General features: G+C 29.2%; 5 protein-coding genes, 1 non-coding gene and 1 pseudogene across 6 annotated transcripts; all 7 read left to right on the top strand.

The window, feature by feature from the left end:
• The first annotated feature begins 7,111 nt into the window (after positions 1–7,111).
• Positions 7,112–7,459, top strand: LOC112749407 (uncharacterized). The gene has a single exon (XM_025797658.1). The coding sequence runs from the start codon at positions 7,112–7,114 to the stop codon at positions 7,457–7,459; it is 348 nt and encodes a 115-aa protein (XP_025653443.1).
• Positions 7,460–15,189: 7,730 nt separating this feature from the next.
• On the top strand, positions 15,190–15,385 carry LOC112752633 (U2 spliceosomal RNA). The gene has a single exon (XR_003177060.1). It is a non-coding gene; the product is annotated as a U2 spliceosomal RNA (small nuclear RNA).
• Positions 15,386–24,106: 8,721 nt separating this feature from the next.
• Positions 24,107–26,610, top strand: LOC112751703 (uncharacterized). Its single transcript, XM_025800923.3, has one exon. It carries the CDS (start codon positions 24,442–24,444, stop codon positions 26,383–26,385), a length of 1,944 nt encoding a protein of 647 aa, XP_025656708.1. The 5' UTR covers positions 24,107–24,441; the 3' UTR covers positions 26,386–26,610.
• An 855-nt stretch (positions 26,611–27,465) lies between these two features.
• LOC112751702 (hydroxymethylglutaryl-CoA synthase) lies at positions 27,466–31,776 on the top strand. Its single transcript, XM_025800922.3, has 12 exons — positions 27,466–27,816; positions 27,920–28,026; positions 28,470–28,602; positions 28,906–29,049; positions 29,578–29,736; positions 29,917–29,990; positions 30,073–30,148; positions 30,241–30,296; positions 30,396–30,483; positions 30,578–30,718; positions 30,839–30,988; positions 31,453–31,776. Exons 1-12 carry the CDS (start codon positions 27,742–27,744, stop codon positions 31,624–31,626), a joined length of 1,377 nt encoding a protein of 458 aa, XP_025656707.1. The 5' UTR covers positions 27,466–27,741; the 3' UTR covers positions 31,627–31,776.
• Positions 31,777–32,740: 964 nt separating this feature from the next.
• LOC112749406 (peroxidase 66) lies at positions 32,741–38,579 on the top strand. Its single transcript, XM_072218351.1, has 4 exons — positions 32,741–32,959; positions 33,057–33,245; positions 34,838–35,075; positions 38,248–38,579. The coding sequence occupies exons 1-4, from the start codon at positions 32,759–32,761 to the stop codon at positions 38,577–38,579; spliced, it is 960 nt and encodes a 319-aa protein (XP_072074452.1). The 5' UTR covers positions 32,741–32,758.
• Positions 38,580–40,713: 2,134 nt separating this feature from the next.
• On the top strand, positions 40,714–41,513 carry LOC140179454 (peroxidase 66-like; annotated as a pseudogene).
• A 14,682-nt stretch (positions 41,514–56,195) lies between these two features.
• Positions 56,196–65,820, top strand: LOC112751701 (MADS-box protein AGL42). The gene is made up of 9 exons (XM_072217341.1): positions 56,196–56,322; positions 57,120–57,313; positions 60,299–60,374; positions 61,410–61,471; positions 61,593–61,692; positions 61,789–61,830; positions 61,951–61,992; positions 62,488–62,532; positions 65,224–65,820. The coding sequence occupies exons 2-9, from the start codon at positions 57,129–57,131 to the stop codon at positions 65,353–65,355; spliced, it is 684 nt and encodes a 227-aa protein (XP_072073442.1). The 5' UTR covers positions 56,196–56,322; positions 57,120–57,128; the 3' UTR covers positions 65,356–65,820.
• The last annotated feature ends 6,269 nt before the right edge of the window (positions 65,821–72,089 follow it).

Here is a 72,089-nt window from a genome sequence, read left to right as displayed (position 1 = left end):
GTAATTATTAACTTTTATAATTTTATTGACCAATATTAAAATTATCTTTTATATCCTACAAATTCAATGTTTTCTTACATGCATTAACCATTCAGAAAAGTCAAAGTCAACAATAAATTACCAACTCTGAAAAAGGAATAAAAGGTAATTCTATTAAAGCATCATATAGTATCAAATTAGACTCCTCCAAATTGCAAATTGGACTTTAAAGAGTAGTAGGTTGGAGTATCCCAGGAAGAGTAATAAACCAAATCCTAAAATCTTGAAATAGTATAGAGAACTTTTATGCATTTATAATGTAAAGAAATTAAATTTATATTGTCGGTTAAACAAAAAGTTAAGAAAATAAAAACAAAATAGATAGTCAAAGAACAAAAAGTAGTTAACAAGGTAATAATAATAACAATAATAATGGAAATTTAGTCATTTAAGACAATTTGACCATCCATTTTGTAGTTTTTTTCTAACAGCATAAAATTGTGTTAGAATATATTGAAATTAAAATTAAAACAAAAAAAATATATTATTTTATATATTAGGAGATTCTATCTGATTATAGTTTTTTTTGTTAAATTAGTTGGTGCTAAAATTTTTATATTATTGGTATGTATATGTTGATAATATTATTTTAACGTACAATACTATTTTTGAGATGACAATTATTAAATTATTAAATGTATCTTAAATTAATATTTTTTTAATAAAGAATTTAGGCATTCTAAAATACTTCTTGCGAATTGAAGTTGCTCATTATTCTACAAAGATATTTCATATTGTCGAAGAAAATATTGTCTTAATCTTTTAAAAGACACTGATTTCATGAGAATTAATCTATCGCGGCTGCTTTGTTGGACGCCTTATATATTTTACTATTATCCGTCCCGACATCATGTATGCTACACAGTAGTTTAGTCAGCTTATGGCATCATCTACCAAGCTCATTTTTTTATTGTCACTCGTGTTTTGAGATACTTAAAGAATAGTTTAGGAAAAGGTCTTTTCTTTTCAAGAAAATCTTCTATATAAATATGTGGTTTTAGTGATTTTGATTGGGTTGGCTGTCCAGACACACACTATTCGTTAACTATATACTTTTTTTTTTAGAGAGAAAGTCTTTGATTTCTTGAAAATTGAGGAAACAAACTATCGTTGCTCAATCATCTACTGAAGTTGAATATCTAGTTCTTAGTAACACAACTGTAACCTCTAATTATTGGTAAATATGTTGCATTTCTTGCGATTCTCATGTGATTGTACCTTATTTTGTATTGTGATAATCAAAACGCTTTATATACATTGCAATGAATCTCATTTTTTATGAGCGCACTAAGTATTTAGAGATTAATTGTTATGTGGTGCATCAAAAAACTCAAGTTAAAATAATAAAGTTACTCCCTATATCTTTTTTAAGATAATTAATTGATATCTTTACCAAATTATTATCTCTTTAATTCGTTTATCTTCATATCTCCAAATTGAATATTGTTCCGACCCAACCCAACAGCGACCTGGGTTCGGGCACGAATAGCCGACCTGACGGGTCACTCAACCCGGGCCAGGAGGTGACCCGCACGTCACCTCTTCATCCACGTGAAACCTGGACAGCTAGTAGAAGCTTCTAGACAGGTAGGCCTGGCCACTATGGGCTCACCCGAGTACGAACTATAAAGGGGGAGGGACCTACCCCTCCCCAGAGGTACGTCACTTATTTTAACCCTAAGCCGCCTTTTGTACGGATACTGACTTGAGCGTTGGAGTCCTTGCAGGTGACCCCACCACATGGTCACTCCATCTATCTAAGCAAACGACCTCTTCCGGAATCCAACCATCATCCCAGCTCGCACCTAGGCCCTAACCCCTTCAAGGCTCTGCTCTAGTGCCAGCTTAACCCGACCCAACCGGCCGTGATTTGAGATTTTGCGAAATAAATTTTAAAATAGCCAGAAAGTCTGTTTACCGAAAACCGGGTTCATTCTTACACTCGATGCTAGCCTCCCGACCTTTCTCTCAGTGGGGAGTCGACATCCTTGGCCCATTTCCGGTTGACCCTGGGCAAGTCAAGTATCTGATAGTAGCCATCGACTACTACACTAAATGGGTGGAAGCGGAGCCGCTGACCAGCATATCGTCGGCAAATTGTTAGAAGTTCATGTGGAGGCAAGTGATTACCAGGTTCGGAATTCCTGAGACCGTGATATCGGACAATGGGATGCAGTTTGCTGACAAGAAGTTCGGGAAATTCCTTATTGGTTTGGGGGGTCAAACAGAAGTTTTCCTCAATATAGCACCCACAGAGCAATGGTCAGGTAGAAGCAGCAAACAAAATCATCCTCAAATGATTGAAAAAACGACTTGATCAGAAGAAGAGGTCATGGGCAGACGAGCTAGCTTCAGTATTATGGTCTTATAGGACAACCCCCAGTCCTCCACTAGAGAAATGCCCTTCCGGCTTACCTATGGAGTAGACAAGGTGATTCCTGTTGAATTTGGGGAACTGAGTCCGAGGTTGCTCCTCGGCGGCGGTGAAGAAGCAATTGAGAAAGACTTGATTGATGAGACAAGGGAGATGACCCATTTGTCAAAAACTGCATTAAAACAGAAAATAACGCTGCAATACAACGGGAAAGTGCTCAGCAGGAGTTTTGAAGAAGGTGACTTGGTATTATGGCGCAATAATATCGGGCCTTACACTCCAGGGGAAGGTAAGTTGACGGCTAATTGAGAAGGCCCGTATAGGGTAAGAGAGGTCCTCGTGAAGGGTGCCTATAAGTTGGAAAGGCAAGACGGAAATGACATCCCGAAAACGTGGAATATAGAAAATTTGAAAAGGTTATACTCTTAAGACGCGACCACACGACTTAATGGCTCCTCTCTCTCCTCCCTCTTTTCCTACATCGTTCCACTTCATGCTGTTTTATTTCGTAATACTTATCGCAAGCACATTATTTCCTGCGCGTTTTAATTCAAATTGTAATTATCTTATGATACTTGTTTTACTTTATCTTTGATATTAAATGACACCTTTCTTAACCGCGCGACTTTGTCAGCTTGAGAAAATTTTCTGGAAACCCTGCCCCCTTGTTACCTACGGATTTACAGAGGGGGGTTCTGGCAAAACTCCGAAAAATATAAGAAGATCACGACCGAACTAACAGCAACCTGGGACTGATTACCCTGGGAGCCAAAGTGGTCACGCCTAACAAGTACCTGATGAATCACGGCTCACGATTTAATAGTAGTCAAACGGGAAAACGTTAACTAAACCAACAATTAAAAAAAAAAGAGGCACCGTGTCGTCCTAACAGGCAATCATTTACGGCAAAATGATAAACAATCCAAGTTCTAGACTACAAGTCCAAAAAGGTCATTTACAAAATAAGGCGTGGCATTGGTCTAGCCAAAAAAGAGTACAAAGTTCAACATTGAGCAAGTTACGAATTACTTCCTTGGGATGTCGACAATCTTACCATCCTTGATGGTCTTGAAGGCTCCGATTAGTGAGGTGTCTAAATCAGGGGATAATAACTTGACTTAAGCCTTGATCGCTTCCTTGGTACCCCCAATCATCTCCCGAGCGTTCTTGATGGTTTCTTTGTTCTTTTTCTTGAGATTGGCAGCCTCAAGCTTTGCTGTATCGGCTGACGCAACGACTTCTGCCAGCTTCTTCTCTAGGCCGGCCACCTTGGCCTCCGCCACCGATGTCTGGTCCAACACAGTGCTCAACTGGCTCTCCAAGGTCATCTCCCGGTCGGCAAGGCGGGCCATTGTCCCGTCAGAAACCTTCAGTTTTTCTTCCATATCGGCCAATTTATTCTTGGCAGTTTCCACATTAGCTTTCAAACTGTCGATTTCCCACAATGCCAAGCGGTATTTACCATCCAGTAACCCAGCCTAGGCCAGAACAAGTTTCGCTTTTCTCGCAATAGTAGTAGCACGGAGCATGCTGCGGTAAACCCACTTAGCTTGAGAGGCCAGGTCACCGCCATGAAAAAAGTCCTTAGTGCCCGGTAAAAGCTGGGAGTCAATGAATCCCCCAGCAGCGAAGTTCTTTTCCATCACAATGAGTGCCCCCTCTGTGCTGGACGTCATTTTTCTTTTCCTAGGATTCTCCACGATGGTAAGGTCGGGACCCGTTTCGTCCACGGGTATCTCCTCGGATTGGAGAGTCACACCAGCACAAGAACCGACATTTTCTTGAAGAGGCGGTTGTGATTAAACCTCAGGAGTAGGGGAAGGCGGAGCCTCGGCAGAAGGAGTTTCTGAGCTGTCGCCACTATTTTTCGAAAGGAACTGAGCCATTAAGTTACTGAGACCAACCTACTCAGCCGCCATGAAAACTGAAACAAGAAGGCAGATATAATCGTTACCTAAGAAACAAGTTACGAATAATATGCAAGTGGGAGCAAACAGAGGCGATGAAAATAGGGAAGCCCATCTAAACTTACCCACGCAACTTCTACTGGTTTCACGATCACCCATCAACAGAAGGGGTTGAGGTTATTTTTACCGAAGATGGCTAATAGTATATCGGCGATATCCCGGTTTTGTTGACTCAACTCCTTGTAAGTACTTTTTATCAAAAAATTCGCCCCGGAAACTAAATTCCAGTAGGTTGGTATACGACGTTCCCCCTCTAAGGTTAGCCAAAAGGGATGCCAACTTTCAGTGGGCCGTACTTTGAAAAAAAATTTCTTGAAGCCATGGAACGAATCCTCGAACAACCCGAAGATCTGTCGACCCTGCATGGCTCGAAACTACATGTATCCTTTTTTATGTTTTCTTCTTTTGAAGGGTTGGTCAGTAGAAAGAAGTAGAGGAAAACTTTTACAAAGATCGACAGCTCCAGATAATTGCACACCATCTCGAAACAGCGGATGGAGGCCTAGCTGTTTGGGTGCAACTGTGATGGCGTCACATCACACCAATTCATAAGAGAGATGACAAAGGGGGATAAGGGGAACCGAACCCCCAAGTTGGTGAACATGGGCTTGTACACCCACATCCAATTGGCCACCCGGGGAGTATCCATGTTTATATGGAAAATGCGTTCCCGATTTCCAGGAATGAATGCCTCGTACTGTTCCTCCTCGAGACTGCCTCCGTATAGTAGATCGGAGTTACGGAACTCCTGGAGCTCTTCGAGTGTTATATTGGAAGTCGTATCTTTAACGTTGGAGATGATCCAAGAATAACGATCTACGGGAGCTCTCGGGACGGGACGCTGTGCCATACCTACAGTGGGGTACCACTTAAAGTTAAACTCGGGAGGTCAAAAAATCGAAGGAGATAGAGACTAATTCTACGTTTTGCTACGTCTCTGTTGTACACTAATATGTGATTAATTAGAGGCCAAAAATCCAAAATCGATTTACCTAATGGTAACCCCTTGTAATCTACCTAACAACGGCATGCTCAACCCAAACAAGAGCAATCATAAACAATGAAAAAGGAATGCAGTAGTGGTAGCAAAATTAAAAGCAGAACCATAATCGTCCATAAAAAGATGAAGATAATTGAAACTTACCAAAAAATTGAGAAAAGAAGAGAGATGAACCCAAGAAAATGTAGCAGGCCTTGCGGCAATCAAATCAAGAAAGAGGAGAATGAAATCAGTGATGAAAACAGTGAATTAGGAGAGATATGAAGGAATAAGGAACGAAGGGGGAATGCAAAATAGTAACTGTCAATGGAAAGCGCGAAAAGTAAGGGGAAAAATGGGCTTTTTCCCCGAATTTCAAATCAGCGATAATGAGCATTAAATGCTTGACACAGGAATCAAGGCGACGCTTCCTGTAACGGACGAGGGCAACTTGCGCATTAGGGGCACAGACTCCACCACGGACTCCCAACCCCAGGAGAACTCGATCGAGGCAGAAGCGAGTAGATCAAACGCGCCAACTACGAGCTTCTATGCCCATAGCTAACACGTTTGGGGCACTGTTCTGCGCCAACCCACCAACAACCTGGGTCCGGGCATGAATAGCCGACCCGACGGGTTACTCGACCCAAGCCAGGAGGTGACCCGCACGTCACCTCCTCATCCACGTGAAACCTGGACAGCTGTCAAAAGCTTCCAGGCAGGTGGACCTAGCCACAAAGGACCCACCCGAGTATGGACTATAAAGGGGAGGGACCTACCCCTCTCCAAAGGTACGTTACTTTTTCTAACCCTAAATCGCTACTTTTGTACGGATATTGACTTGAGCATCGGAGTCCTTGCAGGTGGCCCCACCACATCGTCACTTCACCGATCAAAGCAAGCGACCTCTTCCGAAATCCAACCATCATCCCAACTCGCACCTAGGCCCTAACCCCTTCAAGACTTTGCTCCAGTAGACCAGTACCAACTCAACCCGACTCACCGAACATTCGAGCAGATGAACAAATATCTATAATATTTTTCATCCTTCAACTTACGAAAGCATATCAAACCACTTCCCCACCATCAATCCACAGCCCATATAACTTGATTCAGCGCATCAAGATAATTAGCAAATTTTTTTTATTTTTTAATTCAATTTTGTTAGATAATTAATAAGACTTTAACCAACAACAAACTAATAAATATTTGTAAATTGTACTCTATGTTAATTAGTGGTTATTAATTAGTAATTTATTTAAAATTGACTAATTAAAAATTATTTACCTATATTTTTTTTATTTTATACATGTTTAATTCTTTTCTTCTGAATCAGTTAGTTATGCTGAGTTACCACCATCCAGTTAGAAGAAGAAAAAACCTTTTATTTATTTTATAGATTTGAGGATTTTTTACATAACCAATAATTTTAAATACACTAAAAAATTACATATTATTTTGTTCTCTTTACCTTTCTGCCCATTTATTTTTATTATGTCTCATATTTCGAAGCTACTAATCCAACTTTCTCATGTTTAAATAAAAATAAGAATGACTTCAGGTATGTCAGTTAAGTTACCCGCCATACTTCTTCTCTCTCTCTCTCTCAAAACTTAAAGCCCTCTCTCTTTCTATTATCCCCTTCCCAGGGGCCCACAGAACAATAAATACTCTCATCATAATTCATAATATATATATCCCTTCCACTTTGTATATCCTCATATTATTTCATTTCATAACCACATAACCAAGATGGTTTCTTCAATTTCCTCGTCATCAAGAAAATCCACAGCGGATCCGGCATCATGGTACTGTTCCATAGTCCTGTTGTCTCTCATACTCTTGGCCTCCATAAAGGAGGCCTATGAATATGACGACGACAACTCGGCCGCCACGGCTGCGGCCGTGACGGGGCAGAGGAGCAACCTCCGTGTACGGCCGTGCGACGAGATATACGTGGTGGGAGAAGGAGAGACACTTCACACCATAAGTGACAAGTGCAGTGATCCATTCATCGTTGAACGCAACCCTCATATTCATGATCCTGATGATGTCTTTCCTGGCCTTGTCATCAAAATCACACCTAATTTTATTAATTAACCTACTTTTCTATTCTCTTCAACATTCAAAGATTGAGGTAGCTAGTACTACACATTATTATTATATAGTTGTTACGTTATTTTCTTGTGTTTTTTATTTTAGTTTCCTTCTATATTTTTCTTTTTCACTTTTTTCATGTTGTACATATATACCCATCATATATATGATTTATTAGGATGAAGAGTATAGCTAGGTTTAATTTCCTTTCTTTTTTTATTTATCTTTTTAATTTTACATGTTTATAAGAGGTAATGATCAGATGGTATATATACTATATATACAGAGACTCTGTTTAATATGTGTCTCGTATTATAAATAGAAAATGTTAATAAATATAAAAAGGTGAAAACTCAGGTGCAGTCGACTTCACGTAAAGTTAATAGTTGAGAGTCGTTAGATGATTTGACTAATTTGACTAAATTTTTATATAACAGCTCTCAACTAACAATTTCACGTGAAGTGAACTGCACCTGAATTTTCACCGTATAAAAAACAAGTTAAATATTTTTTTAAAAAGATATTTGATTTTTTTTTTATTCACGTGTAAAGTGAGAAACGATCCACTTGCAAAACATCACTTTCGGTTTAGATAGAGAAATAAAAGGGAAAACATAATACCATATCTGTTAGCTTCTTCTCATTCTCTTGTTGTTCTTGAATCTTCTATACATTTCTTGTTCTCTCTCTTTTCTTTTATTTTTAATTGTTACCTTAGTTTTGCGTTTTATTGTTTGGATTTATTTACTTGTTGGATGATTGATGGAGGAATATATATGAGCTTTTCGGTTTTAGATAAGGCATCTTTTTGTGCTCCATGAATGCTGGCTTTGTTTCCATATGACATATGAAGAATAATTATTAAATTATTTATTATATGAATTTTTAGTTGGGCCATGAATTTGCAGAAGCATATCAATATGTCTCTTCTTTTTGTATAAAAAGTTAAAAACTAATAAAATATTAGAGTTCGGTGGTTTATGGGTGGTGCGGCCGTTATAGCTACTTACCTTTAATAATATAGAGTAATAATAGAAAGACAAAATATTAATTCGATTAATCTAAATTTATATTATTTAATATTTATTTATTCTAGAATATATTAAATAAAGCTAAACATAATCAATTTTAGTAGTTTTTTTACTAAAAAAATTTATTTTCTGAAACTTTTTGTTAATTTATATAAAGATCATTCTAATTTATTAAATAGTATACTTAATTAAAGGGAAAAATTCAATTGTATTATTCAACATGTTGTTTGCCTCTCATGTAGTTAATCCGATCCATATTAATATTTTAATTATAGGACTGAAGACTTTTCTTCACCCAATAAGAAGATAATCAATCTATGAATATATGTTCTTATATATTGAATAAATACCTCTTTGGAAAGTTACTTAAAGGTTTGAATCCCTAAATCAAAAGGATCAAGGATTTAATTAAAAGTAGGAATATCTGGTGGCGGCTATGCCACTATTGAATTTCACAGTAACATGAAAAATAAATTCCAAAACAATTATATGTATGGAGTATTGACTAATAGTTACAGAAATTTAGCATATTAGCATATTGAATTGTTAATAAAGTGTGACAATTCTGACTATCGAAATTATTTTGGACTTTGTCCTGTTGTCTAAGTAAGATGTGAATCAGACTTACGCAATCAAAACTAATCCTTAATTAATATTGAATACTAATACTTCTCGTGAACTTAAATTTCGAAGTCCTTTCAAAGGAATTAAATCAAACTAAATCATATAGTCGATAACTAATCAACTTATTTATCCACTTAAAATGTTAGAAATTCGAATTTTATCTTATATCAGTCAATTTGAAGGTTAGTACAGTAAATCCCAAACTATAACCCAAAGTTTATTAGGGCCCAATAATATGTCATCCAATTTTATTTTAATTCAGTGTTGTGTGTATGTCCAAATACGATATGATGATCTGCAATACAGTATTAAAATCAGTTTAAAACGAGTAAGGACAATTATATGGTCCACTTATAATTAGCAACCTAATTACATTAATTAGATAAATTTTTGAAAGGACAATTATAAGCGTGTGTTTGGTTTAGTTTTTATAAACTGAAATTAAGTTTAATTTGACTATACTAAAATTGATTTTGATTAAAATTGAATTTATTTTAACGTGATTTATATTTAGATATTTTGATTCAAAAGTAATTATAGTTGATAAAATATTATCTGGATAACAAAGATTAAAATCATTTTTAGATATGAAATTATAAAAGGATAAAAATTATATTAAATTTTTAATATTATTATTTAAAAATTTTTTATATTAGAAGATTTTAAATTATAATATATTATTATATAAAATATTATCTTAAATATTATATGCATATTATAATAAATTATACATAATATTAAATATATATACACATTATTGATAATGTCTAATAATTATAAACTATAATAATAAAAAGTAAATAAATTTATAAAATTAAACAAAAATAATAATAAAATGCATAAAATAAAATAAAAATAAAAGATGAAAAAGGATAGTTGAGAAATAAAATGAAGATGATTGACCTTGTATGCAGAAAAGATGAAGAAGGATAATTAAAAAATAAAATAAAAATGACTTAAGAAGGTGAAGATAGATGGGTAGTTGGGAGAATAAATTTTTACAATTAATTCTCAACGGTAAGAATTGAAAACAAAAGCTACAAAATATTATTTCAAGTAAACGTTTGAGAGTAAAAAATCATGTTAAAAAAAATCATCCAAATAAATTTAGTCCAATATTTAAAACTTTTAAATATACATTCATGAACGCTAAATCAAACATACACTAATTATCTAGGCATCTAGAGATGGTTGGATGCACTATTATTATTTTTGTTTGGAATAAAGTTAACAAGATCCTCAATTATTATTATTATTATTATTATTATTATTATTATTAAAGAACAATTATTTTTTAACATATAATAATAAAAAAAGCATATATTAAAGGCTAATTATCATAATATTTTTTCTTTTTGGTCGTCAGTGAAATTTTGCCCCAACTAATGTGTGTCGCATTTCTAACTCTGGTGGCCTGGGTGAATCTCCCAATGAGAATAAGTGCATATGCTAGGCTTTGAATTCAAAACTTAGTTTAAACAAATTCGAACCATTTAACACTCAAACCAACCCGTTGGTGTTAATTATCATAATATAATCTCGGTTTAAAAACAAAAGCCAATGAGGTGCATGCATGTTTCTTGTTCCGTTTGTGGCATTGTCATTGAAGGATGAAGAGAATGACAGTTCCATATATCAAATTAATGGTCGCATTATATTTCATCTGAAAATTTGGTATATGTCCATTTCTTTTCCTTTATTTATTTATTTGAGATGTTAATTATACATCTTTCTGTACCTTAAGCTGATTTCACACATATGCATTTCTTTCTAGAGCATTTTTCTCAATCAATCTCCTTATTCTCTTCACATTCACCTAACACATAATAAAAAATTAACCATCAATTGATTCGTGTGTCATTTAATTTGCATGCATATCACGATCGATCAATCAAAGCTTCTTGACCAAAAGCTTAAAAAGGAAGTTTTATTTATAATTAACACTCCTAAGGTTAGCTCTCTAGCTATGATATAAAAATATGATGATATAAGTCAATTATTGCAGTTATATAATGTCAATAAATTAATTAAATTTCAGAATTTGACATGGACATTGATCCAGCCGGCATGTTTTAAGAGATACTTAAATTGTTTTCTGTTACAATCGAAATATTATATTAAATTAAAGATCCGTCAAGTCACTATAAAGATGAGGTGATGTGTTTACGTTTTACTTAATATTAGCTAATATGAAAATATGATAATAATAAAAATATATTTAAATTTTATTATTGATAAAAATATTTTTAAAATGTGATAAAAAAAAATATACATCTGTATATTAAGAGTCTGAGCATTCTACATTAATATAAAGGAAAAGTATGAGGAGCCAATGGAATATTTATACAATATGTACAATGGAAGTTTAGAGAGTATTAGAGATATAATCATTAGTGTTACCTTTTCCTATCAGCTGAAACTTTTGGGATGAGTGGTATCATACATGGTATTAGTTTAAATTTTTGGGAAGATGTTTATTATCGTTAGTACTCATATCACGTTTTTCTATTAATAAAGTAGGAGGTTTTTTTTTATGATTGGATAGTTTTTACATTTTTAAAATTATTTAAAATTATTTTTATTGATAACAAAATTTAAAGATCTTTTTATCAATACAGAGATAATTTGAGTATATATTTTTTGGTTTATCCACATGATTGTAGAGTTGCGTGATGCAATGGATGAAAGGTTCATATATTATAATCTAATCTACATCTATCATGCATATTGTTATGACGTTTTATAAAATATTGGTGTGGACTGTGGTATGTATCTGTAATTATATACAATAGGAGATAAATGAAGATGATAATAATAATATGGATTATTTGTCTGCATATGCATATATATAGTGACCTTAGCTAAGTTTGAGAGGATCATATATAGTACAGTCTACGGTGCACTTCATCAGGAAGCTGGAATGCCTTCAATTTGCAATGGTGACTTGTTCTACTGAAATGATATGATTATGATCATTAGCATTATTATTATTGGACCCATGCTCTTTTTGCTGGATCACAATTCTTTTATAATATTTTAAAATAATACAAACTAATCATTTTAAAAATATTTTAATTGCGAAATGCATATGATATACTCTATAACAATTAGCTATCACCATTTATCACTATAGCTGATGAATAGATGATAGATGAAAATGGTCTATAACAAATCACCAATTCAACAAGTTGTCTCTAGAGTTTAAGAATTGAAAACAATATTTTCAAATATTATCTTAGAGGGAAAAACCTTTATATCTCAAAGTTAATAATTAGAAATTACTTTGTCCTTTATTTTTAGTCAGACTTCATGTACATGTTTTGAAGATATTTGAAAACATACAGGTATTTATTCTTACGTGCATAATAGCTGTTTGATCCAAGAAGATATTGCAATAGTAAAATTTAAGGACAGCAATACAACTTCTTACGAATATCTATCTCATTCGTAAAATAAACAGAATGAGACGGGATCAAAAAGTGCTGAAATTTGCTTTTATATATCCGTCCCGTTACCATCTCTAGGGAAAAAAATTTGTCTTCCTTTGGCCAAAAAACAAATAAACCAATTTAGATGGGATATGCTCCCAACCAAAAAGAAAGATGGGCTATGCCAAATTTTTGAAGTTAATGAACACTACAACGGACATATTAGTTTAATCCCATATATCATATAAATGGGATTAATATCTTTTTAAATTATTTAGGCAAAACAATTTAAATAAGCTCTTTTAAAAAAAGACTTAAAGTATAAGGATTTTTATTAATAGCAGCTTATAAATAAGTTATTTTGTATTTGAATTTTTAATTATAGAAGTACTTATTTTAAAGTTGTAGCGTTTGGATAAATAACTCAAAAAATATCATTTTTTTTATGAATATTAAAACAACGATGATAAAAAATACTTTTTAATATTGAATGTTGATTTTCTATAATCTAATCACTAAAATTACAATTGTTTAGGCAATTACTTTTTTATTTGCTTTCTTATTAGTTCTATTTTTTAGGTAGAAACTGGTTCTTCTACTTCATCTTCACTCATAATGGTATTTTTGTACGTGGTAAATAGTAATAAAATTTTAATTCACAATAATCTTGATGGCAATGCCAAAGAAATTATTGTGTAGTTACTGTTTGCTATTTTATTGTGTATGATATGGTAGATAAAAATAAAAAATAAATGTGAAATGTGTGTCAATGTATATTTTGTTGCTGTTTTTTTATTTTTTCTACTTCTATTAGATTTTTCTCTTCTTTTATTGGGGTCAAGAACTTGCTATAACTAACTATAAAAATAATAGCAGCTATATAAAAATAAAATCACATGGAAAAAAATAAAATTAAAACTGAGATTTTATACCACACACAATGTTAAATACAAATTTAATAATAAAAATAGAGTGGTAAAATGATAAAAAAAAAAACCTGGAAGGAATATATGCAATAGATGGTTCAGATGGAACGTTATTTTAAAACGGTGGTGGAGGGTCAATATTTTCAGCAGATAAATCATTAGGTGAAAATGATGATGGAAGGCCAATGCTTCTAGCATATGGAACCTTGGGTGAAAATGGTGGTGGGGGCCAGTATTTTCAGAATTTTTTTACAGAGCCAAGAATGAAAATAGATTTTTTTGTTTTGAGGTCATTTTGTTTTACGGAAATGATAGAATGACTTATGGAGGAGGATAAGTCATATATTTCTACTTTTTCGAAAAGCTATGAATTAATTTTTGGAAGGTTAAAAATTGTTTTTAAAATAATACCAAACACATGTACTGTAACTTTTCATAATTCAAAAGTCAGAAAAAGTAGCTTCTGTTACTTCCCAAACCGGCTCTTAATACTTCTGAATTTGTAATCAATTCAATTTGCTAGTAGAAAGTATTAGGTGGAGTTTTTTTTGTCAAATGGATTGGACAACTCCCAATTTTAAGTACCACAACACATTCACACAACACTAAAGAGCTCATATTCAACACTTGGCACATTTGGCAAGGTTCAAATCGGGTGCAGAGACATGATTTTACCAATTGAGCTAGGCTTCAGCTGCAAGTGGAGTTAAGTTTGTACTGGTTTTTATCATTCTGGGCTTTCTTGGTCTGTCCTGGTTTTTCTCCCGGTGCGGGTTGGCTTTGTCCAACCCAAACCATGACAAAAAAAAAATCATTCAGCACTTAATAGTTAAATGTTAATAGTGAGTGAATGTGTGTAGTGGAAGGGAAAAAAAAAATAATTTAGCCTACTAATACTATAGGTTCATCGCGAATTTGTTCACTTGAATCCTATCTAAAGTTGTTTAAGGAGTCCTCTTAGACCCTGTCTAAGAATCTGTGATAAGTATGAATGTTTAAAAAAGTTACTATTATTAACATTACTTCATATAGCTTGGTTATATTATCCAACAAAAAAAAATATAGTTTAGAAGAGGGACAAAAGATTATTCATTATGATTCCATGCTATATTATGGCATTATCACCTCCCATGTTCTCAAACATAATGAAAAATTTATATGCCAAAGAACTTGGAGCAGACGTGTGGATGACATTATATTTTGCTTTTCAAAGGAAACAATCATTAACTTGTGGATATAATATTATCATGACAAGGGTTAAAAACCTGAAATGCCATTGCATCTTGTATGACCTATGTAGGCTGGATACTACAAAATATAATGTCAAGATTTTTCTACAATTAGCTGAAGTTCATTTAAAATAATATTCAAAATTAATTAACCTCTCAATTCATAGGACTTTTTTAAGCATATAACTCTTATTTATATATGTGTGTGTTATCATTTATACCAAGAATAGTCTAATTACAATTATGAATCACTACCACTCTTTCTATGGGCATTCCTAACCTTTTCTTCTTCTTCAATCTTCATACTCAATGGGATTTATAATTTAAGCATGAAAGTAACAACGAAACAGAGACACACACACAACACACTAGTGAGATAGCCTCTGTTGTGTGCTGCGTGTAATTGCGTTGCTAGTGAGGTAGCCCACATCGGGCTGGAGCGAACAAGAACCACAGCCTTTGATATAAAAAGAGCATGGCTATACTGAACAACTCATACCTTTCTCGGCCTTTTGGCTAAGATCAAGTGTAGTATCTGTTCTTATCAGTTTAATATCTGATATGTGGGCCATTGGCTCACGCGATATTAAATTTATTTTTTGAGGGCGAGTGGCCAACACAGTAGCTTGCTACTGGGCCTCTCAGGCGTCGCCCATGCGTTGCACTATTGCAAGGGCCTGGCGCACCTCACCAAGTCCAGTTTAAATATTTGGTTGTGTTGTTCAAGATATGGGTAAAATGGTTTCATGGTAAAAACTGCTTATTTGGAAGATCCTTCATTTTTACTGACCAAAAAAAAAAAAAGAAGATCCTTCATTTTTCAGGGGAATAGAGGTGGCATAGACCATTTTGTTTTATACTCAAAAATAAAAATATATTGATGCAATCCCTTAACTTTGGCTACTGATCGCACAAAGGAAGGACCCCAAGTGAAGAAGATAAAAGATTCGCCGCCTCTTGTTCTTTTATTGGCCTCAAAAGATTTTGGATTTTTTTAAAAAAAAATTACGCTGTTATAGACACACTAGGAGCTGTAAAATGAACTCCTTAAAAGTGCACCAATTCCATGCAAATTTTACAACCTTAGAAGAGGAAGAAGAAGCAGAAGCATTATATTTTCTTCTTCTACATCCTCCACTACAAGCACAACCACCATTAAGCCCTCAAAAGGTGAGTCTTACACTGTTAGTTTCAAGACACAAAGGGCGTGCAAGCTTGGCATTTCAAGGTATCCTGATTTTGAATATGATCCACAAGGTGGAGTGGAACTGGTTCTGTTGCAAAGGTCGCCACAGATAACATTAATGAGCTTTTTGTTTCATTTGACCTTGAAACACTATATTCCACCACTAAGTAGTTTTACAACCAAGTTTCTGGGGTTGCCACTGCCCCATTCTCGAAGATTGATATAGTGCCAGAAGCATTCCAAAGAACTATTAATCAAGAATCTGGCAAGGTAACCAATTTAATTTTATAGAATATTACAATCTTTGAACTCTACAGCAAAATGATTCTTACATCAACAGTGGGAATTGAGCTTAAATTATTACAATCATCTTTGTAATAAGCTAGATTGATTTTGAATTCAAGGCCAAGTTCTTGTTTTCTGCTGGGAGTATCTATAAGGCTCCACCACTAATGGTGAAAACAGTGTTGACATCTAAAGAATCAAAGGATGACAAAAAAATAGAAGAGGGAAGAGATTGGAATTGAGGAAAATTGCAGTCTGGTTGGTGTGGCAAAAGTTGATCTAATTGATGATTTTTTCATGAATTCCTTCTTTGCCCTTTCAACTGAGTGCCTTGCTGACCTCAATAATCTCAATTTCTGCCTCATCTTAAAGAAGAGATCATCATCACATTTTGGACATTGTTAAAACCTATTTTAATTCATTTCGCAATCCAAGTTGAAAACATTGAGTAAAGGCTTTAGTGAATACACAAGTTAAATTTGAATTAATTTATTCATTCTAGAGCTTACTGTTCTCTATCACATTTCATGTATAGCAACAAGCCAACAATGCTGAAGCCTATTATAATGCATTACAATATAATAGACCACAATTTATTTGTATATTTTTTATTACAAAATCGTAACTGTATAGTTGCTAGTGTATTGTGGTAAATTATGGATTTTTACTTTGTAGTTATATTTGTATTTGTTTTCCATGTTAATTTTTTTTATTGTTCACGCTTATGGATTCACATTCACTTATTATGTTCTTGAAATTTGGATGTGGTAATTTGCCTGAGCTACATAAATATTAATTAATGTATATAATTATATTTTATAAGTATTTATTGCCTTATATCAAAATCATAAGACTAAAATGGTTAGAGGAACAAGTATTTAAAGCAAATAGTAAATAATCTAAATAAAATTTTTTAAAAAAAAATTAAAAAATATAAACAATTAGAATTTTGTTTTATTTATTATTTATTAATTACAACAATTTTCGATTTCTTGGTATTTTAATTTTTTTTTTCTTAAAAAATTCCAATTTTCAGTTATCACCTCGTGGCTTTATGTTCTAGCTCCTCAGCCTCCGCCTCCGCCTCCTCCGTATGAATGTTGAGAAAATTCAAGTATCATTTGTGATCAATGTCCTAACTGTTTTGAGATGAAGGCTTTCAAAGAGCAGCAACAATGTGGGGTTTGTTTTTTGTTCTTTTTCTTTTAATTATTTTTTGTTATTTTTTAAATTTAATTTAGTAAAAGTTCTTTTTAAATGTAGCCCATCAAAGAAAATTGGTGGCGCATTTCCTCTCCGATAAGTTTATCTTGCGATAACTACAAGTCAAAAGTACTCTATTATTATATTTTTAAAAATAACTACATTTTAGTTCTGTACTTATTTTATATAAATTAGGATGTAAAAGTTTTAAAATTTGTATACTTAAATATCAACTAAAATCATAAACTACTTAAGACAATAGTCATTTATGAAAAAATAATTTAACATATAAACCACAATAGACTGTAATAATTTATGAAAATATTTAAATTTTATATTTAAATTTTAAAATATAATATTTTAAATTAAATTGTAAATAATACTTATATTTTTCTTATCCTATTTTATTTAATTGATTGATATTGGTTTAAAAAGTTATAACATTTCTTAAATAAACTGATTGAATTTTAATTAGTTACATTTTAATTTAAAACCTTTTATTTTTAAAATATTTTTAATTTTTTTCTAATATTAACATTTTAATATTTAAATTATTTTAGTGCAAATCTATAAACTCCTAAAATGTATAAAAAAAGTTCTTAAATTTGTAAGAATTACAAGGAGTTATACTGTTATTTAATTTGTGTTCGAAAAAAAAAATATTTATAGTTAATGTTCATCAATAAACATTACAAACACATGCTATACATATGTTACAACTACTATATTCACACAAAAATTATTCTCTTATTTACCTCATCATGCATGTTAATTTGCACAACAAAAATAATGTAAAATTTATCTATACATCTTAATCTTAATTTTAAATTTTTTAGAATTATATATATATACTTTTTATTTTTTAAATCACGCGATAATATTTATTTCTTAAATTTTTACATATAAACCGCATATATAACTTTTATAAGCCAATATCAATCAACGCCTCCACTAAATAAACAGCAAAAAATCTGAACAACAGAATTGAAAATTTGACCTAATGAAGTTAAAAAAAATACTCCACCTAAATTATCCAATCAAAAGACTTCATTCAATAATTTAAAAATTTTAACCATCCATCATACCCTAATTTACCAAAGCATGAACTTCTCTCCTAAACTCTCTACCATCGTCGCCTCACCAACTAGCCCTCACCGGACATCATTGTTGCCTCTTGAGTTCTTCACGCCATTCCTTGGTCACCAACCAGCCCCGATCGTCGCCGCCGGAATCCTCCCCACCGCCGCTGGTTCGTCAAGAAGGACCCTCATCGACATTTCAGGGTAATCATCCACTTAAGGATAAAAATAATCATTTGCATACCTAGTGAATTGAACATCCAGCATGTTTTAATTGTATCTAACTAAACTCATTCCAATCAAATAACCATCCACGTAAGAATTAAAATAACCATTCGCATACATACTAAAATGACCATCCGGCATATTATGGGTTGACCACAACATCTAACATGTATATTAAATTTCTCAATCCACGACTAGGTGAGGGAAAGACAGGTTGCTATTTACGGCTGTGTCTGCACAGACTGGGACAGCGGCGCATAGTCAGGCTGCGGCGGCGTGCACGGGCCGCAGTGTTTTGACTGCGTCTGAACGGCGACGTTATGATGCGTCGGAACGACTGTTTCCGGCATCGACGGCGAGTTTTGGACATGGATCGGAGATCGACGATGGCGAATTTTGGACATGGAAGGAGAATCATCGGGATGAACAACGGTGTGAATGGAGGTGAGGAAGGAGGGATGAACAACGACGACTTACCGATGTTATCTTATCTTTATTTATTAGTTTTTGTTCCCTTTGTATTATTTTATCTTTAAATTTTAAACTTTGTAACCAATCTAATATTTTTGGATTGACTTAGTTAATATTAATTTAAATGAAGTTAAGGCAAATCTAATATTAATAGGGAAATAAATTAAATGCTCTTCTAATATTTATAAACAAATTAAATGAAGTTAAGGCAAATCTAATATTAATTTGTTTCCCAAGTCGGTCCGAGCAGTTTGGATGAGACCACACGGATTGGATTTGCCACTGTTGGGCCGTCCAGAAAATCTGTGGGTTACTCGTTTCGTATTAGTAATGTGGGCTGGACCTAAATCTTAATAGGCCAGATAAACAAAAAGCCAAAATCTGACAAAATAAAAATTAATAGGTGACTCCAAACCAATGGAAATCTGAAGATTAAAATCTATTAAAATAAAATATGTAGATATTCAAAAATATTATGTACACTCTATTAAATTAGTTAATATATATTTGTGTATAAATACATGAGTTCTTTAACTCTTATTTTTAATATATATTTTATATTATCTCCTATTTTTCGACTATGAATATCACCATTAATATTATTTTTCTGTATTTATTTCATTATCATTTTTTATATTTTTTATTTTGAAAATTAATAATTTTTTAAGAGTTGAAGTTTTATTTATAATTTTTTTAATTCTTTTAATAATTTTCTCTGATTTTTAAAAATTTATATTTTAATCTACCGATTCTTATTATTAATTATTTTGTTTTTAGTCTAACAATTTTTATTTTATTTTTGAATACCTTGAATAAAATTTATTGTGGAATTGAGATTTTGGAAACAATCATTTTGTATTAATTTAAGAAATTTAATGTCGTTTGAATTAATATTAGTTAGAATCATTAATTTTTAGTTTATTAATTTAAATAATTTAATTATTTTTTCTCTTAGATCTTCTAATATATTTATTGATTCAATTTTATTTATAATTTATATTTTTATTATTAACCCATATTTTTTAAAATACGTATTTTAATTGTGGCTAAATAAACAACTTTAATAAAAATTATTTTTATCGTCGTTATATGGGTGGTGGCATTTCTTTTAATATCTCCATTAGTTTAATAGAAGATTGTAAAACCTTCCAATAAGCCTATGGTTGAAGGGTCATTAATTAATATCATTGTGTCTCGATATAACGTTTGAAGCTAACAATAGGCTATTCAATCTATATTCTATAGCCTATATAAGCCTTAATTGATAATATTGGATGAAAGAGGAGCTCAATCCTGAGCTTTACATGTGAACCAAGCTAACTGTAGTTAGATTAGAGTTAGTTAGTTAGAACTAACATGCCAGCATGGCACTAAGTTAGTTACTTGTATGACAGGTAAAGGCAGTTCATTAATTAATTAAACTCAACTACTTTTGGGTTGCGCAACTATGATTTAAAAAAAAAAAAATCATAAAGGAGCACTTTTTAATTTTTTTTTTTTTAATCTTTCTGATACTTTTTATTAAACAAGGTTAATTAACTAATAACCTTCAAATAAAGTAGAGTTGAGAGTTCAAGGTTCAACTCTTTTGGACCAATAGCTATCACGAGGGTCACAGTTTAAAACATTTTGAGTTAACATTTTAAAGCCTTTATTTTCTAAGAACAGAAATTGAACTAACTGCTAATTACACTGGAGTTTCATTCTTAACATATATCTTTTAATTCTACAGCAAAAAACTAAAATAAAATTGTATGTCCTACTATACATATAGAATTATATTTATATTTATATAATTAACGGCATTATAATGGATTTTATTTTTGAATGATATATAGTTAGCTTGTCCAAGAATGAAACTTGGTTTCTAGAAAAGATTATATTTATATACGGCATAATTAGTGCCATATGTTCCTCTGGGTTTATTTTGTATGAAGTCCGAGTCAGAGATATGAGAAAAATCATAGCTGTATGATTTATTATTTTTTATCATTATTTAAACTTAGTTAGCTTGTCACAATTTTATAATCAAACTCACAACAACACGAGCTTGATTCTTATTGTCCATTAGATAGTCAACTTCAATAACTTGCTTCAATTGTGAATTCGTGATAAGATGATCAGTGTAGAATTCATTTTTGTTTATTTGTTAAAAATAAAGAAGAATTCGCGAAGGAAGTGAAATAATGAATTTAATTTTAATGTATTATCAGTATAAAATTATTTTATACGTACATTAAATCACATAAATGTTATATAAAAATAACTACCTTTTATATTAATTATGTAAATGATCATTTAAAAAAATAGTTATAATTACACGACTGTGTAAAATATTTTATATTATTAGATCATTAAAATTAAAGTCGTGAAATAATTAAACACATTGTTTTTAACCATATTGCAAGCTTAATAATGAACTTAGCTACCACATTAAAAGAAATTTGTTTGCGGACCCGTGATTGAGCAATGTGGCAGTGCATGGTCTTTTTCCTCTGATCTGTTCTCCACATCCAAGTAGTGTTTTTTTGTTTGTAATATATATGTAACATGCAACACACACTTAAATTGATTGCATTTACATCCACACTGTCAAATTCACTTTCTTCTTTCTGAATAAGGGACTTTTCTCATCATAACCATGTCCCACTTTCCTTCTCCATATGTGAGGCTGAATACTCCACTCCTGTTGTCATAACTGTTTAATTTTAAGACATTGGTTTATATCTTTAAACGGTAAATTTAATTTTCTTTAGTTACTAATGTATGAATTCTTAAAAAATACAAATTTAAACGGAGACTATATGAAATTATGAATGTTTATTTCTATATAAAAAGACGAATAAATGATAAATAGGTCTCTGACTTTTTATTTTAAAAATAAATAAGTTTTCGATTAATTAAAAATACAAAAATATCATTCACTTTCTAAAATACAAGACATTTAAGTTCTTTTAGGAGATTAATTTATCCTTATATATTGGACGAAGAGACTTAAATGTCTCATATTTTAAAAAGTAAGAAACATTTTTTTATTTTCAATTAATAAAAAACTTATGTGTCTTCGAATTAAAAAATCGGATCTATGTCTTTTTTCTAAAAAAAGACCTATTATGGTATGTCTTGTTAAAGAATAAAATAAAGTACAAACTTCATAATTTAATTTGATACGTGAATATTCACATAAAATTTTTCAATCAAAATAAATCTATCATATTTTTTACCGTAAACTAAATGCACCTTAAAAATAAGAAATGAATCCAACAAATTATATATAAAACAAGCTTTGCTCAATGTTAAAGCATATGCATAGGAATTTATAGGTGGTAGCACCTAATTAGTTGGACAATGTTTGGCACATCCGAGACAAATTTTAGTTTGTTGCACAAACATATTCTGAGTCTTTCAGAAAGAGAAAATGATAACTTTGCAACATTCAAACCTTAATCAATTCATTTATTGTCAATTAGCACATAGATGAATTCTAAAAGAGCATTTTCTTGTTGTACACATTAGTGGTGTCCACTCAATAGTGCTTTTCAACATTCCTAATGTTACACACTTAAAGCTAAGTTATCATTCTTCAACCACTCCAATGGTTGTTTGTGTCTAAATTGTGATTAGTTCTTACTTATAAGTAAGTAGAATATTGCAGTTATGATGTTATATTAGTCCTTTTTTCCAGAACCTGACTTTTTCTTGTTTTTAATTTCTGATATTATATTATTATATATACATACAAACATATATGGCCCTCACCAATTCAGCAAATGCTTTTTATAGTTGTCTATGTCAAACTCACTCATGGTTTTGTGTAATCATGTGCTATCATTTGCAATAATTTAAAAAGCCAAAATAACAATTGAGAATGGGTAGTAGGGAAAGAAAAAGAAGTTCCACCTAATTTAGCAAATATTTTCAATTAGTGCTACAACAAGTATAATTGTTTGCGAAATATAGAAATACAGAACCATTAGATAGACATAAATTTGTTTGGAGAAAACTTCGCCTAATTTTCTGTCAGCAAAGATATACAATTTAATCTAGAAGTGAGATTAGCGTTATCATTCATAGTGGTAAAACAAATACGGAGCGACTCAGATAAAGATACCTAAAAAAAATCTTTTTTTAAAGATATTTTTTAATAATTAAAATTTAACACATATAATTAATTAGACGGTGCTATTTTTGTTATAATTAGGTTAGACAAATTAATTTGACCAAAAAAATAATGAATCAAATTTTAAACTGGTTTAAATTAATATTATTTTTCATAAAAAAATGACTACAATATCCTTATTATAGAAAATAACTAAAATACTCTTATTATATATATTAATTTTAATAATCCTAAATTCTAACCCTTTACTTCTCTATCGTCATAGGATTAGGATTTAGAGTTTTATATATATATATATATATATATATATATATATATATATATAATAGGAATATTTTAGTCATTTTTTATAACAAGGGTATTGTAGTCATCTTTTATAAAAAAAATAATATTAATTTACACCGTTCAAAATTTGATTCATTATTTTTTCGGTCAAATTAATTTATTTGAACTAATTTTGACAAAAATAACACACGATTTAATTAATTATATGTGTTAAATTTTAATTACTAAAAAATATCTTTAAAAAAAAAAAGACTTTTCAGACGTCTTTATCTGAGTAGCTCCCAAACATAAAATAGTAGAATCGAGACAGGAGGCTACGAATTTTTTGGTTCTGGGTTAGTAGGGATTTAAATAGAATGTGGGAGATATATGAAAGATTCTATCTGAATATGATCCATATTACGTTCTTAATGAGCCGACATGCACAGTAAAAAAATTCTTGGACCAACCACAATTTTAGACTTAATTTGAGAGCTGGACCGTAACACAACTGAACAACCACGATAAAAAAAACAAGAAGTTATAGGGATGAGATTGATTGGCCTGTGGCAATTTCAATTGGAAATAGTATGAATAATTAATTAAGAGGTCAACATTTGGAAGGTATACTATTATGGAAGACAAGGTCCAAATTGAACAGCATGACCTTTTCAATAGGACCACACTCATTGCCGTATTCAGCCACCTCAAATCTGAATCCAAATACATAAACCAGTACACACACTTTTCTGTTCTTTTCTGTTTGTGCTTTTCCATTTGTGCCGGTTGCCATACAACACCTAAGAATCTCATGGCACAAGAAAATATCAACTTACTATATATATAAAGTAAAGTAGAATTGTTTATGATTGCACAGAAAGGAGAAAGAAAAACTAAAAAGAAAAGAAAAAAATATGGAGAGGCTTGGCCAAAACCAAAATGAGGCCTCTCAGTGTTGCTGTCCAACCCCATTTTTCAACTCATCAGCAGCATCACCAAACATCAACAACAGAACCAAAATCAGAAACAGTTCTTCTGAATGTCGCCACAACTTTGTAGCAACAACTTCATCTTCCATCTTTCCAAACACAAACTTCACAAACCATGAGTCACTTCCTTCTCTTCATGAATCATTCAATGAATTCAACAAAGTTTACCCTCAGTATTCTGAGACTGAACTTGTTGACCATGTTAGAGCACAAGAGTATCACCATCTCAGCAACCACACTTGCCTTGATTACATTGGTGTTGGCCTATTCTCCCATTCTCAACTCCAACAACAACAACAACAACAACGTTATCATGGGGATGCATCAAAATCACAACTTGCTTCAACTTCAACTTCAACTTCAAATCAATATCCTGGAATTCCATTCTTCAGCCTATCCTCCAAGACTGGGAATCTGAAAACACTATTGATCCATGGTGGACAAGAGTCAGAATTTGAGTCTGCAATGAGGAAAAGAATCATGAATTTCCTCAACATATCTGAAACTGATTATTACATGGTTTTCACAGCAAACAGAACCTCAGCTTTCAAGCTTGTTGCAGATTCATACCAGTTCCAATCTTCCAGGAAGCTTCTCACAGTTTATGACTATGAGAGTGAAGCTGTTGGAAACATGATTAGTGCCTCAGAGAAGAGAGGTGCAAGGGCTATTTCAGCTGAATTCTCATGGCCAAGGTTCAGGATTCAGACAACAAAATTGAGGAAAATCATTGTGGGCAAGAGGAAGAATAAGAAGAAAAAGAAGGGTCTTTTTGTCTTTCCACTTCACTCAAGGGTAACAGGAACAAGGTACCCTTATCTTTGGATGAGTGTAGCACAAGAAAATGGTTGGCATGTGTTGGTTGATGCATGCGCATTGGGGCCAAAGGACATGGACTCTTTTGGCCTCTCTCTCTTTCTCCCTGATTTCTTAATCTGCTCTTTCTATAAGGTCTATGGTGAGAATCCTTCTGGTTTTGGTTGCCTTTTCGTCAAGAAATCCGCTATTTCGAGCATGGAAGCTACTTCTTCTGCAGGAATTGTGAACCTTGTGCCACAAAATCAGATACATCTATCCGAGGATTCTTCTGGCACTGACTTAGAACTTGAACAAAAAACTATATATAGCACACAAGAAGAACAAGGAGAAGAAGAAGAAGAAGAATTATCCTCGATGAGATCATTCTCTGGTCCTAGACAAGCCACAGAATCTGGAAAAGATGAAGAAGAGGCACAATCTCATCGAGGTTCTGAAATTGAGGAGGCTAATCTCAAGAAGAAGAGTGTTGCTCAAGGAAGTGAAAATGGAGGGTTTGAGATTGAATGCAGGGGTTTGGATCAGGTGGATTCTCTGGGATCAATACTGATTAGCACTCGGGCGAGGTACTTGATAAACTGGTTGGTGAACTCAATGGTGAAGCTTAAGCATCCACACACAGAAGAGTTTCCACTGGTGAAGATATATGGTCCAAGAGTGAAGTTTGATAGAGGAGCAGCTTTGGCATTCAATGTGTTTGACTGGAAAGGTGAAAAAGTTGAGCCTGTTCTTGTTCAGAAACTTGCTGATAGAAGCAACATTTCAATCGGTTATGGATTCCTGCATCATATTTGGTTTGCAGATAAGTATGCAGAAGATAAAGGAAGAGTTCTTCAGAGCAAAAAAGAAGGGAAAGGCAATAATAATAAGAAGAAGAAAGATAGAGATAGTGAAGTTGGAATAAGTGTGGTTACTGCTGCATTAGGATTCTTGGCTAGTTTTGAAGATGTATATAGGCTTTGGGCTTTTGTTGCAAGGTTTCTTGATGCAGATTTTGTGGAAAAGGAGAGGTGGAGATACACTGCTCTCAATCAGAAAACAATTGAAGTTTGATTATTCATTTCAACCAATTAAATTTCATTTATTGTTAGTTGTTCATTATTGTTCTTGATTTGTTTATCTTGTAAGTGCCTATCTAGAGTGTGACTTTGGATGAAGGTTATTTCATGTATATGGAAATTTGATTTGATTCTCCAAGGAAAAAGGAGATGATTTCAGCAACTATATAGATAATTATTCACTCTGTGAAATGCAAAAGAAAAAAAAGTATTTGTTTCAGGAAGCTCCTTTACTCTATAGTGCACATATTACAAAAAGAAAATTAATACAAATAATAATATTATTAAACAAAAGTAAACAAATGCTTGAACAAGACAGTGTTACTATTTTATTTAACATGGGAAGATGTTATTTTATTCAAGAATCAAGGTATGTCAAGGGAACAATATTTTACTTACTAATGAAGATACTCCCAACCTAAGCTCTGTGTTAACTTTGAGTTTGCATCACTCTATTATTGTTGGTCCAATCTATCCTATTCCTATGTAGCTATCTATGGACCATGATAAGCCAAAAGGACAAAGACAAAGACAATAAACATGTCTTCATCATGGAATTTTCAAACTACACATTAATAGCTTCTTAATTTTCTTATCCTCTACCTAAATTTCTGAAAAGAACATAAAACAAATTCTAATTAGCTCATTTTAGTTAATTCGGCTATAAATGCAATAAAAGCTCTTTAGGTGAATAATCTTGTAGTCAAATTTTTTATTAAGTAGTCATTAAGTCTAGTATCTAAAAATTTAATTTTAATGCATTGTCAAAAAAAAATAATTTTATAAATACATCTAATTAGATAACGTCAAATTGATAAAAATAATTATATTTTAAATTGATCATATAAATAATTATTTAAAAAATAAATATACAAGATGTTTTAGTGTTTTACACGGTTAATTTATCAAAATTAAATTCTATTTAAAGATCAATTAATGATGATCAATCATTTGAACCAATTAAATAGTAATGATTAAGAAATCTAATTTCACCCACAGATAAGAATGACAATAGTAATTAATGGGTAATAATGAACCCCTCATTCAACTCAAAGACCCATCAAAATTTCCACATAAGGAGGGGTTAGTTGGGAAGAGGCACAAAATCTACCACACAAAACAGAGCGCCAAAGAAAAATGGCATCAGCTGAACAGGGCAACTTCCAAGTCAGCATCTTTTTTGATTCAATAAGCCACCATTTACTCTTTCTCTTTCTTTCTTCCATCACACTTACAAGTTACAACTTTCCACTTGCACCACCTACTCCTCCTTCTCCTCCACCTCCTCCGTCTTCTTCTTCTTCTTCTTCTTCTGATCTTCAACAAGTGAGAAAAAATCTACCCTTTTTCCATGGCTTCTTCGCACCCAAAAAATGTGGGAATCCTTGCTATGGACATCTACTTTCCTCCCACATGCGTGAAACAGGTATGTCTGATTGTGATTGTGATTGTGTTTTGTTGCTATTTCGTGATAAAGTTGAGATTTTTAACGGTTTTGATTTGTGGGGTGTTGCGTGATTCTGATGCAGGAAGCTTTGGAGGCTCACGATGGGGCCAGCAAAGGGAAATACACTATTGGGCTTGGACAAGATTGCTTGGCATTCTGCACTGAGGTTGAAGATGTTATCTCTATGAGGTCACTTACCAATTTTTCATTGCCATATCCCATTTATCAATCCTATTTATCATTAGATTTGAATTTCTTTAATAGTTTGGTTACAGCATAATATGTTGTCCTGAGATTCTAAAGAGAAAAGAAATTTTATTTACTTGGAATTTCTTTTATATATATTGAGGTGTCTGTGTCGAATAATACATAATTAGGAGAATTCTATTAAGAGAAATCAATAACAAATTTAACATGTTTAGGATGATAATATTTGATATGCATAAACATAGATGAGTGAAAATTAAGTATTTGTGCATCATAAGGGGGTGCCGTTTATTTCAGCTTTGATAGTTGATCAATGCTGCTTTGTGAACCTGTATGATGGAGCTGCAATGGCTTGGCTTACAGTGATTTTATTTTATTTTCTAATGTTATTCTTTTTGCTTTTGTTTTGGGCTGTTGAACTGCAGCTTGACAGCTGTATCCTCGCTTCTTAAAAAGTATAAGATTGATCCGAAACAAATTGGACGCATGGAAGTTGGTAGTGAAACTGTCATTGACAAAAGCAAATCCATTAAGACCTTCCTGATGCAACTCTTTGAGGTATCTCTATCTCATTCTCTGTTTTGGTTTTGAGTGTTGACCATAGGAAACAAACAGCATACCGATGGGGACTCACTTTAAAAGATTGTAGATCTTTCTGCTTATAATATTAACTTATGTTGAATTTTACAAACATAGAAGCTTGTAGCAGCATTCCCTATGGCCCTATCCCCTACCACTTTTGTCCCAATTATTGTTTTCTGAAATATAGATGAGTCAAAATTCAAGGATAAAAAGGAAGGAAATATATCTGTATGTGCTTATGTGATTCCTGCATCTTATATTAACTCATGTAACAATCAGGAGAGTGGTAATACTGACATCGAAGGTGTTGATTCAACAAATGCATGCTATGGTGGAACAGCAGCTCTGTTCAATTGCGTGAATTGGGTGGAGAGTAGTTCATGGGATGGTCGCTATGGACTTGTCATATGTGCAGATAGCGCGGTATGAACTCGAATCTATTTCATGGAAATCCAAGCACTTGTCACTTGTGACTAGTATTTTTTAGAAATCAACAATTACTTTACATATATCAAATGATAACTAACTTGAAGAATAACGTGGTTGTGAAAGAACTTAAAATTACAGAAATTCCTAGCTAATGCAAGTTAGATGTGGTATTTCTGATCTTGCGATTTCCTAGAATCACCATTTTAGGTTTGAGTTGGTTGTGAAATTTCTGTGGCACAGCCTCAACTTATAATTCAATTCTATAATCTGCATGTTTATAAGTGAATTTCACCATCTTTTGCTCATTGATGGTACAAAATTAACTTCACAGGACAATGTTTTAGGAAGGCAGTATGTAGCAGATTTCTTATTTAAAAATGTCTTCATGTCTCAACATTTGTTAAAAAATTCTTACTACTATTTTAATCCTGTTACTTTCTCCTCAAACAATGAATCAAATGCTCGATTGCACATCTATATACACCATCGAACAATTATGACAGTTATGAACTTTATGTTCAGGTCTACGCTGAAGGACCTGCACGTCCTACCGGAGGAGCAGCTGCTATTGCCATACTTGTGGGGCCAGATGCTCCTATTGCTTTTGAAAGCAAGTTCAGAGGCAGTCACATGGCTCATGCCTATGACTTTTACAAGCCAAATCTTGCAAGTGAATACCCAGTAATGCTCTGTCATTACCTCTGAATTTTTGTGCAGATATTTAGATAGGTTTAGATTTAGCCTCTGATTTATGCCAATTACTTGTTACTCGTGGGTGCTTCTTGATTTGTTCGGTATATATATTGAATAAAGCATAGACTAGTTATGACCTTGCTACCCTTTTGGTTTGGCCTGCTATAGGTTGTTGATGGAAAACTCTCGCAGAATTGTTATCTCATGGCACTTGATTCTTGCTACAAGGTTTTCTGTGAGAAGTAAGCATGGACTGAACTTGAAAGCTTTTTCAACTTTTCTCCTTTTGGTTTTGGTTCTCCTAACATCTTCTTCCATGTTTAGATTCGAAAAGTTGGAGGGGAAGCCCTTTTCAATGGCAGAGGCTGATTACTTTGTGTTTCATTCTCCATATAACAAGGTAATCCAGGCTTTATGTTTTTTCGATATTTATGACATGAATAGACAATGATTACCTATAATGTTTCTCTATGTAACTTGTTCTTCTTGCAGCTTGTCCAAAAAAGCTTTGGTCGGCTGTACTACGATGACTTCCTGAGAAATCCCAGGTTTCAGTGAACCATAAAAGACTCTATGGTTATAAATAGATGTTTTCAACTTCCAATTTATAACTATTTTGTTCTTTTCATTTTCTTCATGCTATACAGTTTTGTTGATGAAGCTGCCAGAACATCCTTGGAACCTTATAAATCACTATCGGGTGACGAAAGCTACAATAGTCGTGATCTTGAAAAGGTAGCTAATTTCATCGAGTATGAGTGTCGTTAATTGACGAAAACATTATCATAAATTGAACTCCGGTTGGTTTGTGATCATTGTGATTCTACAGGCAAACCAGCAAGCCTCGAAAAAGATATATGACACGAAGGTGCAGCCCAGCACGTTAATACCGAAAGAAGTTGGTAACATGTACACTGCATCTCTTTATGCAGCATTTGCATCACTCCTTCACAATGAGAACAGCTCACTGGTAAGGTTTTTCACCCTTAATAGTTCCATTCTTTCTTTGTTCTTCCTAGAGCATCTTTTATGAGGTGAATGGCTGATCCCAAATGACTGATTATTTTCTTTATATTTTTTTTAAATGTAGATTGGTAAACGTGTAGTTATGTTCTCATATGGAAGTGGTTTAACGGCTACAATGTTCTCCTTCAAGATTCAAGAAGGTCAAGGCCCCTTTACTTTGTCCAACATTGTAACATTGATGGATGTGGCTGGCAAGTTGAAGCAGAGAGTTGAGGTATGCTGTCTTTAACAATTTGATTAATCAATCTCTCATGATCATTTTACATTAAACCTGACATTCATAGAGCTTTGCACTTAACCATTACATTTCAATAACAATATTGTATGAATCATTATAAAGTTGCTCTAAGCATCTCATGTTAACAACAGATGTCCAAAAAGTTTGTAAATAAAGAAATCAGATCAAACTCCTCTGAAGTGAGAAAGTAATTGTTTAGTTACTCTTAAATTAAGATAGAGGCTCACATATGATGGAAGTTATAAATACGTACCATTTCGGTGCGCAAGGCACGACGAATGTACAAAAAAACTTCTCTTTTGTTATATCATTATTGAGATTGAAAGCATATGCATTTAGGCAAGCTACCCATGTACCTAAATTACTTCATGTTTTGACTATGATCCTTTTATACAACATGCAACTAAAATACTAAACTAGAATATATGTATTTGTTTCAGTTTCCTCCTGAAAAATTTGTTGAAACAATGAAGCTGATGGAACACCGATATGGGGCAAAGGACTATGTGACAAGCGGTGACTGTAGCAACTTACCTGCAGGCACCTTCTATCTTACCAAAGTTGATTCCATGTACCGGAGATTTTATGCCAGAAAGGACACTACCAGCACATGACATGATTTTTTAGTTAATCATCACTTATATATTCAAATATTTATACTTCATTTTTTTTCTTTCTTTCTTGATTCAACTTCTGTATTTGATCCCTTGAGCTTATTTATCTAATTTGTTTATAAAAAATGTTTTCATTTCTTTTTGGGGTAAGTTTGTACTTTGCACACAAAATCACTTTGTTGATTTGTCAATTAATTTTAAGCTCAGCTCTCTAATAATGCAAATAGAAGAGTATATTTCTTAATGCAAAAAGGTCCATAACCATATATCATATGATCATACATTAGTAGCTTTATTTCCAAATAAATGTGTAATAATTACAAATATAAAAGTAGTCGATATATATTTTTAATCAAAGATCTTCAGTTTATATCTAATATAGTAAAATGTATAATTTATTTTATAAATTATGCATCAAATTTCTTGTATTCCAATTATATATTATAGATTTAGATGTACAGATTTAAATATTATTTCCTACTCTTAGACACCAACTACGATAGTCTTCTTTCTTTTTTCGTTTTTGAAAAAAAAAATCTCTATCTATGCACAACACATGATTCTTCAATAATTATTTGTGGAGAACTATGATGATTGAATTGAACAATCCCTTTCTTAGTTTGTTTTTATTTCTTTCTAGTTATCATTAGATAAGATAAAAGTAACCTTTCTAAGAAACATAGCAATATAATATTGGACTCCACGCTCTCATCCATCATCACCAACTTTACAACTTGATAGGCATAAACCAATAGAACAATATTAATTATTAATCATCGATCAATAAGAATATATTATGCAACTTTAATGGTATATATATCCCTAAATATTGTAGTAGCTATCAAATAAATTGCTTTGTATATTGGCCAAGAAATATATATGTGTTATGTGTTTAGTAGGTAGTGAATTGAATATACTTGATTCTAAAGCAGAACAAGAAGTAGAGTCAAATATAAATTGCACGTATACACTAATTTTCCAATCTTGAGTTGCTTCAAAGCACATTATTATTAATTCTCAGATAATCACCTAATCTTATTGAGTTTGTTAGTACCGACTAAATTTTCATTCTAGCTATATATACACTACAAATTTTGTTCCAATTTTCATCAAATCACTTGAAACAAGAAGCATGAAATTTCCAATAATAGTTCTTCTCTTGTTGACACTATCAACAACACTATTGAAAGCAGAACTTGATGCTAAGTATTATGAGAAAACATGTCCACAAATAGAGGACATAATTTCAGAGACGGTTCAAAGTGCTTCTAAGCAAGACCCTAAAGTGCCAGCACGTATCTTGAGGATGTTCTTCCATGACTGTTTCATAAGGGTATGCATGTGTATATATAAAAATGGATAATGTATGTACATATTACTATATCTTAGTAGCTTTTTTTTCATATATATATATATGGTTATGATTATAGGGATGTGATGCATCAATATTGTTGGATTCAACTCACACAAACAAAGCTGAGAAAGATGGGCCTCCAAATCTGTCGGTTCACTCATTCTATGTAATTGATGATGCAAAAGCCAAGCTTGAGAAAGCTTGCCCTCACATTGTTTCTTGTGCCGATATAATCGCTATTGCAGCTAGAGATGTTGTAACCTTGGTACTCTAATCCCTTTCTACTAAACATTCTGAAATCAATTAAATGTTGTTGGGTAGTTTTATCAAACTATATAAATTCAGGGACGGATCCAGAGGACAAATATAGGCCTTGGCTCCTCTAATTTTTTTGAACAAAATTAACAACTTTAAGTAGATAAAGTTATTATATATTATATAATTTTATTTAAAAATAGAGTAAATATTTATTTTAAATAAATAATTAAATTATTAAACTTAAAAACAAGTAACAATTCTTAAATTGAGAAAAACATTATTGCCAATCACTTTTTGATTAAATAAATTTTTAAATCTTTAAATATTTAAATTTTTTTTTCTTTTTAAATATTTTTTCTCTTAATTTTCACACCTATTATCATATAAAAATATTTTAATATTTATAATAACTAAAATTTTTTTATATATTATAGTACATACATGAAAGTAAATTATTTTAAAATTTATTTATTTTTTCATGATATTATATTAATAACATATTAAGAAAATTTATTAAAATAATTATATTTTATATATTTTATTCATAAATATATTTTAAATATATATAATAAAGTTATTAGAATAACTTATTTATATTATTTTACAGTATATTTTTTTATGATATAAAGCATAAAAATATAACTTACCGTCATAATAATACTCAACAAAGTAAACTAATAAAAAAAAGGATAATTTTTATATTTTATCGAATCTAAAATAAAAAATGACAAGAACTAAGATAAATTTTTTATATAACAAGCATTTATTAGTAATTTTTAATAAAAAAATATTAATTATAATTATATATATTAATAAATATATAATATTATATTTAATTATATAATATTTTAAATTTTTGGCCTCTCTTATACCAAAATTTTGGATCGTCCTTATATGTAATCTAATCTTTAATCGATATCAATTATTTTGCATATTTAAAATTATCGGTTTTTTAAAATTTGTGTTTAAAATAGTAATTTATTCTTTTAAAATCATGAAACTTTTAGAATAGAATGAGAAATAGTTTCATTTCTTTTTATGATATTCATTTCCAACATATTAAAAATGTAAAAATATTTTATATAAATATCTATTTATATATATTGGTAAATCGACACAATATACTTAAATTAATTAAAAAAAAAGGTAAAAACTTAAATGCAATTAATTTAATATGAAATTGATAGTTGAGAACTATTAAATAATAATTTAGTCAAACTTATTAAAATATTTAGCAATTCTCAACTATTAATTTCATATGAATTATACCTAAATTTTCATCTATCTAAAACCAATGAAAGGTATCAGAGAATAGAGAGCAGAGCTCAGAATTGAGATTTGCGTCTGAGTTGTATTGTTGTGTTTTCTAGAATGAATGATAACGGAGTACATGATAGAGTACATAATAGAGTATATAGGATAGATATACACAGTTGCGAGTGTAACAGCTCAACATTCTAGATCAGATTAGAGTATAATAACTAACTAAAAGATTAGAGTAATTTTTACACAATTCTACATACTTTCTTCAATTAAGTTAAACATTATTCTGTTATTCATGGGTTACTAATGATGATGAAATTAAACCTTGGTTATCAGTCTGGAGGTCCATCTTGGGAAGTTCTAAAAGGAAGAAAAGATGGAAGAATTTCAAAGGCATCAGACACAACAAACCTACCAGCACCAACCTTGAATGTTACGCAACTCATTCAGAGTTTCGCAAAGAGAGGCTTATCAATCAAAGATTTGGTAACCCTATCCGGTGGCCACACTCTTGGATTCTCACACTGTTCTTCTTTCCAATCTCGCTTACACAACTTCAGTTTCTTGCACGATATTGATCCAACTTTGAAGGCTCACGATTCGGTGGTCTAGGAACCTTTGGACCACTTAGTGGTCCAAGTAAAAAAACATGTTTTTTAAGATTTTTTAACAACTGTTACATAGTCCTTTAACTAATTTTAATTATAAATTGACCCTATATATTTTATATAATTATAAAAACGATTTTTTATTTTATAAATAATTAATTTATCATAAATTTATCATGTTCATTAACAATCAAATACAAAAACAACAACAATTAGATCATCCATGGATCCCAATTTTCTTAAAATATTACATTCGATCCGAGACATTCTTGAGGAGTCATGAAATCGTGTTTCGCTGAAATCCAATCGATTGGACTATCAAACCAATCGATTGAAATTTAACCCAATCGATTGGATTTCAGTTTATCACTAAACAATCGATTGTATATTGCTGGTAAGCATGGTTTTGCATAAATCAATCGATTGGTGAAAGTAACCAATCGATTGAACAATGAATTAAATGTGAAATTTATGTAATTCAATCGATTGGTCACGGCTAAACAATCGATTGGTCTCAATATTCAATCGATTGGTTACGGCTAAAAATCGATTGAATTATCATCAATTTCAATTTCAATCGATTGCATATAAAACCAATCGATTGATACTGTAATTATATGTACTCCAATCGATTAAAATAACAAAACAATCGATTGGAACATTGTGTTTAAGTATACTTCAATTGATTGGTGGGGGCTTGATTTCGTTTAATCTATCTACCAATTTTAAAACTTCTTCTTTAAATATGATCCGTCTAAGATTATTATTACTATTAGTTGCCAAATTTTTGAAATTTTGTTAATTTGTTTTTTCCTGCTACTATTATTATTATTATTATTATTATTATTGTTATTATTATTATTATTTTGAATTTCATTTGAGTATTTAGCTAATTAATGATAATTATCTTCTTATTCATCTATCTTATTATTAAAATTCTATCTTGCTTTTGTAAAGTTTTATTTTGATTTAGATACTCTAATCTTATCTTTTCCTTAATATTAACATTATAAATTGGTGAATAATCCATCACCAATTATTCAATCCCACCATTAAAATCGTGTATCACTCTCTTTATAAAAAATCTCATTGTTTTTCTTTCGAACATCCATCCATCTACTAAATATCCAATTTTTTTTATTTTTTATCCGTCTATTTAATATCCACCTTTTGTTCATCGTTAATCGACAATCACCGTTGCACCAATCAATCACCGTTGCACCAATCAGCAAAGATCCAATCAATTTTTTTCATTGTAGTGTTCAGAAAACAATCCATCGTTTTGATTACAAAATCGAGGTAAGTGGATAGAATATCTAATTTTCCTATTATTCGTTTCGATACTTTATTCGTAAAATTGATTATGTAATGAAAAAATATTTTTTTATCTTTTATTAACTGACAAGACATTGAGAATTACTAAAAAGTAAATAGATGTTACATCCACTAACTCTAACAAATAAATACGCACTAACCAAAGTATTATAGTCTATCTAGATTAATTATAAGAACTGTGCATATTCCAAAACTCCTCGACCGATGCTATAATCTGTGGCCTCTTATGGTTGATCCGACTCCGGAGTATATGCACCGCGGTTATCATGCGAATATCGTGATCATCAAGCTACAAATTATACATTATGAATTAGTACCAAAAAATAGGACCTCCATATTAGTTACTGTTTGTCACATCAAATTACCTCCATGTTAGAGAGGACCTTATCCACTCTACTAGACAATTCTTGAACTTTATTTAGATCCTCGCTTTGAATAACATCGTCATTAATAACTTGGTCATCCCGTAGAAAAAAAGAAAAAATTAAAGTTTAAATTACTCGTAATACGTTATACTAGATATTAAATAACCATTAAGGATTACCTTTGCACTAGGAATTGTAGTTCCAAGTTGATCACCAAAATCAACTTTGATAAAATCACAGTCCAGTGACATATTCTGTGTGTTGGTAGCATCATTTGAGACCCCCACTATATCTTCGTTAGAAGGAATATCCATGATTATTATCAACGGAAGAATATATTAGGAGTAGATTTGGTTGAAAGGCAAATAGTTAAAATAATTTGTCAACATATACAAAATTAGTCGGATTGAACATATATATATACCCAAAAAAATAACAAAATTTGAATTCTATCTTTTAAAAAATTTGCGAAACAGCCGAATAATCTTAAAACTGTTTAAGATATCTTATCTTTTAATTAAAAACAAATACTTTTCAATTTCAACTTAAGAACATATTTTCAATTTAAGAAATTAAATTTGATCAATTTATCTAATTATATCTTATCTATAATTATCTTTAATTAGAAAAATACTCAAATGAAATTTAAAATAATAATAATAATAATAATAATAATAATAATAATAATAATAATAATAAACGTAACTTCTAATTCAATACGCATGGTTTGGGTTTAGTATATAGCGATTTTGAAATTTCAATCGATTGGATTACAATACCAATCGATTGAAAGCTGAAAAAACACATTTAGGACACTTTCCAATCGATTGAAGTTTCAAACCAATCGATTGAATTAGAAGTTACGTGCAAAGTTCAATCGATTTTTAGCCGTAACCAATCGATTGAATATTGAGACCAATCGATTGTTTAGCCGTGACCAATCGATTGAATTACATAAATTTCACATTTAATTCATTGTTCAATCGATTGGTTACTTTCACCAATCGATTGATTTATGCAAAACCATGCTTACCAGCAATATACAATCGATTGTTTAGTGATAAACTGAAATCCAATCGATTGGGTTAAATTTCAATCGATTGGTTTGATAGTCCAATCGATTGGATTTCAGCGAAACACGATTTCATGACTCCTCAAGAATGTCTCGGATCGAATGTAATATTTTAAGAAAATTGGGATCCATGGATGATCTAATTGTTGTTGTTTTTGTATTTGATTGTTAATGAACATGATAAATTTATGATAAATTAATTATTTATAAAATAAAAAATCGTTTTTATAATTATATAAAATATATAGGGTCAATTTATAATTAAAATTAGTTAAAGGACTATGTAACAGTTGTTAAAAAATCTTAAAAAACATGTTTTTTTACTTGGACCACTAAGTGGTCCAAAGGTTCCTGGACCACCGAATCCTGAGCCAACTTTGAACACTAACTTTGCCTTAGGGCTCAAAAACAAGTGTCCTAACCCTAATACTACAAACCCTAATGCTGGAGAGTTTCTTGATTCAACTGCTTCGATGTTTGATAATGACTATTACACACAGATTTTGGGAGGAAAAGGCTTGTTTTCTTCGGATCAATCGCTGGCTGGCGACTCCAGGACTAGATGGATCGTCGAAGAGTTTGCGAAAGATCCGAGCGTGTTCTTTGAGGAGTTTGTGGATTCCATGTTGAAGCTTGGAAATGTAGGGGTGTTGGAGAATGGAGAAGTGAGACTTAATTGTAAGGTTGTGAATTCATGAGAAATTAATAATAAATTCACGTGCAGTTAACTTAATAGAAAGTTGAGAGTTGAGAGTCGTTGAACAATTTGATAATTTGACTAAATTATTATTTAACGACTTTCAACTATCAATTTCATGTGAAATTAACTGCATTTGAGTTTTTAGCATAAAATAAATGATAATAATTTATCATGATGAGTAAGAAGATAAATCGATATGTTGTTAATTTCTTGCAAAATTGTTGTCATAATGATGTGTGTGTTTTGTTACTACTTGATCAAGTTTCAATAAAAATTCACAATCCAATATGGCCTCGTCATTTAATTTAGATGGAACAAGAGTTTATATATTTTGAAATTTAATTTCTCAATATTTTATTATTTTTTATATGTAACTGTGAATTGAAAGCACTATTCTCTCTTTTAAATTTATTTTAGAAAAATATCTTTATTAATAATTATATTATAATATTACAATTAATATTTAATAAATAATACATAATTATAATAATTTAGAAAAATAAAATAAAGTCCAATAATTTATCTTCCGACTGCACACATGTGTAGAATAATTTTTAAGAAGGAGTCATGTATAGTAAATACTGTCGATGATTGTAAAATTGTATACTAACATTGATATAATATTATTTCATGTATATGTTTTGCAGGCATCAAAGAAAATTGTTGAGTTATTTTTTAGTAGATTTAAATTATTTATTGTTTATTACAGAATTTTGTGCATTAGAATTCTCTAATAATTTATTATTTATTTTGAGCTAATTTTGATATGTTCTTACTTGACAGTAAAACAACATATAAAAATTTATTGGTAGATCTAAGTATTATTAAGTTATTTATAGTCACATTGAGTATATATGTTTGATTTATTGAAGAAAGTAGATTACTAAAACCAATTAATAACTATTTTAGAGTTAATATATTTAACACTAGCTTAAGAAAAAACAAATAATACATAACATGTTATATTTTTATTAATTAAATTATTATAATTTAAATTAATCTTAACAAAATCATTTAAAATTATAATTTTAATTTTATTACGTACATGACACGAATTAATACACTTATTTGTACTATTGATGAGTGATCCATTGAATTTTTATTGGTCAATACTCACATACACATGCATAGAATACAGAAAGTAAGCATATTTTATGCTAAAATTATATTTTATTCAAACAAAAATGGGTATATTATAGTACATACATGAAAGTAAATTATTTTAAAATTTATTTATTCTTTTCATGATATTATATTAATAATATATTAAATAAATTTATTAAAATAATTATATTTTATATATTTTATTTATAAATATATTTTAAATGCATATAATAAAGTTATTAGAATAACTTATTTATATTATTTTATAATATATTTTTTTATAATATGAAACATAAAAATATAATTTACCATCGTAATAATATTCAATAAGATAAACTAATAAAAAAATAATGTTTATATTTTATCAAATCTAAAATAAAAAATTATAAGAATTAAGATAAATTTTTTATATAACAAACACTTATTAGTAATTTTTTAATCAAAAAATATTAATTATGATTATATATATTAATAAATATATAATATTATATTTGATTATATAATATTTTAAATTTTTGGCCTTTGTTATATCAAATTTTTTGATGTCCTTGTATGTAATCTAATCTTTAATGGATATCAATTATTTTGCATATTTAAAATTATCGGTTTTTTAAAATTTGTGTTTGAAATAGTAATTTATTCTTTTAAAATCATGAAACTTTTAGAATAGAATGAGAAATAGTTTCATTTTTTTTATGATATTCATTTCCAACATATTAAAAATGTAAAAATATTTTATATAAATATCTATTTATATATATTGGTAAATCGACACAATATACTTAAATTAATTCAAAAAAAAAGGTAGAAACTTAAATGTAATTAATTTAATGTGAAGTTGATAGTTGAGAACTATTAAATAATAATTTAGTCAAACTTATTAAAATATTTAGCAATTCTCAACTATTAATTTCATATGAATTATACCTAAATTTTCATCTATCTAAAACCAATTAAAGGTATCAGAGAATAGAGCAGAGCTCAGAATTGAGATTTGCGTCTGAGTTGTATTGTTAGTGTTTTCTAGAATGAATGATATCGGAGTACATGATAGAGTATATAAGATACATATACACAGTTGCGACTTGCGCGTGTAACAGCTCAACATTCTAAACTAGATTAGAGTATAATAACTAACTAAAAGATTAGAGTAATTTTTACACACTTCTACATACTTCCTTCAACTAAGTTAAACATTATTATGTTATTCATGGGTTGCTAATGATGATGAAATTAAACCTTGGTGCGTGATCAGTCTGGAGGTCCATCTTGAAAAATTCTAAAAGGAAGAAAAGATGGAAGAATTTCAAAGGTATCAGACACAATAAACCTGCCAACTGCAACCTTGAATGTTACGCAACTCATTCAGAGCTTCGCAAAGAGAGGCTTATCAATCAAAGATTTGGTAACCCTATCCGGTGGCCACACTCTTGGATTCTCACACTGTTCTTCTTTCCAATCTCGCTTACACAACTTCAGTTTCTTGCACGATATTGATCCAACTTTGAACACCAACTTTGCCTTAGGACTCAAAAACAAGTGCCCTAACCCTAATACTACAAGCCCTAATGCTGGAGAGTTTTTGGATTCAACTACTTCGGTGTTTGATAATGACTATTACACACAGAGTTTGGGAGGAAATGGCTTATTTTCGTCGGATCAATCGCTTGCTGGCGACTCCAGGATTAGATGGATCGTCGAAGCGTTTGCGATCCGAGCGTGTTCTTTGAGGAGTTTGTGGATTCCATGTTGAAACTTGGAAATGTAGGGGTGTTGGAGAATGGAGAATGGAGAAGTGAGACTTAATTGCAAGATTGTGAATTTATGAGAAATTAATAATAAATTCAGGTGCAGTTAACTTAATAAAAAGTTGAGAGTTGAGAATCGTTAAATAATTTGATAGATTTGACTAAATTACCATTTAACGACTTTCAACCATCAATTTCATATGAAATTAACTGTATTTGAGTTTTTAGCATAAAATAAAGGATAATAATTTATCATGATGAGTAAGAAGATAAATCGGTATGTTGTTAATTTCTTGCAAAATTGTTGTCATAATGATGTGTGTGTTTTGTTACTACTTGATCAAGTTTCAATAAAAATTCACAATACAATATGACCTCATCATTTAATTTAGATGGGAAACAAGAATTTATATATTTTGAAATTTAATTTCTCAATATTTGATTATTTTTTATACGTGATTGTGAGTTGTGTTATTTGAATAATTTGTACTATTAATGAGTGATCCATGATATTTTTATTGGTCAATACTCGCATACACATACATAGAATACAGAAAATAAGCATATTTTAGGTTAGAATTATATTTTATTCAAACAAAAACTGGTAAGACCCACATAATTTATCATTTTCTCTCACCTTTTATGTATTCTCTCTATATTTTATTATGTATAAGAGTAGGAAACATTTTTATTTGGAGTAGAAATATTTGCATTTTCTTTAATATTTTTTTATGTAAAAGAACTTCTTTTTTTTCATTCTCTCACTTACCTTTTATCTTATCAATGACAATTATTTTCCAATTATTGTTCGAGTCAGTGGTGATCTTGCTTGTTCTTGATTGGATCTGCATTGCTCTGTCCTGTCTTGTGTATGTTTGGGCTATCCCCTTTTAAGTTGTGCTTTGGTTTCAAAGCCCAAGCCCAAAAAATATATGCTCAGGAGAAAAAAACAGTGAAAAGACCAAATAATAATGTGTGACAAAAAAAAAAAAGTAGATAGTGTAAATAAGATAAAATATGTTTTTTCCCCTTAATATTTTTAAAATTTTTAAACTCACTTCCAACATTTAATTTGATACAACTTTATTATAAGCGTTTAAAATAAGTTTTGTTCCTATCTTTCCTGTTAATTTTTTACCGTCAACTATTAATTTTATTATTACAATTTGAAAGAAGTTTCAATTTTACTCCTTCTATGAGTTCTATCCAAATCCAAAATTATATTCTAATTTTGCCGTCATCTTCTCCAATATTAACTCTTTTTTTTTCTTTCATCTCCTCCGACCTAATTTCTCCATTACCACCACCAAATTCTTCCTCCGCCGCCACAAACGGCCTTACCACTGCCACTCACTTAGATTGCGCATACAAACAATAGTAATAACTAATAAAGGACCTAATTAGGCAAGTAATAATTCTTTCATATTCATAAAAATAAAAAATAAACTTCAGGAAGCCATCAACATATATACGTACTATAATATATAAAAAGAACATACCCAGTTAGAGAAATGGTACCAAAGCAAGAGTAGATACTGAAGGGGTGGTTGAAATAGGAAATTTTGATGTGGTAGCACGTAGCAGTGTTTGTGATGATGGGAGAAAAAAAGAGTGATAGTGGTTTGGTTTTGTTGACCGTGGTTATATAAAAGTTAGACAAGGGAGAAATAAGGAGAAAAAGAGACGAGAAAAAAAAAAATTTAGGCTATAAGTATAAATTTAATTTTTTAAATATTTGAAATAAAATAAAAAAAATTATTGAAATTATTAGAAAAGCTAGAAGAAAATAAGTATATATATATTGTGGATTTTGATATTTTATATTCTAAATATATATTTTTTAATAATATAATAATAATTTTTAATATATACGATATATTAAAAATATTTTATAAAATTTAGTAAAGTAATTTTATAATTTTTTAAAAACGTGTGATGTGATATGGTCATGTCACTGTCAATTAAAAGATCTGCGGCAATATATAGCAAGCATGCTTGATTGCTTTTCCGTCCATCTAACAGTCTTAAAAGCTGCACAAGCTTTTCTCACCAAAGGCCACAGTACTCTGATCATTTTACCATTGACTCCTTCTATTTTTTTTTTTTTTTATCAAAGATACGAAAACTTGAACTCGTAACTTCTTAAATGAATATGGAAAAATTATGTCATTTGAGTTATTACTTATTAGTCTCTTTGTATTTTTTTTTTGTTTGTTATTAATCTAAATTTTATATTGATTAATAAATTACTATATATATATATATATAAAGTAAAATTTAGACTTTGATATTTACTTAATTAAGTATATGAACTATTTATTTGATCAACTCAAATTAATTACTGATCAATATTTATATTTAGAAGGAAAAAAATGAAGAAAATAAAAGCTGCATTGCATATGCATCATTTATTTCCCAGTTAATAGCCATCATAATCATTTACAGATTTTTATTCCCAATCTGCATCTTTAAATTAAAAGTTGATGACAAAATCTCATATGTGATATGTCTTTTTGTCATAAAGTAAATAATGTAGAGATGTCATTTCCATTGTTGGTAACTTGGTATTATTATGCTGGTATGAGATATATATGGAATTTGACTCTCTCAAAATGAAAAAAGTGGGGCAGTATACTATTCTTAACTTATTGATGATGTATCAACCTAACAAAAATTAAAATAATAATATAAATAAAAATAATACATTAGTCTCTCACTATTCTTTTATATTATGATTTTTTATTTTTCTTTTCCATCAATTTATATATGTCATATCGTGCGAGTTGACACTCAGATATGATGAGAAAATAAATTAAAGATATCTTCTTTGTCGGGATTCACCTTCAATTTGGGTCTTCTATACCATTAAACCCGTGCCATTTTGAATAGCTTTTTTTTTTTTTAACTAAAACATAAAGAAACTTGAACCTGCAATATCTAACTCGTTAACCCATTTTCAATAACTTGTTATTCATATAAATAATATTTTTATACTTTAATGAAATAAGATCATAAATTAATAAAAAATATAAATATAGTGTTGTTTTTCAAATTAGTTAAAATTGATTTAAATATTAACTAAAAATAATTTTTTATTTAATAAAACATAGCATTTTATTATATGAAATAATATTATTTTATTGAGAAATTACATTTTGAATATAATTGTATTAATATATATACAAAAAAAATAAAATCATCAAATTAATTACTTTTAAAATATATATAAAATATATATTAAAAATTAATTAAATAATATTTATTTATAAATATATAATAATTAATTTAGAAATTATTTTTTATATCTGTATAGTATTTTTTATTTCAATAATGTGAGATGATGAACTTATAAGTGTATTAGTTTAAAGGGTGAATGCGGATCAGATCGGATAGCCAAAATTTTGATCTGATCCGATCCGCACTAAAATCATCAGATTGGATCGGATCCAATATCTATTTTTTTTAGTTTGGATCCGATCCGATCCGATCCGCACATTTGCGGATCGGCACATTTGCGGATCGGATCAGATATATATGCAAAATACAAAAATAATTTTAAAAGTTTATTTTTATTAAAAAAATCAATAAATTCATTTTTTTATTCTTTTAAATATGTTTACACTTAAAATAATATTAAACATACTTTATTTAAATAATAAATTAAAATAATACAATATATATGATAATTATTAATTGAAATAAAATATAAAAAGAATATTTACTTATTTATTTCTTTATTTTCGTGAATACGCGGATATGCGGATACCTACACAAAATCTGCAGTCCGATCTTATTAGTGTGTGAATTCGAGCTGATCTGATCCAATAGCCTTGTGGATCGGATCCATATCCGCTCGAATCGGATTTAGATAAATATTGCGGATATGCAGATCGAATTCAATCCATGAAGATCCCTATTTTAGTTTTTTTCTTTACTTTCTTCCTTTTTTTTTTTCTTTGAAAAAAAAAATCTGAAGTCTTCCTTAAAGAGCTGGATGATGATCGAAGATGTTGTTAGAGAAGTGTGATTGTTGGAGAGTGGGGCAGCAAAGAAACACCGCATCCACATGGCACCACCGCCAAGTTGTACCTTTGAGGTTGCCATTTGAAAGCTAAATAATCAGCAATGGAATGAAAGATCAAAATGGATTTGTGTCGGCAAGGCATGGTGCATTATTATCCCAGAAGAAGGATGATGGGTGTACGAGTTAGGTTGACAATCTATACTTTATTTGTGGGTATTCAGTTTGGACTAATCTATTTGAATAGAGTTGTTCATTTAATTTGGTGTAGGTAGGATAAGGTGGGATGTGAGTTTACTTGTGGGTAGGATAGAGTAGGGTCGGATAAAGTAGGGTTTAGAATTTTAGAGTGCGGATAGGGTTAAGGTAGTGTCCAAATCCTACTCTACTCTATTCACTGTCCGTCTTAGTGAGAGCACATCACTATGAAATATAAAGTATTTTTTAGATAAATTATAATGATATTTTGATATTTTATTGATATTAAAATATAAATTAGTTTTTTTATAATTTTAATGTCTTATTTATTTATATAAAGTATTTAGAATATTTTTTGTTTTAATAAATAATAATACATATTATTTTTAAATTTATTTTAAGAATACATGTTAAAAATAAAGTTAGAGTTTAGACATATTGACACGTGATAGTCTTTAGATGTATTTAAACGTGTTCGAAAAAAACTTTTTTTTTATTAAGATACAGTTGGACATAACAAATACGTGTGTTGAACGAGTGCTTTATCTAAAATATATTCGACACGTAAACACAACAATTCAACAAAATGTCTATATTTTATAGGCACACCATGATGTCATGAAAAAACAGTTATGGACATGTTCATATCCACTCTATTAGGGTTGGGTTAGGATTATAGATAACTTATCCAAAATAAGGCAAAAGACTAAAATCACAATTAGGTTTTTGAATATTTTGACATGGAACTAATTTGTTTTTTAGGAAAAAAAATAAATTATATTATTTATGATAATAAATAATATACATGTTATATTTTTTGTTAATAAATAATGTGAAATAAAATAAATTTATTCATTTATTTTATTATTTACAGTGATATGTCGTGTTATTGTCATAAGAACATAAAAATAATATCATAAAAAAGATAGTAAAATATTCATTATCTCCAGAATTTTTATATAATTCTTATTAATTGTTCTTTATTTATCACAAATCTTAATAAAATAAATAAAAGTTTACTTCAAAAATTATTATTATTTACGTGACAATTTTTTATAAAAAGACACATCATTATAGTTAATTATGTATAAAAATATTATCATTAAATTTTACATAATTAATTGATAGAAGAACATAATATGTATATTATTTATTATTTTAAAATATTTAATTAGTATTTTATTTTTTTTAAAGACTAATTAATTCGAAGTTAAAATCTTTATAAACCTAATTATAACTTTAATCTACGACAAATGTTAATGTGCTATGATGAAAATAAAAAATGTAATATTTTTTAAAATTAATTTATTATTAATGATAAAAATATAAATAACAACAAAGGACGAGTCATTTTGATACAAATTACCCAATGAAAAATGAAAAATGAAAAACACACTAAGAGCATAAATGTATAACATTATTTGACGAAAGTGATGTGTGGTAGACCCAATGACTTTGAATGCACTGCAATCACTTTAATTAATAATTATTTTATTATATTTTGTGTTTATTGGTATACCATGAAATTAATTACTTCAGAGAAGCAAGAGCAATTATATATTTATAGGATTTTTTATCTAAATAAAATTTAATTATCTTTCTAATTTGTATAATCTTTCAAAGATTTATTATTTGTGCATTCTTTTTGTATTGACAGCAAAATACATGTTAGAAATTTTGGCAAGATAATACAGCATGAGAAATATTAGCAGTCATTACTTTTTATTAATATTAGCTAAAATTTTGGGTTAAAATTTAATTTCTAGTATTTAAGATTTAGAATTTAATTTTTAGTATATAAAATTACTTAAATATTAATCAATAATAAATTTTATTAGTCATATAGTATTGCTCATATAATAAAATTATTAATTAGCTGTATTGCAGTATGCCATTATTTATTTTTTAACAGTTCATTTACATTTTATGTTCTGAAATAAAGAGTAAAATAAATGAGGTCATTAACTTTGAAAATTCTTAATTTTGAGTTCCTATGCTATCTTAGAGAGATGTATGTTCGGTGCATTTTAAAATATCAAAATATAAATTTTAATAAATTTTAAAAAATCATTAACTTTTTTATTTTAGATTCATAATTTGTAAAAAAAAATTGAGTTTGAACTAAAATACAAATGAAAAAGTTTTCTTATTGATATCTATTTTATAGTTAATAGAGAGGAAAATAAATGAGGACATGCATTGTTAACCTGCTTTTAATTTAATTAAAGTTAGGATTTAGCTAATTAAGATTTTTAAATGTAGAAAGCTTGTGTTGGAAAATTAAAAATTGCAAGTTTCTATTCATTTATTGTATAAACAAAACAAATGTATAAAAGTTAAAAAAAATTTAAGTAGTAGGTAAATTTAAAGGGGAAAGAGATATTACTTTAAGTTTTGTTGATTTATTACGTGATGATTTTATTGAAAAAGATTGAAGCTGTGGGATTTATTTCACTCAGGATTGGGTTTTTTATCAGGTGTTTGTACTAGAAAAAAGTCCTCTCAATGCTCTAATGTCCACACTGAATATGGACCGAACTGTCTCACAACGTTCTGAGCCCAACTCACGTACAGATATTTTTTGCAGATTGCATACGACTATACTATAAAATTGATTTAGATCTTTCATCAAAGAAATAGAACATATACTAAATCTATCATACCCAAATCAACATCAATAAATGATTCAATACCCATCATTCCTTTTTTGTTTGAAGTATAAATAATCTTAATTCTTAACTAATAATAGTTTTAGGATATTTTGTTAGCAAAGCCCTTAATGTTAATGGACATTATCAAAACATGTCAATAAGTTGTTGAATTTTTATTTAGATGCCTATATACAGATATAATAGAGTGCATCTAATTTAGTTATAAAAAAAATATGTGTAACAATATAATTTTAATGTATTATCAGTATAAAATATTTTATATAATGATTTAATTATATATTTCTTTGAATGATCACACACATAAATTATAAAAAATAGTTATTTTATTAATTTAACGTTAGAGAATACACATATAAAATTATTTGAAATTAATTATATATCAAAATTAAATTCATATGTATAAATTAAACTATCATTTATATTTATTTTGTTGGCAAATCAGCAAAATATAAGTAAATAATCAAGCTAACTTGCTAACAAAATTCCCAAATAAAATACAAAAACGTAAGATTTATTGAATAAAATTAAAAGGTAGATTGATAATTATTTTTTACATACAAAAATGGAAAAACAAAAAGTATGCGATTTGACGCGCCATGGAAGGAGAACCACGTGACTATGTTCTCTGTCTTTGGTCCCTTCTTGTTGGATGCTCGCCACTACATTGAACAATGATGCGTCTTTTGGCGTAGTACATTAATATTAATTAATCAATTAATAAGTCCCTCTTTTTTATTTAACCTCTATATATTCGGAGGTCACTCATGTTTTATTTAAAAACATTGCACAAACTTTTTCAAATTATTTTGCTTCAAATAGTTACTACAGCATCTTTCATAAAATTTCCAAATCAAAGGCAGGAGAATATAGTTTGCGGACACATAAAAACTTAAAAAGTGACTAATCACGGTAAATTATTTTCATGTAGATGATGATGAAAGATTGTTAGATAATAACCTAATAAAAAAATTAAATTATGCGTCTTTATGTGAAGGTTTCTATTGATAACATTTTTATTTTTCAAGAGTACTTTATTAAAATTGATTTTCTAAATTTTTTTAAAAAATTATAACATTTATATTTAATAAATTAAACTAAATTTAATTTTCAATAAGTATAATCAGTAACAATTATATTTGATAAAATAATTTTAAGATTTTAAAAAGATCATAATAAATATAAATATAAAAATAAATTTAAATATTTATTAATATGAAATTATACAAGACTTTTTAATTTTGATAAGTATAAAGTCAACTCTAAAAAAATTCTCTCTAAATATTTTTTAAAAAACTTTATCAAATCAAATAAAAAATAATTTTATATAAATAGTAATCAGCAACATAAAATATCTTTAATATCCATAAGAAAAATATAACAACTTAGGAGTGACTTTAAATATTAAACAATTATACAAAATATTGTAACTTATTATGTTTTCAAATGGTCTTTTTATTTTGATCATATATGTTGTGTTCATAAATTCTTTGGCGAAATATTAGGGCTAGCAATATTAATTTTATTTGTGGGTACTTATCTCTGAAAAAACAACCATTTGTACTCATAAATTTTATGAATGCGAAAAAAATATCCGTTAAAGAAGGAAACTAACTTGTATCCATTAAAGATGGATTCTGTACGATAAAAGTACACAAATCTTAAATTTATGTTGATTTTTTAATAAAATTTCAGAATTACCCAATCCTTTATCTTTAACCCCTCCTCTCTTCTTTCCCAAATCTTAAACACCTCCATTGCCACTACCTTAACTACCCTCTATTCTCTACTACTCCACTAGCCACCACGGCCGCCATGCATCTTTCTACACTAATGATGACAAAGACGACAACAAGGCAACCAGGCAATCCATCTGTTCCCACGCAACGCTACCACCTTCAATTGCAGCCACCCAAACTCCGCGCGGCCCCAGCGCCGCCTCAAGCCCATGCACAGATCACCTATACCTTGGCACGGTAGCAAGTTCAGAGTTTAGAGCCACCGGATTCAAGCTCCAACAGCGCCGTTGCACAGAGATGCCGCAATGCCTCTCCGGTCAAGACCCCGTCTAATGCCGCCACAAGAAGGAGAAGCTCCGGAAGCGAGACTGAACCGAGATCTAGCGCGCAAGGTCCCTTCCTGTGGTGCGATTCAACTCCTCCTAGGTCCACTTCAAGCTCATGGACTCCATAGAGAAAGATCCTATATTTACAACAGTACAAATTACAAATTTATTATATAATTAACGAAGTTGAACAAATCTCCTGTAACTAATAATTTATTTGTTTTAATCTATACCCAAATTGAACTAATTGAGTGTATTATTGTTCAAATTCTCTCAAAAATCTCCAATCATATCTATGTTAGGATACTTGTCAAGTTAGAGAATGACTCTGATAACCACAACGACAATGGAGGTGCGTGGCGTTGACCGCGACGAAGACACGGGGTTTGGGGGAGAGAAAGGGGGAGAGGAATCCGGTTGGAGAGGTTGTGTCGGTGATCAAATTTCTTGGAAATGGGTTCATGAAGATGGAAATGCCGTCATGGTAACGGTGGTGGAGTAGTAGAGAAAAAAGAAAGTGGTTAAGGTGGTGGTAATAATAGAGAGATGTGAAAGTTTGAGTGAGAAAGAAGAGATGGTTGAGAGTTGATGTTGAAGATACTGGTGGGGGTAATTTTGGAATTTTATTAAAAAATCAACGTAAATTTAGGATTTGGGTACTTTTGTCGTACGGAATCCATCTTTGATAGATTTGATGGATACAACGTTAGTTTTCTTTTTTAATAGGTATTTTAGTCAGCGTTGGTAAAGATCATGGGTACAAATAGTTGTTTTTCCAATTCGTATGAGTAGGATTGACAATTTAATCCACTACGAATCACATAAAGAGTAAAATGGGTTAAATTGTAAATAAGATTGAATGCAAATTTAAACTTAATTTTATTCACTTCATCTATACATCTGATATATTATTGTATATAATTAAAAATTATTATACATATATAACATATTTGATGGAAATCAAACCCATATTTTCTTTTTAATAATTTCATTAAACCGTTGAATCTGTTATCTAGATTATTTCTTTATATCATTGTAATTTTTTTTAGTTAGAGTACATAGTATATAAGATGTAATAACTCAACAAATACTTTCTAAGGGAATTTTTCATTCTCTTCAACAATGAGAAAAACTTATTTCTCTCCCTTAATCCCTTCTAGTTCATCAAACTATCAACATCACAGTTTGAATAGCTTAGGACATGAGATTTTCTTCATGGCGTGAAGAGCAACCAAGCTGTGAATCAAATTTAAAAAAAAAAAGTTGTGAATTGAGATCAATCTAATTTTGCCATTTTCTTTCGACATTTTCTTTCCCCCCATTCTTACCTCTTCCTTCAAACTCATCCAATAGAGTTTGATGAGAGGCTATTTCACAAGATTCTTTATTGGTGAATATAGTTGTTCCGATCAACGAGTTGGAAGGAAGAAGATATGAATCCTTATTGATTCATTGATTTCTCAAAATGGCGAACATGGTAAACAGATCCTCCCATTGTAGAGGTCGTAGAGCTACATTGGCTTGCTTTCATTGCAACAAGCAAGGCCACAGAAGATGTATGCTATAAAAAGCACGGGTACTTCTCCCATTTCTATCAACGGCAGCAACATAACACCACCATCAATCACGTGATCATTGAGGGGCATGATAATATACTCAGTGACAAACAATCCCAGTTCAATTGTCTCCAAGAGAACATTGGAATATCAAGATCTGAAAAGATTTGTCTTATTAGAGTTGATCAAAGACAAAAGTGTGCAGCAACAACCTCATAATACAAATCAAATTTTGACTAATTCCATTCAGACTTCAACTCTAGGTAAAATCATTGTATTACATTTTAATGCGAGAATTATGAGTATTATCACTCCAAAATCTTGCGTCTTGCTTGAACCTATATCTGAAATCCATCATCTTGGTGACATAAAATCTCGCAAGTCCACTCCATTTCCTATAGGATTCTGAGTCTCCTAGGGTGTGTTTGGATTTGCGTTGGAGAAGAGAGAAGCTCGTTTGAGTTCCTTGAACGCTTTATTTTTATGTTTGACAACATTTTTATGCTGTAAACGCAGAAGTGATTTCTGTCTTCAACCCACATTTACCAAAAGCTAAAAATTCTAGCTTTTTCGTTCACCTTTTCATGTCGGATTGAACTTTATGTTCTATATACCAATTATGTCCTTTATTATTCATATGTTTATGGTTTTTTTTATAATACTTTTTTCTAATACTCTCTTATGTATATTATTATTTTTTATAAAATTTCTATTTTTTTATGTGAGTTCTTTTACTTTTATTGTTATTTCTTTTTTATATGGAATATTTTTTTTTACTTTGTATTATGATTCTATTAATCCTATTAGAGTACTAAAAAATATTGAGAGTACTAAAAAAATATTAAAATTTATTTAAATATTTAAAATAAAATTATAAGATAACATAAAATAATTATTTAAATTCATGTCATTTTTTATAATTTTTTATCTAAAAATGATTTTGAATAATGTAATCCAAATAATATTTAGTTTACTATAATCCATTTTGAATAAAAATTAATAAACATAAATCACGTTAATACTAACTCACTTTTGATCAAAATCAATTCTATAAAATTAATTTTATATAAACCTCCATTTACAAACCGTAATCCAAACACACACCTAATAGTGGTAATGATGCTTTACAGGGTTTGGCACTAAAATCTACAGAGCTCAAAGAAACATAGAAGATTCCTAAGTCAGAAATTGGAAAGAAAATAATAGAAGCATCACCATGCTAGCTTACCTCACCCCCCGAAATCCTGTATTTTGCTGGAGCCACTTGATGAGAAATCAATGGACATGGAGAATGTTAATAATGAGTCATCTATTCAGATTTTAAAACGTCACCTCCAAAATCTTGCGTCTTGCTTGAACTTATATTTGAAATTCATCATCTTGGTGACATAAAGTCTCGCAAGTCCACTCCATTTTTCTTATTGGGATTTATTACCGTGATCCATTTTCTCCTTAGAAAATATTCAACAAATATTTTTTAAGAAAATTTTTCATTCTCTTCAACAATGAGAATAATTTATTTTTCTCCCTCTTTTAATCTCTTCTGGTTCATCAAACCATTAACATCACAGCTTGAACAGTTTAGGACATGAGATTTTTTTCATGGTGCAGTGAGCGTGGAGAGCAATCAAGCTGTAAATCAAATTTAAAAAAAAAAAAAAAAGTTGTGAATTGAGATCAATCAAATTTTGCCATTTTCTTTCTATCCCTAATTTTTCTTTCGACATTTTCTTTCTCCCATTCTTACTTCTTCCCTTCAAACTCATCCAATAGAATTTGATGAGAGGCTATTTCACAAGATTCTTTCTTGGTGAACATAGCTGTTCCGATCAACGAGTTGGAAGGAAGAAGATCCGAATCCTTATTACTCTGTTATTCATTAATTTCTCAAAATGGCGAACATGGTAAACAGATCCTCCCATTGTAGAGATCGTGGAGCTACAGTGGCTTGTTCTCATTGCAACAAGTAAGGCCACACAGGAGATGTATGCTATAAGAATCATAGGTACTCCTCCCATTTCTATCAACGGCAGCAACATAACACTACCATCAATCACGTGATCACTAAGGGCATGATACTCAGTGAAAAACAATCCCAGCTCAATTGTCTCCAAGAGAATATTGGAATATCAAGATCTGGGTTCACTCCAAAGCAAAGATTTGCCTTGTTAGAGTTGATCAAAGACAAAAGTGTGCAGCAACAACCTCATAATACAAATCAAATTTTGACTAATTCCATTCAGACTTCAACTCCAGTAAAACTATTGCATTACATTTTAATGCGAGAATTATGAGTATTATCACTCCAAAATCTACACTATGGGTCATTAATTTCGGTGCAACAGATTATGTGACTTTTGACTTAAAAAATTTTGCAAGTTTTTAAAATATTGCTCTAATCAATCTGATATTGCCAAATAGGACTAAAACTGTTAGCACTATCATTGGTACAATCACATTTTCTACAATTTTTTTCCCCAAAAATGTTTTATACTTTAATTAATATTATAATGTATTTTTTTATTAATATTACTTGAAATAAAGTAATATATAAACAAATAAAACATTAATTTTTTGCAGTTATGACTAGGTAGCTAGGGTCTGATGAGAAATTTTAAAGTGTGAATAGGATTAGAGTTAACAAATTTTTAGTGTGTAGACATAGTATAAAATTGAGTTTTAGAAAAATTTTAAATTTATAAATATAGTTAGAGTAGAGTCTAAATTTTATTTTATTATATTTATTTTGTCAATCCTACCAAATACTATTTTAAATATAATAATTTCAATATATATTATTACAGAAAAATTTAAACATAATTACTCAAATAAAAGTATCCTTATATAAAAATAATAATTAAAATATTAGATAATTTAATATATTTAATTAAACTATTTAATATATTTTATGTCCACATCTAAGTTAATTCAATACTTTTGTTACATTTTAAAATATTTTAAAGATATTTTATTTTTGACAAATTTAAAAAATATGTTTGTTAATAATTTGATTAATCGAAAGCCTTTTAATTTTAGTGGCTTACTCATAAATATACATATTGGATTAAACCAATAGAATTTCTTATAATAATAATAATAAAAACATGATACTTATACCAACAACAGCAATAATATTAAGAGTTTAACTAGCACATACGTAATTTAAATGATATTACTTGTTAAAATATTAGATGTATGGATTTTCTTATTATTAATTAGTAAACTAGATATATAACTCTTTATTTATTTTTCTCTAATAGTTAAGATTTTTATGATAAATAGACTAATCATATTATGTGTATACTATTATACTAAAGTTATTAAATTAAACATAATATAAAATATATATTGAAAAATAAAATATATATTAAAAATAAAATAAATAATACATATATTTATATATAAATATATAATAATTAATTTAATAATTAATTTTTAGTGTATACAATAATATTTTTATTTACCGACATAGTGCTAATAGAGTTTTTATCATTAAACATTATTTTAGAATTCAATTTTTGTTATACAACAAAAATTTTTAGCAAAAAACAAACAAAAATAGATGAAAAGACTCAAAAATAAGTTTACCTTTTAAGTTTAGGAAAAATTTTTGGGTGAACGATATGTTAGAGATATTATCATTCATATATATCTATCTAGCAGTATAAAATTTTAAATTTTTAGACTAAATAATTTCACGACAATTAAAAAGTTAAAGTCTTTTAAGTTTTTAAAATATGTATTTTAAAAACATTTTAAAACTTCCAAAACAGATAATCTTAATAATTGTTATCAAGAGATTATGTAATATTAATATTAACAAAATAATAACATAATTTACCTTTAATTAATACCGTAAACTTATGAATCCGTCCTCTGATAAATATGGTTGTTAATTACCCTTAAAAATAACGCGTCAACGAAACCATTATTTTATCTTCAGGTCTAATTAAGGCTATAATTACAAGAGTTGTCCGATCCAACAAAAAAAAAAAATGCTAAAGAGAGAGAGAGAGAGCGAGATTATGTTTATTTTCATTATATTACTTTTTAAAAATTTAAGTAGATAGGGAGAAACATGAAAATAAACTTTTAAATCATACTGATATCATAATATAATTCTTTTATTTATTTTATATTATTTTTTATATAATAAAAATAAAGTATAAACTTTTAAATCATACAAATTCTGATATCATATTATATTATTTTTTCTTAAACACTTACACTGATTAAAAAAGAAAGATCTCTATCAAATTTGATCCCTCTAATAATAATGGAGTGAGTTTTGGCTTTCTGTGCTTTGAATTACAGAAGCTTGTATATTTTGTGCCCTACCTTTTCTTGTTTTTACCAAATGGGGGCATCCACCAACTTCTGGTATGATACCAAAAGTGTGATTGAGGAAATAAAAGTGTGTGAGGGCCAAATAATAAGTAGCTACCTGCTGATTATTAATTAAATCCATGTCAATCTGCTGCAACTTTGAATCTATCCCTCTCTCTAGGGTTCCTGATTAGTGCTATTTTCATTTCCTAATTGAGCTATTTATAGTAATAACATATTCCCTCTCAATAATTCCTCTGTTCTTTGTACATATGAACAGATACTCCATTTTAAAGTGTGAAGCTTTCCAAGTATCTTTTTTTTTTTTCTGGGCTGTTCATCATATTTTTTGTACAGTGTTTGATATTTTTCCCTGGGTTAATGTCTCCATAATCTCATTTTGGAGCTTGTGGGTACCACTGTTTTTGATAAAAATAGAATCTTTACTTCTGTTTTATCTGGATTGTGGGTTCTCACTGTCCATCCATTCCATTGCAAATTCAAGCATATATATGTTTCCAGCTTCATATCTAGCTAGCTATAGCTGCTAGGAATATAAATAAAAACCCTAGCTTTCTTTCTCTGATTCTTGTGAAAGAAAGAGAGAGCACAAGGGAACCTTTCTGAGAAGCTTTAATAATTTCCAACAATTGCATGTGTGTTCTCTTTTTCCAACCTCCTTCTACAACCTCCATAGTTTGTGCTTGAAAGGGATTTTTCTTTTTCTTTTGTTTTTTCTTTTTTGAATAAATGAACAACCTACAACCTAGCTAGCTAGCTTCTTAGTTAATTTTTGAATAATTTAATTAATTAATTAATTAATTTTTTTTTTTTTTGTGGGGGTTTTGTAGAAGAAGAAGATGGTGAGAGGAAAGATTGAGATGAAAAGGATAGAGAATGCAACAAGCCGTCAAGTAACGTTTTCAAAGAGGAGGAGTGGGCTTCTAAAGAAAGCACATGAGCTTTCTGTTCTTTGTGATGCACAAATTGCTCTTATAATCTTTTCACAAAGTGGGAGGCTCTTTGAATACTCAAGTACTTCAGAGTAAGCCCTTACTTAATCACTTTATTTTCTTGCTTCATCAACATTCATGTTAGTGTTAGTTTCATTCTTTAATTTTTATTCTTCTCCTAATTAATTAGTACAATACTACTACTTATTATTGAACTATTATATATATGGTTTAATCTTGGAGAAACTAAAGGTTTACTTTAATTTGCTCAAACTATGATACATGTGTTTTGTTGTGAGTTGTGCTAAGTCTTCCTCAAACTACCTAGATTTGATGATCAAAGAACATGGATCTCATTGAAAAAAAAGTGTGTGGCTTTCCGTTTATGGTAAGCTAACTACTACTGGTAATTACAAAAGTATATACACTAATTTAGAAATACTCAACACTTGCTAAATTGTAGTAGTAGCATTTGGTTGCTGAATAAATTGGAACTTGAAATACTCTGCTATGTAATTATTTCAATGCTCTCCGTATCAAATAAGGTAAAAAAAAAATGGTTTTTTAAAATTTTTTCTAAGATATTATATAGTGTATTTTTCATTATACATGTTTTAAGTGAGATTAAGAAAAAAATATGTGAAGAGCAAAGATATATTGTAGTATTACAAAAGACCATCACCTTTTGCAACATTACTTAAGAAAAAAAAAAACCTAAGATTACCTATTTTTATTTGATGTTGAGTTTAGTTCTGCAATCTGCTCTGTACTAATTATATCTTTATCCTAAATATAACAAAGAGGAGTGCTAAGGGGCCAGCAGATTTTGTGAGTTGTAGCCATCAATTAGTCATCAATAGTGTATTTAATGGTGTGAGATTTCATCTAACGGTGGAGAATCACTCATTTTTTTTTTGCTGGCTAAGTATTGGCCAGATTTTAATAAATCTGCTGGCCCCTAGACTTTTCCTATAACGAATGCTGCATTCTTTTTTCTTTTTTTTTTCTTTTCTCCCCTATAATTTGCTAGATTATCATTGATCCTTATTATGAAATTATTTATTTCAAAGAGACACATGCAAGAGTCTCTTGAGTTTTTAAGTTGAAAAGTGAATTATGGATAGGTCTTTTTTGTTTTATATTAAAATTCTATTTTTTGTTTAAAAAAATGAGAGTAACAATTTTATAAAAAAAGTAAAAACTAACATGGACTAAAAGTCTGATTGATTTGTATTTGTAATTTTTTTATTTTTAATACTTTGTGAAAAAATATTAAATAAAAAACTGTAAAATTATATATTTTATTTTATTTTATTTTTTACAAAATTCTTTAAAAAATATGAAAATAGAATTGCAATGAACTTGTAAACTAATCTCTTTTGTCCTTTGTTCTGATCTCTTATTACTTCTTGAATATAAAAAAAAAAACACTAACTAAAGTAGTAATTCACAGAACTATAGTACAATTATCTGCATTTTTTATGATAATAGTTCAGGAAATTGCATTCTCATCACGTCTTTCGAATACTAATTGAGACATACATGGTGGGAGTTTTGGCAGAACAAGAAAGGGGGGAACATGTTCAGGTGCTGCCATGTGTTCATGCGGTTTATTTTTCCCATGACCAACTTTGCTCATTCTAAATTCCTTTCTTTAAACACTTTTTTTTTTTAATATAATTTAGAAAAAACTTTCAAGTATACCCGTATATTAGTGTTTTAGTCATTTTTAACGGTTGATCTTAATTATATATTATATATATTTTTTGTAATTAAGATCAACGGTTAAAAATTATTAAAACACCATTATACTTGTACACTTTAAAGTTTTTCTATAACTTATTTTATGGCAATAACACATCTATGTATATATATGTCTTTTCCTAACCTAGGAACTGGGAAGATATTGTAGCTATCTTTTTTTTTTTTTTTAACTCTTAATAGTGTGTTTTGATTTTGGCTCTGCTAGTTAGTAGCAATGAAGAAGTTCTATGAAGCTATAATATCTTCAAAAAAGATTATACAATAGAAATAGAATAGTGGGTGTAGATAGGCCTACAATGGGTATGTAGCAGCAAGATTTCCAAATCTAGGGTTTTGACATATACATTTCCTATCTCAATAGATCTTCAATTAAGAGGCTATATAATCTAAATGTTGCAATGTAGGGTTTGTAGCCTTGAAGCACATGCATATTTCATTTATTTGCTTCTCTTTTATTGTATTATGTTTTCTTTTGTTAATTGAATGAAGGAATTTTTGTTAGATAGTATATATGTACTTAAATGCAAGGCTAAATATTCATATTTACTTTAGATGAATATAAAATTAAATCTGATGAATTTCTCCTTGTTTTTGTCTGAAATTCAACTCATGTATAGTCAGACTATTTTCTGTATGATAGGTGAACATATATATATTTTTAAAAAATAATATTATGTACATACAAAAATTAATCACCAAATTAGTTATCATGTAGTTAGATATATTTAAACATGTTACATACATTTTCAATGTGTATTTATGAGTAGTTGATTTGACTATTGATTTTTAGTGTGCATTTAGTGCAGTTATTTTTCCTCAGTGAATTGATTTTCATTTTTTTGTAATTTAAATGTTATATTTAAGCATTTAATATTAATTTTTGAAAATAAAAAATGAACCCATAAGATGTGATAAATCGCAAATCTTGAATGCAAAAGGCTAGTTTTTTTTTTTTTTTAAGCCCTAATTATCATAGCAAGTAAACAGGTTAATCCAATAGGTTTATGTCATTTAGTGCATGGTGGGTCAATAGATCCCTGTTTTTTCAACTCATGATGTAATAATACTCCTTATTTTCACATTTTATGCTCCAACTTTTGTATCTCATAACATTCATGTAGAAAATATGGATTAACCTGAACTTGGAGATTTTTTTAAAAAAAAAATCATATTAATTAACTGTATATCTTCATCATAGGAATGCCTGCAAAGTTTTTTGCTGACATTAATGAATAATATAATGTTCTGATTGCTTTGTTTTCAATAGCTACCTCTTAACAGTATATGTTTTTAATTTCTTTGAAATGTTTCAGCATGGAACAAATGTTGGAACGCTACCGTCAATATGTAGCAGATGATGGTCGTATCAATAATATTGGAGAATTCCAGGTATAGTAAAGAGAATATCTATAATGGTATAGTTAAGTTACCATTTACCGCTACGATACCAACAGTATTTCTGTCAACTTCTGCTAACTTTTATTTATAACTGTGTTTAATGGAAGTGTTTTTCTGGATGTGTCTAATAAAAATGTCTTTTTTATGACTGAGTCTAATAAAAGTGTTTTTATAAATGTATTTTTTGGATGTGTCTTTTTATACATGTGCTTAAAATATAATAATTAATTATTGTTGGCAATAAATTGACAGATAACCTATTGGTACCCTATATTTTTCCTTTACCAATATATATAATATATATTGACTATAATACCTTTTAGTTCTTTTAAAATTTCAGGATTATTTAATAATATATAGTTTTATTTATTTGTAGTATGAAAACCTATATATATTTCATCAAGACAACTATTTGGAGCTAGCAGCTAGCTACTCCTAATAAGTAATAAGCATGCGATATTGATATTCATAGCACATTTAATTTGATAAGAAAGTGAAGATTATTAATAACACACGACCAGATCAATATATAATATTCATGTCATGCCATGCTATTAATTTTTTGGGATTATTAAAGATATAACTATTTATGTAATTTTTTCGTCAATTTAAGTTTTTAGAAAAAGTAGTTTCATTAGATGGTATAAGAGTTTATTGGCATCTAGAGTAAATAAATTTATTAATGTGGCTGTTTTATTATTATACTTCCTCCTTCTTAAATTATCTGATTCTTTTTTATTTTTTTATTTTTGTTACATTTTTAGTTTTAAGAAGTTATTAATTAATTTGTTTCACTATAAATTAAAAAAGTTAGAAGAATAGAATTATGAATGGAAAGAGAAATTAATATTAAGAACATTTTTCTTTTTTTTTGTTTGTTCTTTACATTTTTTTATAAAATTTAATGATTATTTTAGTAATTATATAATTAAAAAGAGACAGATAGGTAAGAGTAACGTTTTATATATAGTAAAAATTAAATTATAATGGATTGTAATAAAATTGGTTTTATGCTTTGACATGCAGCAATTGGAATTTGATCCCCCAAGCTTGGCTAAGAAGATTGAACTTCTTGAGCTTTCTCAAAGGTCAATCCTGTGTTTAAATACTAATCCGTTTATTGCTGTTGTTCATATTCTAATACTGAGTATTATATTCATTAATATTTGGTGTGCCATGAAATTTTAATTCATTGTTTGAATTTGTTAGGAAGCTAATGGGACAGGGCCTGAGCTCTTGTTCATTTGATGAACTCGTTGGAATTGAGAATCAGCTTGTGTCAAGCTTGCAAAACATTAGGCTCAAAAAGGTCATTAATAATTCACAACATTATATTATATTATATAGATGTATATATATATAAGAACAAGACGTTCTTAATTTAATTAATTTAATGTACTTTCAGGCTCAGCTTTATAGAGAGCATATTGAACAACTACAAAATAAGGTACCTGAGCTTAGTTTGGATGCAAATTATACATCTTTAAAGAATTAAAAAAAATTGTATAAATTATTTTAATTAGGTTTCATGGTGGACATCTGACACATTTTTATGTATTGAATCCAGGAGAAGGATTTGCTCCTAGAGAATGCCAAATTAACTGAAATGGTGAGTTACCATTTTCTTTTCATGATTTATAGCTGGTTTGACAAATTTATTTAGAAAGTTATTTATAATTTTATTGTGTTTGGTAAATAAAAAAATAATGCGATTGTATTTGTAGTTTTAAAAAGTTTGAAGTATTTTGAAACAAAAATATTATGTTTACACTAAAAATTCGTTATTAAATAAGTTTTTATGTATTTGTATATAAATAAATATGTAGTTTAATTTATTTTTAATGAGTTTAGTAGCTTATTTTTGTAGATATTTAGTATGGTTGATTTTGAAAGCACTTAAGAAAATATTTTTTAAAGTTAGTTTGTGTTTATTAAAATTAAAATGTATAATATATATTTATATATTAATAAATATTTAAATTTATTCTTATATTAAAAAGTATAATTTTTGTCTCTAAAATTTTCAAAATATCTGTAACGTAAAATTTGTTTCAATTTTGTTTCTAACATTTTAAATATATTTCAATTATACCTTTGAGGGTAGGGGTGGCAATCGAGGAAGTCCGCTCCGTCAAAAGCCCGCCATCTGGTGGGTCTACTAAATCTCTTTTTTTTTTTTTTATGAACTATTAAATATTAAATAATATATATAATTTCATAACTATTTTAATAAATTTATAATTTCTAAATCTACAAACAATAAAGTCTTCATAATTATAAATATATAATAAACATAATTATAAATAAAATTTTTTGAAACAAAATATAAACATTGTTCAAAATATATAATTAAACATCTTCAAATTTATAATCAATCAAATATAAAACATAATCCAAAATATAATTTAGAACATCTTTAATTATCTACAACCTCTTGTGTTTGTAAAAAAATGTCCTTGACCAAAAAGACGCCTGGTTCGGTGGGGAAGCCCGCTCCGTCCTGTCAAAATCCACGGATTAAGCGATGCGGGTTAGACAGATTTTTAGGTTTGACGGTTTTAAATTTTCAGTCGTTCAACCCGTCTTTTTTAGTGGGTTATACGGACTAATCTGATGAATTTTGGCCCGTTTGTCACCTCTTTTTGAGGGTTAACACTATTAATGGAGATGCTATTGTGACAATTATGTGCTGACATGTCACTAAAACGTGGTAAAACTCAGCTATTAACATGTCAGGGTAGTACTGTCATGTTATTTGTTATCCAACTAAGGAATATAATTGAAATATAAAAAACCAAGTTGAGTTGGTCTAGTGGTGAGCTCATTGGTTTGCTTAAACAAGTGTTTTAAATCCCGCCTTGTGCATGCAGCAACCTATTGGCCAGTGACAAACCCTTAAATGGAGCTTAGTACTGAGGCGGATTAGTCCTTGGCCTACCGGGTTGGAGGATACCGTGGCCAAGGATACCGTGGAAAAAAAAAAGAAATATAAAAAGTAAAATTAAAACTAAATGTTAAAAGATAAAATGTGAACATTGAGGATAAAAATAGAATTTATTACTCTATTATTTTTAAATAAAAAATATATTAATAATATTCTTAAAATATATCAGGTTTATTGAGATTTATTTTAATACAATAATATTTTTACTAAAAAATTATGATAAGAACTACATATTCTTCTTACAAAATTATAAAAAATATTTTAAAAATGTATCATTTTTAATACATAAAAATAGCTTTGATACCTTTAAAAATTTCTTTAGTAATACTTTTAATAATTTGCTAACAAACATGTGATTATGACAACTAATTAAGTATTATATAGACTTATTAGTAAATTATATAAAAATATTTTAAAAAGTATCCAAGTGATTTTTATATAATAAAAGTTATATTTTTTAAAATATTTTTATATAATTTTCTAAAATTTTATAGTATTTATAAAAAGATTTATTTTCAATAAAAGATATTATTATATTAAAATGAGTCTCAATAAAGGATATTATCAAAAACTTTATTGAATAGTATATTCTATTTTTGTCTTAAATGTTTATATTTATTATTGATCTTTGGTTTCAATATTACTCTTGATGATTTGTTTAATCATATCCTGGACAATTTTACATTCCTACATTGAGAGGGTTGTTTTCACACAACTGTCAAGGCAGTATCTCTGTTAATAGTGTTAGTATTTAAAAATATAATTAAAAAATATTTAAAATATTAGAAATAAAATTAAAATAAATTAAACGTCTAGTGTATTTTTTAATTTTTTTTTTCAAATTTTTAGACAAAATATATATTTTATCCGTTACTTTATTGTGATCAAGTTTCATTTGGGTTCAAAATTCTCTTTCTATGTCTATTATAGTCAATTTAAACTATGAAATTTATTTCATCAAATGTATTTATTGAAAGTTATTTATCGTTTGATTTATCGAATATATGTATTACAGTTTTAAGAAGTTATTTTTCAAAAGAGAATTTTGATAAACTGCGGGAAAAAATAAAACCTTTATCCGATTTTGTTTTTGGCGAAAAATTAACGCTTTTGGTTGGGCTTGTGTTCCATTTTCGTTCTAACTAAAGAAATTCTTTACTACATTGTAGGCCCAAGACCTAATCCCAATAACGTAGTGATATTTTTTTCAAATTATTATATTTCCACATGAAAAGCCCATTTATCCGAAGGTCATAAGAATAACTAAAGTATACCCAAAAAAAAAAACCTAAAAATTATTCCCTGACCAAAAAAAAAATCTAAAATTATTCTAAATAAAGACCAAAAATAAATATTCAAAAGAGAGAGAAAATTAAAGAATTTTACATTTTCGCAATCACAAAGAAAAAACCCAAAAGCGTAAACTTTATCACACATGCACAAAAGAAAAAACTTCGTATTTGTTATTCAAAAAATGTTCTATAAATATTAAATATCATTCTATATGTATTTGTGTATATATATATGTTGTTTCACACATTTTTAACAAAATAAGTCACTGGAATAGTCAATTATTTTTTAGCAAAATAATGAAATTTTTTATGAATACTAAATATATATATTTTTAAATATGTAACAACTGATTTTGTGTCTATTAAGCATGGTTATTAACTATTAGTTTATATTTTTTAGGTAATAAACTTTTTTTGATAAATAATTAGCAAACAAAATAATAGAAGCACAATGGTTAAGGGTTTGAACTATTATTATCAAATTTTTTTGTGTATAGTAGTTTATGTATTTTTAGCTAGGAGTTGTAGGACTAAGATCATGATTGGCTATTATTAGATCTAAATTTATGATAAGTGCAACAAACTATTTTTGTTGATGGCATAGTGTGTGCAAAGAAAAAAATCAGAAGAGCGATGGGACAAACAGAGAGACACAACATTATCCCCTAGTCCAAGTAACCAAAGTTCTGTTCTTGTGGAGACTGAATTGTTCATTGGACTTCCCGAATGGCGCTAGGCGCTAGTTACACTACCCTAAACTGTTTAGCGGCGCCCAATCTAGTCGCGGGTGACTAACTGCCGCCAAGCCATTTTGTGGCGGTTCAAACCGCTACTAAATTCTCTCAGAACCGCTGCAATCTGCCGGTTTTCGTGTAGTGATGCAACATATTATATTAACTCACTAGTATTGTACTATCATTTTGGAAGAAAAGAAGATCATCCTCAATAATGTGTCATAAATCATGCTTTCATTTCCTAGTGATGAAGAAAAAATGTAGTATATATATATATATGCCGCGTTTATTATTTGCTAAAATTTTTCATTGTTACTACCTAGGTCTGTTTTGATTTCCTCCCTATTTTTGTTGTAAGTTTTAAGTAACCAAGGACAGACATAATAAAAACAAGGTGTGTTGTATCGTATTATTGTATGTACCTATGTATGCTTACATGATGATTATATTATTTGTCACGTCCATTATATATTCTCTCTCTCTCTATACTTTGGCAACCCTTGAAGCAAGACAGAATTATTAATGTTTGTTCACTAAATAGATATACTAAGATTGAGATTTAATTTGTGTGTCAATCATGATGATGATATGGGGTGTTTGAAAATACTCCTTTCACGGGGACAATAATGATAGCAAGAAGCTTGTTCTCATCTGAGTTACGTTGTTGTTATCTACATCAATCTGGTTCCAAGGAGAATGATTTCTTGACAAAGTTTATTCCTGAAATCTTCCTATGTTTTCCACCTCAAAAGACATAATAATTGAAATGTACGGTCACTCTGACAGTAAATGTATGTTACTAGCTCAAATGACATAGACTTCACATACTCAATTAAGAGGTTGCGGGTTCGAGTCTCCTATCTTTCCAAATTTTGCCAATGAGTAATAGCTCAAATGGCATAGACTCCCCATACTCAATTAAGAGGTTGCGGGTTCGAGTCTCCTATCTTTCCAAATTTTTAAGGCCAATGAGTAATAGCTCAAATGGTATAATCTTCCCATACTCATTTAAGAGGTTGCGGGTTCGAGTTTTCATATCTTTGGTAAAAAAAAAATGTATGTTACTAGCCATTTTTATGTATGTATGGACGTATAAAAAAAATATTTTCGGTTTTTTTAAAAAAAGTTAATACGGTTTCAGGTAAAGTTTCCTACTTATATTATATATATAAAGGTCGTTATAATATTTTTGTTATTAGAGTAGCGCAGTCGAAAGCGTGACCTTCTAGCAGTGAGTGTATTACAAATAGTATTGGCTTCAATTGCAACAATACCTAACAATAATGTTATACTACTAATCAAATCATCTTTTTCTCTTTTTTTTTTTATGTCATGATCATCATTTATTATGTTTTTGGTATCAATCATACTATATGTACACTAAAATCAACTACTAGTATATAATTTATGTTGGAATATAAAATATATATTGAAGATGAGTTAAATAACACACATAATAATATGATAGCTAATTTTAGTATACAAATAACATATTTATTTTGGTATTTAATAAGAGTTTAATTTTGATACACTGGCACTATAAATTTTTTTTTATATAGTTGTCTAATTTCATCCGTTTTTTTGGATAACATGTGATCAATATAAAATATAGTTATTTTTGCTGATATGACATTACATAATGGAATGGAACTACTTTAATCTTACGGTGCATTAAAATTAAATTTATTTAATAAATAAATTTAATTAGCCAGTTATAATAATCTTTTTTTTTTTTTTGAGGTTGGGAGTTGTGAAAAATGCTATTGTTTGGGCTACTAACAGAGAGGGATTTGGGCTACGGTGACCCATCTAATTGGACTATAAGTATAATAAGAGAAGAGATACCAATGTTTATTAAATTGCTGACTAGAACAACACCAAAATAAAAAAAAAATTAAAAAAAAAGAAAGCAAAATTTGCATAGTATTTAATTTAGAAAGGTAGAGGTAGGACAGAACTGTACATTAATAATCATTGAAAAGCCTAATAAAAAAAAACGTGTTGAAACGTTTCAAACCCTTCCAATAATAATGCATCCTCGCCTGTGACACTACATGAGTTATTGGTTCATAAACTTATTGCTTTGTTAGATTTCATTACCTAACGTAGCATATAGTTTGGGTCGGATTTGATTTAATTTGCATTAACATGGAACATACAAGAAAGTGAAGAAACCCCCCCCCCCCCCCTTTTTTTTTTTTTGGGAAACACATTGAATAAATAATGATATGTCTTTTAAGGCTCCAAAAATGAGAGCATATGAAATTGCCTTTTAAGGCTGCAAAATTGAAAGAGAAGAATGTAGCTATAGATAGAGAGGACAATACTAAAAGACACAAAGATGCAATAATGAAAATCTCTGTGATTGTAATGTGTCCCTATGTTGTCGACCAATGTATACCACATTAAGACCCTACACCCATCATATAATTGAAAAGGTACCATAGCCACATAGCCATAACTTATATAACAGACGCTCCTCTTTTCTCATATCTTTCAATGCCTTGTCATCTTCTTAACTGTAGCTACATAGTTACCACTTTCAATTCCATCTCTCAATTTCCATCTCAATAATGTTCCCTAAAATGCCACATAGTAATATCTTTCTCTACAAAAAAGATGCTTCAAATAATTAAAGAACCACTTTGAATTTTAATAGTATATATATATATATATATAGTCGGCTTGAAATGTGAATTGTGTATATATCAATTTTTATCTTAGGATGAAATTTGTTAGCATAACAATGCAAAAACTCAAATCTAAAACTAAAACTTTTTATTCAGATGCATTATTTGCAGAATTTGTTGCCATTTATATATATATTTTTTTGCAAATTCAATACATTATTCGAAGAGAATTCGAATCTAAATTTGCAATAAAATTTGACAAAATTACTTAATCTTCCACAAAATTAGTTGAAATTCGTGTAGCATTTCGCAACAAAATTCACATTTAAATTACTTGTGAATTTTAAAATCCATAATAATTATTATCCACAAGCTCATATGCTACGGATTTAAATTCGTAACAAAAGTCACAAGAAATAAATTTACCTATGAATCACAACAAAATCCACAGCTAATATGTTATATATATATATATATATATATATATATATATATATATATATATATATATTTACCAAAGATATGAGACTCGAACTCGCAACCTCTTAATTGAGTATGAGGAGACTATGCCATTTGAGCTATTAGTCATTGGCATATTAGATATAATTATATAAATAGATATATTTCTAGGATTCTAATGATTTTATATATTCAACGTATAATATAATTAATTTTGAAGTACTTTTATAAACATTCAAATAACCTAAATAATAAATACAACATTATTGCCAATGAGTAATAGCTCAAATGACATGGACTCCCCATACTCAATTAAAAGGTTGCGGGTTCGAGTTTCCTATCTTTCTAAATTTTGAGTTAAAAAAAAAATACAACATTATTAGCCGATTTGTTTTTTATTGTAATTTTTTTTAATTTTATTTTTGAAAAATTTAGGATTTAAAATTTAAAATTTAGGATTTAAAAATAAATATTACAAAAATTAATTGATGTTAGCTAAAAAATATTAGCTCTTTAATTGAATTCAAATTTTAATTAAAAAAATGGACTAAAGTTAGGTATGTTTTTGTAAAAAAAAAAAAAAAACTACTTTGATTTCACACGTGTATAACAGTAAATTATTTCGCATCATAATTTCAAAATGCAAACTCAAAGTGGTATGAGGCAAAAGAAAACAAAATGTGTAAACAAAGAAAAATGTATGGTTATGGCTACATCATCTGAAATCATATGGTAGCCACTCACAAATACCGATTCTTAATACACTATATTATTATATTAGGAGAATAATTTTGTTAGATTTTCCAATTTTTTTTTTTATATATTTTTTTCTTCAACCCCCCGCGAAACAGGATCACTTCAAATTTTGAAGCAGAGTTAGTGTTTGTGTTGTCTCTTTCTCTCTCTTCAATTTAGATAATAACATAGGATATTGATTTGAGTATGGGAGCAGTGTGTAAGATGGGTCAGGAATAATGTAAGGAGGAATCTGCAAAGTTTTGCGCAAAAATTGAATCTTGCTCTCAAGATGACCTCATGTGCTCTCATTCAAACACAAAATATTAATAATATAAATAAAAAACTATATCTTATACGTTATTAAATTATATATCTAACATAATATAACGGATAAGATAAAGATAGATGTTCCTTTTCAAATTACAACATCCCATTTTTATATTATTAAAATTATATATACATATTCTTTTGTTGTATTATGCTCTCTTCAGAGATTTGGAAATTGTACAAGTAATAAGGTGGATGTTAAAACACAGAATAGTACAGTACATACATTTTCACAAACTTTTTTGCATTGCTTATTTTGTTATTATTCAATTCCCATGCTGTAGTGAGAATTGAAATTAAAATGCTACTTGCCCTCTAATGAAATATCAGAAAATTTCACCAGGCAGCAATTTTTTTTTTTTTATTAATTTTAGCTAGTATTTATTAGCCAATATAAGTGCCAAATTACTTTTAATATTGATTTACGTATGTAAATTCTAATAAATATAGATAAAAATTATATTAATTTATGTATATAAATTCGTATAAATATAGATATAAATTATATATTTTGTGTATACAAAACTCTATAAATATAAGTACAAATTAGGTTTAATTATTCTGTTGGTCTCTATACTTTCGCAAAATTTTCAATTAGGTCCTTATACTTTTTTTTCTTTTAATTGAGTCATTGCACCAATTTTTTTTAATTGGGTCCCTACATTTTTTTTCTTTTATTTAGGTCTCTATACCAATTTTTTTTAGTTGGTTCCCTATAAAATTAAGCCAATTACTATTACGAGGGACTTAATTGAAAAAAAATTAGTGTAGAGATCCAATTAAAAGAAAAAAAAAGTATAAGGATCTAATTAAAAATTTCACGAAATTATAAAAATCAATAGAGTAATTAAACCTACAAATTATTATTGACTATCAAATATTAATCTAAAATAATAATATTTATTGATCGTGTAGTTGGTGAAATATAATTGAACATTATATATTCTTCACAATTATGTGAAAAAAAAATATTTAAAAGATTTTTAATTGCAAGGATTCACGTGCTATCTATATATCTCTATGAAAGTTCATAAGCTTTAATATAAATAAACAAACATACGTTTAATTAATAGTATTATATATCTAAGCAATTGACAATTTAATTTGGAAATTGAATTAGTAATTTGCTGGTCCATATATAATTAATTATAAGGCCACACATATTGGGACCACTATTTCTACAACCCCATTTCACTATATCGAAAAGGACACCACATTTTAATTTATTTTCTCTCTTTCTGACTATGTGAGATGTATTGAAAACTATAGTGTAGTAGTGTCTCATCAAAAGAGAATAAACAAAATTTGAATAATAGCATGGGGCTTGTGTTAGTGGTCCCTTTCAATTTTTACATGATTACCATTACCACTAGCTAGTAACAATAACTAAGATAGTATGTAACAAAGAAAAATAATGTAGTAGGTTTTTTTACTTACAATTGTATATATGTCTTGTTTTTTAGACCACACGACAAGGAGATGGCAATTTTCCAAATAGGTTCACCTGTCGGAGAACCTGCAAGTACTACTTTGTGGGTCACAAATAATACATGGAAGTTGGAACTCCATTATTTCCAATTTTGGGTCTAAATTGAGATCAGATCAGATATATGCATGAGATAATTAATAAAGTTCATGACTTGTTTTAATTTAAATAAAGGAATTGAGCAAAAAATTTGTTTTTGTTTGTTGGTGAATGATTGATTAATGTAGCATAGAGGTAAATGAGATTATTTAAATGGACCAATATCCTCTTTTTAATTATGTTACGTTGGTTTTGAACATGATCATATCATCCCTGTGAAAAGAAAGAAAGTAAAAACAATAAAATTTACCCAATTAAAAAAATCACGTTTATCGATAATTTATTTTGTTTTTGACAATAAAAATAACTATTAATACATTAGATATTAGTCGTTTTATACTTTGTCGCTAAAAATTTTTAGCAATAATTGACAATTACCGGTAAAAATCTTTTTAATAATCGCAAAAAGGACATCATTGTCATTATAACATATAGTAATAATAATAAATATATAATAACCGCAAAAATATTTTAATGATTATTATATTATTGCCATTAAAAATAAATTTTGTTGCAGTGAATCGACTCAACTCGAAGTCATTTGATCTTAGTTAGAGTTTGTTTATCTCAAAGCCAGATTTTATTAAAATTTTTAACATGGTTTGTAAGATTTTACATAGTTAATTTTATATTATCTACCAGATATTTTCTTAAAAGGAAAAACAAACCATACCAATAATGCATTGTCTTAAAATTTATGGGCAAATGTGATACTAAACCATTTTATAGTTTATCACTTGATTCTCTTCAAAAAGTTTAAGCATCCCCTAATATTTGCAATGAAATTATTTAGGTGAATATTCAATTCTGGCATTATTGATGATGAGTTGTTGTATGGAAGAGGACGATTGATGAATAGAATACTCCATAGATCACAAAGGAAGAGAGATTTAAAAATGAATGAGGTTATCACATTATTTCTGACAGTGTTGTGGCCCAGGTTAAGAATCAGTCTCGGTCAAATCCTTGTCTGTGTTGATGATATGGTCCAGCAAAA

The sequence above is a fragment of the Arachis hypogaea genome, chromosome 15 (assembly GCF_003086295.3).
Source record: "Arachis hypogaea cultivar Tifrunner chromosome 15, arahy.Tifrunner.gnm2.J5K5, whole genome shotgun sequence".
Classification (NCBI taxonomy): Eukaryota; Viridiplantae; Streptophyta; class Magnoliopsida; order Fabales; family Fabaceae; genus Arachis; species Arachis hypogaea.
Note: the sequence above shows the minus strand (reverse complement) of the source record. Positions and strands in the feature narration are given on the sequence as shown.

What these genes read in the sequence shown, in the direction of transcription:
- LOC112749407 (XM_025797658.1), top strand. Translation starts at nt 7,112, where the DNA reads ATGGTTTCTTCAATTTCCTCGTCATCAAGAAAATCCACAGCGGATCCG.
- LOC112749406 (XM_072218351.1), top strand. Translation starts at nt 32,759, where the DNA reads ATGAAATTTCCAATAATAGTTCTTCTCTTGTTGACACTATCAACAACA. An exon ending in TCCATGACTGTTTCATAAGG is followed by an intron (nt 32,960 to 33,056) that starts GTATGCATGTGT and finishes TTATGATTATAG; the next exon opens with GGATGTGATGCATCAATATT. An exon ending in CTTCAGTTTCTTGCACGATA is followed by an intron (nt 35,076 to 38,247) that starts TTGATCCAACTT and finishes GACCACCGAATC; the next exon opens with CTGAGCCAACTTTGAACACT.
- LOC112751703 (XM_025800923.3), top strand. Translation starts at nt 24,442, where the DNA reads ATGGAGAGGCTTGGCCAAAACCAAAATGAGGCCTCTCAGTGTTGCTGT.
- LOC112751701 (XM_072217341.1), top strand. Translation starts at nt 57,129, where the DNA reads ATGGTGAGAGGAAAGATTGAGATGAAAAGGATAGAGAATGCAACAAGC. An exon ending in GAATACTCAAGTACTTCAGA is followed by an intron (nt 57,314 to 60,298) that starts GTAAGCCCTTAC and finishes GAAATGTTTCAG; the next exon opens with CATGGAACAAATGTTGGAAC. An exon ending in ATAATATTGGAGAATTCCAG is followed by an intron (nt 60,375 to 61,409) that starts GTATAGTAAAGA and finishes TTTGACATGCAG; the next exon opens with CAATTGGAATTTGATCCCCC.
- LOC112751702 (XM_025800922.3), top strand. Translation starts at nt 27,742, where the DNA reads ATGGCTTCTTCGCACCCAAAAAATGTGGGAATCCTTGCTATGGACATC. An exon ending in ACAATGAGAACAGCTCACTG is followed by an intron (nt 30,719 to 30,838) that starts GTAAGGTTTTTC and finishes TTTTAAATGTAG; the next exon opens with ATTGGTAAACGTGTAGTTAT. An exon ending in AGTTGAAGCAGAGAGTTGAG is followed by an intron (nt 30,989 to 31,452) that starts GTATGCTGTCTT and finishes TATTTGTTTCAG; the next exon opens with TTTCCTCCTGAAAAATTTGT.